The sequence below is a fragment of the Dermochelys coriacea genome, chromosome 7 (assembly GCF_009764565.3).
Source record: "Dermochelys coriacea isolate rDerCor1 chromosome 7, rDerCor1.pri.v4, whole genome shotgun sequence".
NCBI lineage: Eukaryota > Metazoa > Chordata > Testudines > Dermochelyidae > Dermochelys > Dermochelys coriacea.
The window spans coordinates 79,831,400-79,903,488 of NC_050074.1; the positions used below are offsets into that span (position 1 = coordinate 79,831,400).

Genomic DNA, 72,089 nt, shown 5'->3' on the forward strand with positions numbered 1-72,089 from the left:
CCATATTCCTTGGTTTATTAGTCCTCTAGCCATAATTCTCCATGGGTTCACTGCTGTGGGGCCTCATAGTTAGGGGTCACTCTTTTACCTTAATTGTTCTGTGCATCTGGAACTATTACTTCTGTGCTTCTTCCCTAGAAGCCACTGAGACACTTCATGTCTTCAAATCTCCCATAAAGGTTTCTTCTCACTTTATTCTGTAATTTTCACTAAATTACAATTTGCCTTCCATTCTCCCTTTATTTTAATGAGAAATTGACAAACTGCCTTACATAAAATAAAAACAGACCTGATCCAGCTGTTTCAATAAAACCTAAATTAAACCTTCTTTGAGTTTCAGTTTAGGTGCCTTTTTTATGACCACATTTTTTTAGTTTTGCCCAGCAAGAGGAGTGAAAGTGTAGAAATACCATGAAAGAGTCTGTTCTTGTGGTACATCCTGGTTCAACCAAAATCAAGAAGTACCTGAAATCTCCTGAGATTTTCAGGCCAGTTTCCGGTATAGAAAGATTTTAATAAACATTGGAACTTTCTGATGTTCAAACAAGCCTTTAAATCTTTTCCGGTTTGCTTTCCCTGATTTTAACTAGTCTGCAAGAATGTATGCTTGATTTTTTTTTTGCTGCTTTTAAATTCAGTTGTTTTCTTTTATCTGAGCTGTTCTCGCTTTCTTTTTTTTCCCCTTACTGCTTTTATGAGTCACAGTACCCAATTCTGCAAAGCAATGTCTTGCTCTTTTATCTCTCTGTGAAGTAATATGTGATACTTTATATGCAGGATGTTTTATAAAATGGAATTAACTTATTTTGTATTATGCTGTAGACCAGTGCTTCTCAAGCTATCTGATGTGGGGAACTGGCAATTTTTTTTCCAGTGTGCGCGCAGACTGGCAGCAGATAGCTTGCGGACCGGCACCGGTCCGCGGACCACCACTTTGAGTAGCACTGCTGTAGAGCCTTTAGTACTTAGCTTTCTCTCACCAAACACTATCATCTTTTTAATCCAAATATCTCTGGGCTAAGAGGCATTTCTCCAGCACCTACAGACTGAGATCAGCCATCCCTGACTTCAGGATATTTGCCCTGTGAGCATGGTTATACCTTTTGTAGCTTTCATCAGAGATTCCCTGCAGAGTAGAAAATTATGGTTATGGTATAACATGGCAAAAACAATAATTATGGCATTAAGGTTATGGCAGCAGTTTAAACCAGAAACAAATAGATGAAAAGAAATGAAGTCACTCTCTCCCAGGTTCCCATCCACTTTTGCTTCCCCTACTAATTCTTCCCGGTTTGTGAGCAGCAGGTCAAGAAGAGCTCTGCCCCTAGTTGGTTGCTCCAGCACTTCCACCTGGAAATTGTCCCCTACACTTCCCAAAAACGTCCTGGATTGTCTGTGCTCTGCTGTATTGCTCTCCCAGCTGATATCAGGGTGATAGAAGTCTCCCATAAGAACCAGGGCCTGCGATCTAGTAACTTCTGTTAGTTGCTGGAAGAAAGCCTCGTCCACCTCATCCCCCTGGTCCGGTGGTCTATAACAGACTCCCACCACGACATCACCCTTGTTGCTCACAGTTCTAAACTTAATCCAGAGACACTCAGGTTTTTCTGCAGTTTCATACCGGAGCTCTGAGCAGTCATACTGCTCTCTTACATACAATGCAACTTTCCCACCTTTTCTGCCCTGCCTGTCCTTCCTGAACAGTTTATATCCATCCATGACAGTACTCCAGTCATGTGAATTATCCCACCAAGTCTCTGTTATTCCAATCACATCATAATTCCTTGACTGTGCCAGGACTTCAAGTTCTCCTTGCTTGTTTCCCAGGCTTCTTGCATTTGTGTATAGGGACTTGAGGTAACTCGCTGATAGTCCCTCTTTCTCAGTATGAGGCAGGAGCCCTCCCCACTTATGCTCTCCTGCTCATGCTTCCTCCCGGTACCCCACTTACCTCAGGGCTTTGGTCTCCTTCCCCCCGGTGAACCAGTTTAAAGCCCTTCTCACTAGGTTTTGCGATTCTGTTTACCCACCCAAGGCTGCCTCCCGGACCCACCGGATGGAGAAGGGACCTCTGGTGAGTGTACCTTTTAAAATACTATACAAGGTTTAAAAGCCAGCAAGTTTAATGATTAATTTGCCCTGGCATTTGTGGCTCTTCTGGATATACTCCCAAAGCCTTTGCAAAAGGTTTCTGGGGAGGGCAGCCTTATTCCATCCACCGTGGTAGGACACTTTACCACTCCAGGCCAGTAGCACGAACTCGGGAATCATTGTAGAACAAAGCATTGCTGTGTATGTTTGCTGGCGTTCAAACAACATCCGTTCTTTATCTCTCTGTGTTATCCTCAGGAGAGTGATATTATTCATGGTCACCTGGTTGGAATAGGGTGCTTTTCTTAAGGGGACATTCAGAGGTGCTCTTTCCTGCTGGGCTGTTTGCCTATGGCTGAACAGAAATGTTCCCCGCTGTTAGCCACGCGGTGGGGAGAGGCAAAATGCGACCTTGTAATGAAGGCACATGTGCTATGTATGTAATGTTAACAGCAAGGTTTACCGTGAAAGAGTGTATCCGTTGTTCTATAAAATGTGTCTTTTCAAATACCACTGTCCCTTTTTTTTTTCTCCACCAGCTGCATGTGTTTCAAGGATCATGGGATCTTCTCCTTCCCAGAGGCTAGCAAAGATTATAAGGCAAAAAAAAAACGCACTCGTGATGAAATGTTCTCTGAGCTCATTCTGTCCTCCCACACTGACAGAGCACAGATGAATGCATGGAGGCAAACAATGTCAGAGTCCAGGAAAGCACAAAATGACCAGGAGGAGAGGTGGCGGGCTGAAGAGAGTAAGTGGCGGGCTGAAGAGAGGGCTGAAGGAAAGGTAGCGGCAGCGTGATGAGAGAAGCCAGGATTCAATGCTGAGGCTGTTGGAGGATCAAACTAATATGCTTCAGTGTATGGTTGAGCTGCAGGAAAGGCAGCAAGAGCACAGACCGCCGCTACAGCCCCTGTGTAATCAACCACCCTCCTCCCCAAGTTCCATAGCCTCCTCACCCAGAATCCCAAGAATGCGGTGCGGGGGCCTCCGGCCACTCAGCTACTTCACCCCAGAGGATTGCCCAAGTAACAGAAGGCTGGTATTCAATAAGTTTTAAACTTTTAAAGTGCTGTGTGGCCTTTTCCTTCCCTCCTCCACCACCCCTCCTGGGCTACCTTGGTAATTATCCCTCTATTTGTGTGATGAATTAATAAAGAATGCATGAATGTGAAGCAACAATGACTTTATTGCCTCTGCAAGCGGTGATTGAAGGGAGGTGGGAAGGGTGGTTAGCTTACAGGGAAGTAGAGTGAACCAAGGGGTGGGGGGTTTCATCAAGGGGAAACAAACAGAACTTTCACACCATAGCCTGGCCAGTCGTGAAACTGGTTTTAAAAGCTTCTCTGATGCGCAGCGCACCCTCCTGTGCTCTTCTAACTGCCCTGGTGTCTGGCTGTGTGTAACCAGCAGCCAGGCAATTTGCCTCAACCTCCCACCCCGCCATAAACGTCTCCCCCTTACTCTCACAGATATTGTGGAGTGCACAGCAAGCAGTATTAACAGTGGGAATATTGGTTTCGCTAACCGAGTCAGTAAACTGCAGTTTACTGTAGTTGAACAGCTCCTGATTACTCTCCAGGCTGCCTATGTATGGCTTCATGAGCCATGGCATTAAGGGGTAGGCTGGGTCCCCAAGGATAAATATAGGCATTTCAACATCCCCAACTGTTATTTTCTGGTCTGGGAAGAAAGTCCCTTCCTGCAGCTTTTGAAACAGACCAGAGTTCCTGAAGATGTGAGCGTCATGTACCTTTCCTGGCCATCCCACGTTGATGTTGGTGAAACATTCCTTGTGATCCATCAGTGCTTGCAGCACTATTGAAAAGTACCTCTTGCAGTTTATGTACTCGCTGGCTTGGTGCTCCGGTGCCAAAATAGGGATATAGGTTCCTTCTATGGCCCCACCACAGTTAGGGAATCCCATTTCAGCAAAGCCATCCACTATGACCTGCACATTTCCCAGGGTCACTACTCTTGATATCAGCAGATCTTTGATTGCGTTGGCTACTTGCATCACAGCAGCCCCCACAGTAGATTTGCCCACTCCAAATTGATTCCCAACTGACCGGTAGCTGTCTGGCGTTGCAAGCTTCCACAGGGCTATTGCCACTCGCTTCTCAACTGTGAGGGCTGCTCTCATCTTGGTATTCTTGCACCTCAGGGCAGGGGAAAGCAAGTCACAAAGTTCCATGAAAGTGCCCTTACACATGCGAAAGTTTCGCAGCCACTGGGAATCGTCCCAGACCTGCAACAGTATGCGGTCCCACCAGTCTGTGCTTGTTTCCCGGGCCCAGAATTGGTGTTCCACTGCATGAGCCTGCCCCATTAGCACTATGATGCCCACATTGCCAGGGCACGTGCTTTGAGAGAAATCTGTGTTCATGTCCTCATCACTCTCGTAACCGCGCTGACATCGCCTACTCGCCCAGTTTCGCTTTGCCAGGTTCTGGTGCTGCATATACTGCTGGATAATGTGTGTGGTGTTTAATGTTCTCCTTATTGCCAAAGTGATCTGAGCGGGCTCCATGTTTGCCGTGGTATGGCGTCTGCACAGAAAAAAGGCGCGGAACGATTGTCTACTGTTGCCCTGACGGAGGGAGGGGCGACTGACGACATGGCTTACAGGGTTGGCTTACAGGGAATTAAAATCAACAAAGGGGGTGGCTTTGCGAGAAACTGAATGGCCACCTCAAGGATAGAACTCAAAACCTCAAGGATAGAACTCAAAACTGGGTTTAGCAGGCCGTTGATTTCACAGAGGGAGGAGAAAATGAATACAAAACAAATCTGGTCTATTTCTTGTTTTGAGCTACTTCATCTATCTTTATACATCTTGCTGGCAGCAGATTGTGCAGTACGACCGCTAGCCATTGTCATCTCCTGGTTGCTCGGCGGAAGACGGTGCAGTATGACTGCTGGTCATCATCTTCTGCTGGCTGCAGATTAAAACACACTGCACGGCCGGTAGGACTCAATCACCATGAGATGAAACAAGGGAAATGACCTGGCTGAGTCACTCCCATGTTTGCCCAGGCGACCGGTTAAAAGAGCACCCAGGACTACATCGACGATGGCTACCAGTCATACTGTCTGCTGCCAAAAGGCAATAAACTGCTGCTGTGTAGCAATGGAGTACCATGTCTGCCAGCACCCAGGGACATACGGTGACGGTTAGCTGAGCGGGCTCCATGCTTGCTGTGGTATGGCGTCTGCACAGGTAACTCAAGAAAAAAGGTGCAAAACGATTGTCTGCCCTTGCTTTCACAGAGGGAGGGAGGGAGGGAGGGAGGGAATGGGGGCCTGACGATATGTACCAAGAACCACCCGCGACAATGTTTTAGCCCCATCAGGTACTGGGATTTCTACCCAGAATTCAAATGGGCAGTGGAGACTGTGGGAACTGTGGGATAGCTACCCACAGTGCAAAGCTCCGGAAGTCGACGGTTGCCTCGGTACTGTGGACACAGTCTGCCGACTACATGCACTTAGAGCATTTGTATGGGGACACACACACTCGCCTGTATAAAAACGCTTTCTACAAAACCGATTTTTATAAATTTGACCTAATATCGTAGTGTAGACATACCTACAGGGTTGAAGTGGGGCCTCCAAAGCTATATGTATGAGTTGCTATAGCTTGAGCTAAAAAGCCAAGGCTCTATGGCTGTTGCAGACTCATATCCTCTGGAGATCAGTTGCAAAGCAGAATCTGTAACACATACCAGTGGGTTGTACATCACCTAGCACATTTAGGCCTTTGAGCACTATTGAAATCTAAATAATAAAAAAGAATAAGTAGTAGAAAGTTGAATTTCTATTTGCAATAAACAGCTAATCTGTCCCAGTACATTACTAATACAAATAAGATGTTAATCAATCTATATAATTTCATATAACATATCTTATATTACTCAATTTCTAACCTCTAATTTTATATTACATTTAAAAACATAAGAAGACTTAATTATAACAATTTTACTCTCAAGATTAAATATATACTTGCCCAGAGAACAAAAGAGAACAGAATAAAAATGCAGTTAAATGAAATCTAAATGAAATTATATTCAAACCATGTTCAAACTGTGTACGTAGTACAAATAATGATTACAAAGTAGCGAGGGTATGTGGTTTGCTGATTGTATTAGCTTTCTTCCGCAATCCAATCTGATATATCCCTTCTGAAACAGTTAAACAGTTTAAGTACATACAGTAAAATTTTGGCTAGATCAACATTTTAGTCTTGATTTAATAATTTAATTATTTATTTAATTATAATAATTAAAAAATAATTATTTTTAAGCGGGATATTATCAGTTTAGCTGGTATGCTAAAAGCAAAATCAAATCTCATTCAAAACTCCAGGAAAATAATTGTGCACCTCTGTTTCCATTAATGGACTAGAAGACTATGGAGAGAGCTGTGGCCCTGATTCAGCAAAGCACTTAAGCACACGCTTAACTTTAAGCATATTCTAAAGTTTTTTTCCCTTTTCAGCAAAGCATTTAATCATGTGCTTAAAGTTAAGCATGCATGTAGGGACTTTGCTGAGCCTGGGCCTTTATTCTGGAAGGTCCAGAATGGCCACAACTCCCCATAGCAGTTGACCCTGCTCAGTACCTCACAGAGTTGCACCCATAACCAATAAAATGATGAAGGAAACAGTTTTGTGGAAAGCAATGTTTTACAGCAGGAAAATCCCCAGTTGCAAATGTCAGGGAAGCCAGGTTGCTGGTCAAGCCTCTGGCCCAAAGTTAGAGGGCCACTTCATTATTATAATTTTATGATCTAATATGATCACTAGTTTGAAAAAATGTTTAAATCTTTGATGAATCATAAATCTATTTATGTAGATTTTTCTGGAAAAAAATAAAATAAAATATGCATGGTACATAAATATGTGCATGCACAGTGGCGCAGAATTCCCCCAGGAGTGTATAGGGATACTCAGTGGCATGGTGGGGAACTGTTTCAGGGGTGTGATCAGAGTTCAATTCCTGTCTTGGGAATTGGGAGACAGACAGCGTAGGGCTGCTGGGGGAATCAGACAGAGGCTCACAAGAGGAGGACGACAGAATAGGGCAGGGGCTGACTGGGAGTGGAGGCAAAAGGTCACGGGGGGAGGGAGATGCAGGGCCACATGGGCAGAGGGGGAGGGGTAAAGAATACACATCTGCATAACCTATTTCAAGAGTAACTGTTTTCCAGTTGCAGTTCCAGAAATGCAGCATAGAGAGAGTATAAGAGCCAGATTTTCCATCCCTCCAGCAGTGCAAAGGGGACTTAAACTTGCCTTAAGGCAACACTCGGCATTCTGTATGCATAGGGGAATCCATAACTAACCCTGTGTCAGCTGCTCCTGCCCCCTTCTCCCCTAGTATAGGCTTACTCCTGGCGAGATTTCTGGGCCAAAAAATTAAAATTCCTGTAAAATTCTGCATATTTTATTTGTCAAAATAACACAATATAATCACACCATTTTCAATTATTTTGGCAATTTATTTCATAATATCTATCAGCAAGTATGTCTGTAACAATACAGACGACAAAAAAAGATTCAGGAAATTTTTTTTGACAAGATTCCTCACTAGGCATATTAATACAGAACACTCAGTAATAATTAATGTAAATTACAATACAGAACCATATTTCCCGCACCTCTCAGAAGCAGCGCAAAGGCTTGAGGGAGTCAGGGATAAGGGAGGAGCTGAGGGAGAGGGAAGTAATTGCTGGGAAGGAGCCTGGGTATGAACTTGAAGGGTTGTTGGGTGTGTATGGGAAAAGTATGGAACAGGTTTTTTGGGGGGTGGGTGGGAAGGGATTGTTAAGAAGCATGCAGACCCTGGCTGACCCCAGCTTCTCCCATTCAGTCAGGCACATCTGCTCCTGTCCACATGTATCCCTCCACACCCACTCAGACACCCATCTCCATGTGGTCCTGCACCTTCCTCCCCCCGTGACCTTTTGCCTCCACTCCCAGTCAGCCCCTGCCCTATTCTGTCCTCCCCCACTAGCTCTTGTGAGCCTCTGTTTGATCCCCCCAGCAGCCCTACGCTGTCTGTCTCCCAATAGCCCCTGTCTCCTGACCTGGACTGACAGCAGTGTGAAGAAGGCAGGCTCTTTCTCTTCCCAGTAGTAGCTGGGGCTGTCCAGGAGTGGCTGCTCTGTTCTAGCACCACAACACCCTCTGGTGGGCAAAAGGCAGAACTGCAGCAACTTTTCATCAGAAGCCATTTTCTAAAAAAAAAATATGCATAGCACATAAAATATGTGCATGCACAGTGGTGCAGAATTTCCCCAGGAGTGTATAGGGATACTCAGTGGCATGGTGGGGAACTGTTTCAGGGATGTGACCAGAGTTCAATTCCAGTCTTCAGAACTGCTCCTTGGGAGCTGTTATCCACCAGCACAATGTACAGAGGCCTTGTATCAGAGACTGGTTTCATGTCGGGCAGACGGACTTGGAAAGCGACTAGTTCCCTCCCATCCACAGGTAAGGTCTTCTCTTGTGCCTCAAGAGCTCTAGTTCTACAAGTATTAAAGCTGTTTGTCAGGCTGTTAGTCTTATAAATTCTGAGGAACTCTAATTATTTAAGTCAAAACCTTTGTATTACTTTTATATAAATTTTAAAATGCAATTTTCTTTTTTATTTCATTGGCATTATATTGTCTGCATTTCTTCCTCCCTGGTTTGTGATCATGTCAAACTCTTGTGATCTTGTCAAAATGAGGTCTGACTACTAATACTACTTAGGATTGGAAGCAGCTAAGGAAAATGAGGTGCTGCAGGGAGTGGTGTTGGTGACTCAGGGGATTCTCTTGCTTTTGCTTCAGTACTGACCCAATACTGTGCTGCTTTGCTGGTGCTACTGCCTCCCACATACAATGTATAACCAAGATCCAGACTGTTTGCAGTCATTCAAGATCGGATGGCATTGTTTGCAATATTCATGGACGTTGTCAGCCTTTGTCATGGTCAGCTCCAAAACATTTCTGGTATTGTAGACCTAGCACTCTGGTGTTTGCAGCGTGTAAGGTGGGGCGAGGGGGCACAGAAGTTCTGATTTCATCCTCGACAGTAAAACAGAAAATGGGCTTCACAATGTGTAGCAGTCTCCAAGTGAGTGTACATGTCATGTTTGAGTCTCAGTATGTACAATTTAAACCAAGTCTCCAGTGGAGTCAGGGAATAAAAAATGTCAGAAGAATTCTTGTCACTGCTGGCTTATTTTTGGCTTGAGGAGAAGAGTAAAAAAAGAACATGATGTAATGAAAGATCATATCTGAAATATAAGGTACAGCTAATCATTGAATAGTCCAGACAAAGGCACAAAACTCCATAGTTTCAGCCTGAGTCCCACTCCATCTATATTTCTTGCAATAGCCTTTTGGTTCCATTTACTCTTAAATCTGCACAGTAGTCTTCCAAAGTATTATCGAGCACTGGTTAGGGTGACTTTTACTTTGCCTTAACTCAGTGCATAATTTTAGGGATGAAACGTTAGAGAGCTGTGGAATTTTCATAACAGAATTGGACCAGGTGAGGCACACTTGCCTTTATTATAAATGCCAAATTTGCTGGAATTCATCCATCTTGTTGAAATTCAGGGAACTGTAAGTAATTATAGGCTGGGTCTGAAACCTCCACAGACACGAATGCCCAGCACAGGGATTCCCGGATAGCCTGGTACTCTCTGGGGAACTAACATTCTAGAATGAGAAAAAGGGACCTCATAGGTATCAATGGGAATGGAGGATCCCTTCCCACTCCCACTACTGCAAATTGGAGATGAACAGAAGCAGAAATTTTCCAGCTACCAGAAGATATTTAATAAGTGCTGTGGGGCTAAGAGAGAAGCTGATCTCTTCTGGAAAGCTAATGAGCTCATCATGCTTGAAGGCACCAAAGTGTAGGGACGTACCAGACCATTGGACCTCTCTAAAAAGGAGTTGTCCTCAACTACTGATAGAGGATGCCATCTTCTATAGCTTTGTTCTCACAAATGTCCCTAGTTTATGAGTAATCTGTGACAGAGGCAGTGAGAGGAAAGACATCCAGAGTCTAAGATCGTCAGGGCTGGAGTCTGTGAGAACCAGGGAATTGAGTGAATTCTGTCAGTTTCATAATGGAACCTACCCCCACCCCCAACTGCTGTTTATAAGGGTCTTTCAGCAAGAATGAAACTGACTAAGGGCTAGATCATGCTTGTTGTGCACGCTTGTTGGATTCCCATATGAGCACACTGACTGCAACATCCTTTATGGTATGTGGCATAGTTCCTTCCTCCTCTCTGTGATGGTCCCATTCTGTGAGACAGTGCAGGGTGGTGGGGCTGTGGTCTTGGCTCCTTCGTGAATGCTGGGGAAATAGGGATGGAATGCCCTGTGTTCCCATGAGAACTGGGACTGCAGTTCTGCCTGACCCTGCTGTGAGCTACATTAGGTGGGGAGAAAGGTCCTTGCATGCTCTCTCCTCTGTGCACCGATATAAGAGGCAAATAGAATCTAGCCTTAAGTGACCATCAATGGGAAACAGTGAAGTTAACTATGGACTGTGTCAAATGCACATAATAAACAAGCAAATTTTTCCTTTTTTCCAATAACTTTCTTATGGCATTACTTGTAAGTGAATTAGGCTTAACTCAACTCACTAAGATGGAAATTTGATTTTTAACATTAACGTGGGCCCTTTATAAGTACAATAAAAATAACTATAGGAAAAATATTTAGCGTCTTTATGGCAAATCTGTGTTACATATCTGTTATGGTTTCAGGACTGGCTGCACTTTTGACCTCTCTATGGTCTATCCAAGTCCACCCATGCAGGTGACAGACCCTGCACCTTCACTTTTCTCAGGATGGAATGCCATGATTCTCTCTCTCTTAGACTGGCTCCTTGAGCTGCAGCATCCTCTGTATCAACTTGATTGCTGAGCAAATCTGGCTGTATTTGGCTGCCTTCAGATCTTCCTGTCAGGCATGAGGACTTGCAGCTTTTGCCTTCCCAGTTTCTGGGCAGCTTGTGAGCACAGTTGAGCCACAGTAGGGCCACCTGATTGATTACTCTGCCTGAATGGCCACAGAAGTCAGCAAGTCAGGGCAATCAGGGGAGGTCCCGGAAGACTGGAAAAAGGCTAATGTAGTGCCCATCTTTAAAAAAGGGAGGAAGGAGGATCCGGAGAACTACAGGCCAGTCAGCCTCACCTCAGTCCCTGGAAGAATCATGGAGCAGGTCCTCAAGGAATCAATTCTGAAGCACTTAGAGAAGAGGAAAGTGATCAGGAACAGTCAGCATGGATTCACCAAGGGCAAGTCATGCCTGACTAACCTAATTGCCTTCTATGATGAGATAACTGGCTCTGTGGATGAGGGGGAAAGCAGTGAACGTGGTTGTTGCTTGACTTAGCAAAGCTGTTGATATGGGATCCACAGTATTCTTGCCAGCAAGTCAAAAAGTATGGGCTGGATGATATGGACGGGTAAGGTGGATAGAAAACTGGTTAGATTGTGGGCTCACTTGGGTAGTGATCAATGGCTCCATGTCTAGCTGCAGCCAGTATCAAGTGGAGTGCCCCAAGGGTTGGTCCTCAGGCCGGTTTTGTTCAATATCTTCATTAATGATCTGGAGGATGGTGTGGATTGCACCCTCAGCAAGTTTGCAGATGACACTAAACTGGAGGAGTGGTAGATATGCTGGAGGGTAGGGATTAGGATACAGAGGACCTAGACAAATTGGAGGATTGGGCCAAAAGAAATCTGATAAGGTTGCAAACAAAGAGAAGTGCAGAGTCCCTGCAGTGAGGACAGAAGAATCCCATGCACCTCTACAGACTAGTGGGTCGAATGGCTAGGTCAAGCAGTTCTGCAGTAAAGGACCTAGGTTGTTACAGTGGATGAGAGCTGGATATGAGTCAACAGTGTGCCCTTGTTGCCAAGAAGGGCTAACAGCATTTTGGGCTGTATAAGTAGGGCCATTGCCAGCAGATGGAGGGACATGATCATTCCCCTCTATTCAACATTGGTGAGGCCTCATCTGGAGTACTGTGTCCAGTTTTGGGCCCCACACTACAAGAAGGATGTGGAAAAATTGGAAAGTGTCCAGCGGAGGGCAAACAAAAATGATTAGAGGGCTGGAGCACATGATTTATGAGGATAAGGCTGAGGGACCTGGGATTGTTTAGTCTGCAGAAGAGAAGAATGAGGATTTGATAGCTGCTTTCAATACCTGAATGGGGTTCCAAAGAGGATGATCTAGACTGTTCTCAGTGTAGCAGATGACAGACAAAGGAGGAAATGCTCTCAAGTGCAGTGAGGGAGGTTTTGTTTGCTGTTAGGAAAAATGTTTTCACTAGGATGGTGGTTGAAGCTCTGGAGTGCGTAACCTAGGGAGGTGGTGGAATCTCCTTCCTTAGAGGTTTTTAATGTCAGCTGACAAAGTCCTGGCTGGGATGATTTAATTGGGGATGGTCCTGCTTTGAGCAGGGGGTTGGACTAGATGTCCTCCTGAGTCCCCTTCCAACCTTGATATTCTATGATTATAAGCTGTTTCATAAGGACAACAGCAACAACTCATCTCTGGCTGCTCAATACACATGTGGCCACCTGCAGCTGTGATCTCACTTATGCTTTTCCTGCTTCCCTAGCCTTGCTCCAGCTCTGATCCGCCTTGTTCCCAGTCCTGCTTCTTTCCCAGTCGCTCCAGCCCTGCTTAATTCCGACCCTTAGCTATGACTCCAGATCTTACCTTCAGCATTGTTCCTGTACTCTGCCTCTGCTCTGATCTCTAGGCCTACACAGACCACATCCTGGTTTGTGCAACTTCTCTTTGGGAGTGGTGACCATTGGTGAATACAGGACCCAAACTAGCCTTTTCAAAACACAGTATTTCATCACTACAGCATGAACAAATCATAATGAGAAAAGGGTTTTTAACACAACCAAAGGGCTGCAACACATGTATCTTATTTATAGGTCAGGTAGGCCTAGCTTATCCCAGACACCCTCGCCTCAGGGTACGAAGTTCAGTGAGCTCCTCAGCAGTTCTGTTAATGCCTCTTGCTTGTCCTTCAAGAACGTCTTTATCCACCCCAAAGTTCTTGTTCCAGTTTTTTTCCCACTGGGATTTCCCCTCCTGTGTTTCACAAGCCAGACTGTAGAAACTCACCATGGTCAGAGTAAAACCTCAAAAGCTATGACACCTGACTTGTCCTTTAAAGTGGGGCTATCTGAAGCTATTGTCTCCTTTCTTGAATGTGAGCAAGTAACTCCTCTTAAATTATCCTTTGTAATCCATAGCAAACACAATAACAGTCAGACAAACAGAATGTATAATAGTCAAAACTATTACAGGCAACTCCCATGCCCTTCATTTCAGAAAATCATTGGATTTATTATTAATATAACTGTATGTGTTTTATTATGGTAGCATCTAGAGGCCTCAAACAGGTCAGGGCCCTCTTTCTCATTGTAACTTTAACTTTCCCTTTGATAGATGGAGTTTCCTGTCTCAGGTATTAGGTTGGAGAGTATTGGTACCTAATTCAGGTCAAATCCATCGTGTATAGTGATTACTCAGGGCAGACTCAAACCAAACTGGCAATGTTTATAAGTCTAGATCATTTTCCTACAGAATAGAAAGCACAGCTATTCCAGTGCTAATGGAACAGTCCCAATTTGCAGTAGGGGTTCTGATGACAGAACTAATATTACTGAACTGACCTTGGAGCTACAGAACTTGAGGTTATGAAACAATTCACCTTAATTTTGTTTTCTTGATAGTCTAAAAGGATCTGAGCTTCAGGATAATGGTAGCATGTGTGTAAAACAAAGATTCTGATTATCATCAAATCCATTTCCTTAAAATAAAATAAAAATCCATTCATTTTAAAAACTGAAAACTAAGAGACATAACAAATGAAAATATGACTTGTTTCAGTAAAAAAAAAAAAAAAAAAAAAAAAAAAAAAAGATTCCATTCCTAAGTTTCAAGGGGTCACAAAATGGACTTTCACCATTAACTTTAAAAAGTAATGTGTAGCATCGTAGCACCAGCAGTGTTCCATATTTATTTGCACTGGCAGAGTTATACATATCCAGTGATTCAAATTTTTAAAAACCCTGATATGCCTAAGAAGACCAAGGTTGCCACCAATGAGCCACCATTCTCAATGAGATTTAACAGTCCTTCCAATTCCTACCTGGTAATCATGATAACCAAAAGCAAGTAAAGGAAATGAGTTATAGGAAAGGAAAGAGCATGAAGGGGGAAAAGGGTCAGTAAGTTTAGTTTAGTAACTATTTCAAGCTTTTCCATCAAGAGACTATGCACAGTCATAGGCACTGGAGTTATTATAGTGATGAGTACCAAGAAAGCCCAATAAATAAATCATAGAAAAGCCTCATCACGTTTCATCTGATTGGAAACCTTTTCCCATTGGAATGCCATGGGGATCATGAGCCAAGGAAAACAAAGCACTGTGCTTGATAGTGGGGGTGGGGAATAGAATATGGGGCAGTGTTCCCCACAAATCTCTGTGCAGCAAGGTGGGGTTAATGGTGGCTGTTGTGGTCATGCAAAGGCTATTTCCTACTCCAAGCCCCACCTTGCAGCCCTTCCAAAAATTGCTGCCCTAAAAGATCCATCATTCATCCCCCCACCAAAATCTAACTCAGCCTTTTTCTGGGGAAAGGAAGGTTTACTTAGCTCTTTTACGTCCTTATCTCCCCATAATTACATGGCATGCTGATTATGTTTGAATTTTCATGAATACATGTCTAATAAAGTATTCACACAGAATTAGAGCAGTGTGCATTAATTATTTCTGCCTAGTACACCCCAATAACCCCCCTACAGTCTTCTTTTTCTTGAAATTCTGGGCTTTGGTTCTGTTTGCTAAGGAGTAACTATTTCCAGTAATTATATCACTGATCATTAATATGTTTTGTTTGTAAAAGGGCCGGCCCAAATTCTACAGAAAACACTATTTTGTAGTAAAGGTTCATAAATTTGTCTTAGCCGTAAAAAATAAAGATATACACCAGCATATTAGTCTGTCATATAAAGAAAGGGATTGATTGATTGCATTTAATCATTAAAGGAAATGTCATGCTGTAAAGAAAAAAAAAACCTCCTCAATTAAGGTTGTGAAGAGTCCAGGTGCGGTAAATTTGACTGATACACATTGTTATTCTCACTGCAAGACTCCATCAATATGATTAAATTAAAAGTGAAGAGTTGGACTGAAATTGTCTCATCACTCCTTTGAAACATGAGGGGGAAGTGCGTGTGGCAGCATGTGTGTGTTGGGGGGGGGGTGTATTTGAAACTAAGCAGGAGTTGTCTGTAACAAAAAACGAGGGAGAATTGAAACAAATGGAATATGAATGAGCTGGTACTCATCCCTTTTGTCTTAATTTTCTTATTAATTCACCACTGCAGAGAAAGATTTGGCGTGTGCAGAAAAGCATACTTCATAGCAGAACAAGTGTAATTTCTCTTCATTATCAAAACCAGCACATTTTCGTATCATATTATTTCTAGTTTTGTTAGAACCAGAACCTCAGTCCAAGTTTTGCTGAAAGATTGTTGAGGTATCGTTCAGGGAACAGTGCCTTCTGGAGCACCATGTGTGCTAAGCTTTCTAAGGATGCAGTGTCACCACATCTGTGCATGGCGGCTGCTCTGCTGGCTTCTTATGGTGGTATGGGGGAATAGGGTCATTGCCCATGCTTTCTCTTCCACTTTGGTGAGGTTAAAACCTCCTTAGATGCTTGCATTCTGTGAGCAAAATGAATCCACGCCCAGCTCCATGTGCCTCTTCTGCCTTGCACACCATGCAGGTCCGGGCACAACTGACCTCACCATATTATAGCTTTATTATGTGTATATTTTGCCTTTAGCTACAGAAGCTACACAAATGGGTTTTGCTCAGTATTCCCAGTTCACGATTAGACTGACTGTTCTGTGCAATCTGTTTTTGATCTGCTCCCATCTGCTTCAATCTGATGCTTTTTTCTGAAAAATGCAGCGGGTGGTGTGAGATTGTTGTGAAGGCAATCAGTTACCTAACTCTAAAAGTCTCTGCCTGTTAAAGACCGGCAGAGATAATTGTTACCAGAGTGATGCATTCTTCTGTGTCTTTAAAATATTGAGGGTGAATTTACTGTTTATCAGCACAAGGACTAATAGCACTGACCTAGCTGGCAATAATGCAGGCCACTACTGTACAAGCTTTTCCCCACTGGACAATGGAACAGCCAAAGAGCTGACAAGGGACGCATACTATTAGACCATACTTGAACACAGTCTGCGTTAGTCACTCCCAGATTGTGCAAGGGCAGCAGGGCCGGTTTAACCTTTTGTGGACCCAGTGCCAACATATTTGTGGGCCCTCATGGAGGCAATGGAGCATAGCGTGGGGAGATCAGTCCCCGGAGCGAGGGGCCAGCCAGAGGCAATGGGCATGGCATGGCAGGGGCAGCCCACTCTGCCCAATGTGAGGGCACTCTTTACAAACTGACAGTTGCCAGATGCACAGTAGCCTGCCCCTTGTGGGTGGGCCCATGCCAAATCACCCAGCCCCCCCCACTCAACACCCCCGACTCCTATGGCAGAACCCCCCAAACCCACTATGCCCAGTGCCCCCCCGACCCAGCCCACAAATGCACACGCGCCCTGCACAACCCACCTCTGCCCACAATCCCACCACAACTGCCCAGCCACCCCCCCCGAACCTCCGCTCTCTAGTGCCCCAACACACACAGATCCGCCCCACCCCTCATAGCCCAGCACCCTATCCCCCCAGACTCCCCACAGACCCACTCCCCTAAGTCCTGCCTCCCACCACAGTCACCGGCCTTGCTGGGAGGCAACTGTGTCTGCCGGGCTGAAGCTGGCAGTGCAGCCAGGGCTGGTCCCAGGGTGGGGAATCGCTCTGTCCCTTTGGGAGTGGCACGATCACCAGTCAGGTCCTCCCCGGCCAGGCTCCTCAAGACGCACTTGCCTGAGGGGCCCAGCCAAGCCCCCTGTCATAAATATAAAGGGAAGGGTAAACACCTTTAAAATCACTCCTGGCCAGAGGAAAAGACCCTTTCAACCGTAAAGGGTTAAGATGCTAGGATAACCTCGCTGGCACCTGACCAAAATGACCAAGTGAGGAGACAAGATCCTTTCAAAGCTGGAGTGGGGGGAGAAACAAAGGTTCTCCTGTCTGTGTGATGCTTTTGCCAGGAACAGAATCGGAATGGAGTCCTTAGAATTTAGTAGTAATCTAGCTAGATATGCGTTAATTCTATTTTGGTTTAAATGGCTGAGAAAATAAGCTGTGCTGAATGGAATTAGATTCCTGTTTTGGTGTCTTTTGTAACTTAAGGTTTTGCCTAGAGAATTCTCTATGTTTGAATCTGATTACTCTGTAAGGTATTTACCATCCTGATTTTACAGAGGTGATTCTTTTACTTTTTTCTTCAATTAAAATTCTTCTTTTAAGAACCTGATTGCTTTTTCCTTGTTCTTAAGATCCAAGGGTTTGGGTCTGTGTTCATCTATGCAAATTTGTGAGGATATTATCAAGCCTTCCCCAGGAAAGAAGGTGTAGGGTTTGGGGAGGATTTTGGGGGGGGAAAGACATTTCCAAGCAGGCTCTTTCCCAGTTTATATATATATATATATATATAATCTGTTAGACGCTTGGTGGTGGCAGCAATAAAGTCCGAGGGAAAAAGGAAATAGTTTGTATGTTGGGGAAGTTTTAACCTAAGCTGGTAAAAATAAGCTTAGGGGGTTTTCATGCAGGTCCCCACATCTGTACCCTAGAGTTCAGAGCGGGGACGGAACCTTGACACCCCCGACATTGTCTTCCTGCCCCACCCTTGCCACCTGACTGAGACTGGCCAGGCTTCTGCACCAGTCCCAGGTGGCTCAGCTCTGGGGAGACAGGCGGTGCCCCACAGGTGGTAGGAAGCAGAGACTGCCCAGAGCCAGAGGTGCACTGGGGTCTGGTCGGGGGCTGAGAGGAGCAGAGGGTGGGGCCAGGGGGTGGAGAGGAGCCCTCAGCCAGCTGGCGGACAGGCTGAGAGGAGCAAGTGGTGGGCAGGGGAAGCCAGCGGGGTCTCGGGGCGCAGTGCAAGCAGAGCAGGCCGGGGCCCCTTCTGAGCATGGGCCCAACTCCATGGAGCCACTGGAGCCATTGTAAACCCGTCACTGGAGGGCAATAAGATTTGGACAAATGAGAACAGTGATGTGGGATGAGTCCATATACTTAATTAGTCATTGTGACCTAATGTAGGATTTGAGCAGAGATTGTAAGAGGTAAGAAGCTAATGTCAACCTTAATTACAGTGGAGCTGGCTATAATTTTCAGCGAAATGTGGGTAGGTTCTGGGGCCCTCTTCCCCTGTCAGAAGGGGGGAGTGGGGATGAAAGCTCAGAGGAATGACAATAGCATTAGAAGAAGGAGCAACAGTGTTTATCCAGAGCCTGAGAGATGTGGAGAAATCACACCCAGTCCAGACACGATAAAAGGAAAGTTGACAAGTAGGAAGAAACATCTGGAGAAATGGAGGTGTGGAATGATGCTTCCATTGAAGGTCCAACCTTTGCCAGTATGGTGTGCAGTCATACTAAGTGGCTACTCTTGGATTCTCAGATAGTGGGTGTGGCATGCAGACTAGCACGGTTCCTTACCCACAATGAGCAATGCCTTTGTAACCTCCTGGAGAGATTACTGCAATGCACTATGCTTGGGATTACCACTGAAAAGCACCAGGAAACTTCAGCTAGGGTCTCTCTTCTGTGTGATGAAGGGCTATGAGTACATTGGATCAGTGCTCTGCCTGTTTGTTTGTAAATATAATACAGTACATTTGTTGTACTATATAAATGGCCTGGGACCCTGTCATCTGAGAGATTTGTCTCATTTCTCAGGTTTTGGAAGTATGTTACATTAAGAATTTAAGCGGCAGAGGATGGGAAGCAGTGCATGTTCTTGCAGACCTCTAGGTGATTTGTTCTAAAAAAAATACTGTATAAAAGGCAAGAACCAGAAAGTTTGACCCCTTTCACTAATGTGTAGTTTAATAAAACTATAACAACAAACTGTTAGCTGGCACTTAAAATGCTGCTCCTCAGAGACCATAAAGCAAATAATCCCACTTTGCCCCATCTGTCTCTTATATCTAGGATATTTTCTTTTCGGGACAGTCCTGATCCCTCTGTACGCCTGAATTACATGGGTTATGTGCTGTGGAGTGGACAGATAGATGACCAACCAAACTGATGCGATAAAAGTGTAGATTTGCTGTAGAGGTTTTAGTTGCATATTTTTAGAAGTTAATTTTGATTTTTCACTCTAATTGTGTAATCTCTTGGAGGCTGGTACCTGAACTTTTGGCCAGTTAACAAAATGCTACAAGCATCCATCCTGCTACAGATCATGTAATTTTCAAATGGTAATACTTATATAAATGTAATAGTCACCTGCGAAATTTATAAATATGGACACTATTTGGCTATACTTATAAGATCATTAATGAAAGGCTAATTTGGCAAATCATGCTTAGACACAGTACCTTTATTTCTTCAAAATCAGAACCTTTTAGCCCAGACCCAAATTGTGATTGTGGAGAATGGAGACTGAATTACAAAACATCTAATTCCAAGGAGGTTCTGTGGATTAATAATATTATAAACCAATAGTTAGTAATCCCATGGTGGGTGTATCTGCTAAGGCTAGAGGGATTTGTATACAGGAATAGCCATATGTCATGCTGAAGGCTGCAGCTTGAGTGATTGTTTATCTGATCAAGGGAAGATGGAAAAGTGAATGAGTCAGTGCTTTGAATGTTAAAGTGCCTAAAGTTTGATTTACATCTATTTTACATGTTGTTTGATTACAAATGGAATTCTTTCAGACCTGGCTGCCCAACAAACTACATTAACATTGTGTTATACACACTCTCATAATTCCATTTTACCACTTTTAAAAATTAGGATGCATTACTGTAGTTATGTTAATGAAGAAAAATGGTCACTTTATGTCTTAGAGCTATTCGGTGACCTTAGTCCTCGACAGAAAAAAAGCTGATCGAAGCCATCAAAGATGGGATGGAATGGACATGCAAGAAAGAGTAGAAATGGGGGAGCTGTCTAAGGAGGAGAAGGGTACTCTCTCCGTATAATTTAAAAAATATGGCCGAGATTTTTGATATAGGTTTCTGTTACTGTCTAACCTAGTTTATATTGCCTCAATTAATGCTGGCATATTGTTTCATCAGTGTGATATGAAAACATAATTCTTTATCATGTAATTTAGTTAGTTTGTATCTACTGTCAGTGAGGGGCAGGATGTCAAGTTATGGGTGGGAAAGGAGGCAGGATCGTGGCCCTATCCCATATTCCTGCATTAACCTGAAGAGCAGGGCCAGTGCATAGCGGGAGAAAGGAGTGTCCCCATCAGAGATTGTGCCTATCTCAGGCATGATCCACTGCTGTGTTTAGGTACAGATACAGATGTATATCACCCTCCATTGAGTGCTTATAAGTCTCATTCTCGCTCTTTGTGAATAAGAGATGATCTGTAACTCTGGCTCCTTGATCTTTGACTATTCGTGGTAAATAGGTCAAATGGCCTGAGATGGGATGAGATCTGAGTTACTACAGAGAATTATTTCCTGGGTCTCTGGCTGGTGAGTCTTGCCCACATGTTCAGGGTTCAGCTGATCACCATATTTGAAGTCGGGAAGGAATTTTCCTCCAGGGCAGATTGAAAGAGGCCCTAGGGGTTTTTTGCCTTCCTCTGCAGCGTGGGGCATGGGTCACTTGCTGGAGAATCTCTGCACCTAAAGTCTTTAAACCATGATTTGAGGACTTCAGTAGCTCAGACATTGGTGAGAGGTTTATTGCAGGAGTGGGTGGGTGAGGTTCTGTGGCCTGCGTGGTGCAGGAGGTCAGACTAGATGATCATAATGTTCCCTTCTGACCTTAAAGTCTATGAGTCTATGAGAGACAAACTTCAAGATTCTTTCTGCCTAACATCTCTAAAGAACCGACTTTCCTATCAGCCATGAAGCTAAAACTCATCATCTTGCAGCTCATTTACTGCAACATCTCATTCATCATCCTGCCTCATACTGCAACATCCTTTTCTCTGGCCGTGACCAATGCATCTTGCCCCACTCAGACCCACTCAGAATCTTGTTGCAAAGATCATTTTCCTAGCTGTCACTCTGACCCTCGATCCCTTTCTTTGTATCTCACCACTGGCTCCCCCTTCTCTGTGGCATAAAACATAAGTTTGTTTGTCTTTACTTTCAAGATTCTTCGTGGCGTATCCCCACTCAGTTTTTGTGTCTGACTGGCCCATGATGCCAGCCTTCATTGCCCACTTGTTACTTTTTCAAGCAAGTACCTTCATGCATTTTTGCTACCTCAGACATTTGAGAAGACCTCCCTGTAAGCCTCTACAAAACTGCCTTATTATCTTCTTTCACATCCCTCCTCTTGGCCATGACGTACAATGCTTAGCACAGTGTGATCTTGGCAGAGCCGGTTCCAGGCACCAGCTTTCCAAGCAGGTGCTTGGGGCGGCAATTAGAATGGGGCGGCAGTCCATGTCCCGCAGCCGTAATTTGGCAGCAGCTCCACCCCTTTTTCCGCCACCACAGCTTTTGGGCGGCAATTCGGCAGTGACCACTTAGGGCGACAAAATTGCTAGAGCCACCCCTGGATCTTGGTCCATGACTAGGGCTCTTATTATTCATTTGTATTTGGTAATCCAAATAAATAATAATACAATGATCACCAATAAGAACACAGTTATGGTGTTGTTCCAAAGTCAAGAACCCATTGTGGGAACCGTGGCATCAATTTACATTGCCGCCATCTTCCACATGCCTGATAAGAGTGATATAGCTATTGTTATCCCCAAATGTCCATCCCTAAATAACATTATAAAATGTGTAGACACATATCATCCACCTATAAATCAAGAAACTAATCTGGATTTTAGGTAAGGTTACCATATTTCAGGTTCCCAAAAAGAGGACACTGCCAGAGGGAGTGGAGGAGGGGAAGCAAAGGGGGGCACAGTTGGAGGTGCTGGAGGGGGTACCTGTGGTGAGGATAATCACTGGAGGTAGGGGTCATTGTCACTCCCTGTCTTGGTGGCAGTGTGGCTGGCACAAGCCCAGGACACAGCAACAGCTGTCATTCAGCATCTACCCATGGGACTCCCTCCCCAAGGCTGGGAACCGGGGACTGGGTGGCTGGGATCCGGCAGCTGTGGCTTGCAAGGGAAGGGACCAATCAGCTGTGGATGTGGGGGAGGGACCAATCAGGACTCTCTTTGAGCTGCAGCTTGTCTGCTCTGCAAAAACCCTGGATATATCCTAATATTTGAAAAATCTGCCCAGACAGAGAAAGGAAACTCAAAAAAGGAGACTCTGTCTGGGAATACCCGGACATACGGTAACCATGCTTTTAGGGAGTTCCTAAATAGGGTCCTATTTCTGCTATATAATTTTGAATGAGTTGACTTTTAATTATTCTAAAGCAATAAAACTGAACAAACACATAAAATATTTCTAGTGGTGATTCTTTAAAGTTATATACAGTGCTTATCCTAAACAGTTAATAACTTGTTTAAATAATTTGCAAGGTCTCTGTACTAGAGTGAAAGTTAGTTTTTAAAAATGAATAATCACCCAAGAACACTAAGTTGACATATGTGTCTGAATTACTGTCTATATTTTTGCAAGAATTATTTTTTCTTCCCTCTGACAAAACCTCACTCGCTAATTTTACTCCTTTAATCCCTCTCAGCTTCCAATATCTGTGTTTTGTTATCATGTTTTTACATATAGCATTCATTTTATAATTGCTGTATTGAAGTTTTTTTAAGCTTTCTGCACTGATTTTCACTCCTATTTATCTTTCTCCCTCTCTTGCTCCTTTACTGAATTAGACAAACTATGAATTATTTCAGACATAGGGTGATCAGATGTCCAGATGTTAGAGGGACAGTCCTGAAATTTGGAGGGTTTTTTTATATGGGCTCCTGTTATCCCCCACCCCATCCCGATTTTTCACACTTGCTATCTGGTCACCCTATTCAGACAGGAAAGGAAGATCCAAGACTTATAACACCAGATGGTGGCACTGGTCTTTCACTTCTAGAAAGTCTAGGTAATGCAGTGAAGCATTAAATGTTTGTGCAAGTTGCACTGAACACCTACTATTTTTTCAAGCAGCAAAGCTGGAATGAGCAAGGAGATGTATTTGCTCTCTTATCTTTAGAGAGTGCCTGTAGGTTAGGGTTAGGGTTAGGATGTTTTGCTAAAGGAATATAAGGGATAAGCATTGGAAATATCTAAGCATTGCTAATAGCTTCAGTTTCTGGCACTATTATGACAGTGCAATTCGGAAATAATTTCTGACATAATTTGAAAACTAAGGAAAGAAAATTTGTAGGGTCAAATCCTCATCTGGTATAAATTGTTGTAGCTCTGTTGAAAGCAATTGAGCTATGCTGATTTACACCAAGATCTAGCCTGCAATTTTTAAAAGCGGAAGTGAGCTATATCTGTTTCTGACTTGACTGAATCTGCAATTTCCAACCTATATGAGAAGCTTAAAAATTCTTAAAAAAGAATCCTTATATTTTTACTGGATATATTGGGTATTATGTCTGCAGTGATATCCGGTGGTTATTTACTTTTTATTTTTTGAACCAAATAAAAGGTATTATTTGAATTGTACCTCTAATGTAAACCCCTTCAGTGTGGATGTTATGTCTGTATTTGAACATATAAAATCAGGGGGTTGCACAATTTGTACATTTTGTAGGCTGAGCTCAGTGCACACATCAGGAGCTCCTTGCCTTCCCCATTCAATCCCACAAACTCCCTGCATGGCACCCTCCTACTCCCTTGCAACTCCCCCAAGTCTCCCCTCCCTGCTAGGGGTTCTATGTATCCACCTTTCACCCTTCCCTATTTCCCCCCATACCCGCAGGTCCATGTCCACCTCCATTCCCCTATTCCTTCCCATGCTATTGGCTCTGAGTGCTCCCTCCCACCACAGCTCTCCAAATCCCTCCCCAGGGATTGTGTGCCCACTCTCCACTACCCCATTCAAGGAACCCCCATTCTCCCCTCATGGCAGAGGCTCTGTTTGCACACCCAGTCCTCTGTTTCCTCCATACCTGGGTCCTCCTTCCCCTTATAATGGGGCTCTGTGTGCAAACCCATTCTTCCCTCCCTCTGTACCAGGGTCCCTTATTGCCCCTTCTCCCGCCCCACCTGCCTCCCCCTCCCGCACCATGCCAGGGTCTCTGAGTACTCCTGTCCTGCCATTCTGTGGTCTCCCAACTCCCCCACACCAGGATTCTGTATGCCTCCCTATTCAGCCTTCCCCCATAGCAGGCCCCCTCATTCCTCCCACCCCCTTCAAGTTCCCTATTTTCCTTCCTCCACACCATTATTATTTGTTTGAGAGAAAAGTCATTCAGGGTGCCAACTCTGCTGGGAGGAGAAGCCTAGATGAAATAGAGTTATTGTTATGATGGAAGGTGTTAATGGCTGCCATCAACTAATGTGATCTATAGACAATTGCAGAGGTGCTTGAAGCTGTGACTGTACTAAACAGGTGGCAGGGGCTCCTGTCCCTCCTTTTCCCCCTTTTGTTTTTTCTGGACTTTCCATACAATCAGTAGTGTTCTGGCCATTGATGCCTAAGACATTCTGTGAAATTGTGGAATTGGTTGGATGCAGAGTTCAAAAGATAGTCTTACAGATGGACAGGGAAATGTCATTGAGTTGAGTCTATGGCCTCACAAACTCAGCCAATCAAATCTTGCATTCTGTATGAAATACTACATTAATAGAACATTATAGACAGAATGGTTTAGTGGGCTTAATGCACAAGCCTTTTACTTTGGGGTTTAAACAATCCATACTGCAGTTCTCGTGGCTATTGGTAAGAAATGTGCCAGGGAAAAAGGCATCTGAAGCTCAGGTACCCTACTGATGGTACCATACTTGCAAGAAACTCAGTAAGAGGATAAGATAGCTAGAAGCTAATACAGGGGACAGAGGCATAGGTAGTGTTTGATGCTTCACAGAAAGTTCTGGCAGTGTACCACTGCATGGTTGTGAGTTGAAAAAACAATCAGTATGATGCATCAGTATTTTCAGCTTTAGACAACTGATGTGACACAAACTGTATGGACACAACAGGCTCTATTAGTGAAGGTAAGATTGCACAAAGCCTACTTACCACTCCAGTGTGGAAAAACCTTCATCACAAACACTGCCATTGTGCTGAGATGCCCCAGAATCTCAGCAAAAATAGATTGTGCAGTCTCAAACTAGAATCCCACCCATTGCACCTACATGACCTGTGGGTTATGAATAGCCAACATACATGAGATCAGTTCTCAGTGCAGGCAACATAGGTTAGTGTTAGTGCATAGGCCTGTTTGTTAGCCTGAGATAGAATTCTGGATTTGACTTTTGATACTTTTATATCCTTACTAATATGTGTGAACAAAGACACTGCATGTTGCTTTTGCCCAGCCAGATGGGTTTGTTAGTATAATGAGAAAAGAGATAAGGGATGCAAGTGAAGTGTTCTAGGGTATAGTGTGAGCACACACTGGAAGGCTGCCTGGTTCCTCTCTCAAGCCAAGGTCAAGCAACCAGTTAGGAGGGGCAAGAGAGGATGCGGGGGAGAAGGCATAAGAAACACTAAACACCAAAGAAAGGCCTGGCCTTGGCCAGAACACATCCTCACTCCTTACCCCTCCCATGGGATACAAAAAAGGTGGCACCAAGACCCCAGACTCACTCCTCCAAAATGGAATATGACCATAAATTCTAAGAGATGGAATCAGGGGTATGCACTGCAGGTATATTTGGGCCTGTTAAGAAGAAGGAGGTGGGAATAGGAAACAGGGACATGGATAAAGGCTCTGCATCATCAGAGCTGGGAATGGAACACTGGGAAACTGACTCTGCCAGCGTGTAGAACTATACTTGCTTGAAATTAACCACAATAAACATTGCATTGCCTGCACTTTGGACTTCTGATCCGAGGAAATCACACAGCCCCCTTTATTGAATTCCAGTTCTCTGGCTCCCAATCAACATCTAGGACCAGTACAGTGAAAAGTTATTTTAAACTCTGCTCACATATACAAAAATGTTCCTCTGACCCCAAAAGGTCAGCCATGTTACGAGGTCAGTATAGGTTTGGATCTAACTCAAAATACCACGCTGCCAGCTAATCCTTTAGGATCTAAAACTAAAGGTTTATTATAAAGAGAAAAGAACAAGAAGAGAGGTGTTAAATGGTCACATACATACAAAGACTTCAAAGTCCATATATCAGGTTCCTAGCAGCATTGGTGAGTTTGCTGACTTGAAAGTCCCTCTGGAACACAGCCACAGCTTGGATGGGTCATTCAGTCCTTTTTTCAGAGCTTCAGTTTGTAGCAAAATTCCTCCAGAGGTAAGAAGCAGGATTGAAGACCAAATGGAGAAGATGCTGCTGCCTTTTATAGTTTTTTGCCATGTGGCTTGTGCTTCCTTTGGGCGTGTCTACACTGGCAAGTTTCTGTGCAGTAAAGCAGCTTTTTGAGCTCAAACTGCAGATGTGTACACACTGCCAAGCCACTTTGTGTGCAGAAACTCCTCAGTTGCAGCTCTGCAAAAAAAACCCAAACACCTCAATGAGAGTCGTAAGACTATTTGCACAGAGGCTCCAGCGCTCTATTGCAAGTGTAGACACTTGATTGCTTTCTGCGCTGTAATTGGTGTCTGGAGCTGTCCCATAATGCCTCAAGTGACTGCTCTACTCATTGTTTTGAACTTGGCTGCCCTGGAGACTTGCACCCTTCTCCTTTCAAAGCACCGTTTCTGACAGCCATTGCGTGCTATGCTGATCTGCTCCGGGACACAAAGCAAACCATTAATGCACAATGCTCATGCTGTTGAACACAGAGGCAGGTGTGTGTGTGTGTGTGTGTGAGTGAGAGAGAGAAAGAGAGAGAGAGAGAGATTGCTGTGCAGAGAGCCCAGGGAGGGAGGCAGGGGCTGATGTCGGGGTTTCACTCTCCCCCTGCCTCAGGACTGGTTCGTCCTGCTGCTATCTGAACTTACAAGACAGCATTCTGACACACTCTCTGTCCTCCAAAACACAGTCTCTCTCCATCTCCATACACACACATGCTCCTCTCACACACACACTCCCCCCCCGACACACTTCAGTTGAAAAGGAGCTGGTAATGTAGTAGGATGCCCATGGAACAATGGGATTGGGAAACCTGCATCGTGTGATACTGTGCCTGCCCCATGAGGCATTGCAAACCCTTCCCAAAGCACTCTGCAGCCAGTTGCACAGTGGGATAGCTACCACAATGCACTGCTGTCTTTGCCGTTGCAAATGTGGATGCACTCCAAGGTCACAAGGAGCACAGTGTGGACACACAACAGTGGTTTAATTCCAGTATTTTAATAAAAGTGATATAACTTGTGGTGCAGAAACTTGCCAGTGTAGACATACCCTTTGTTTCAAACACAAGCTGCCCAGCTCATGGCTTGGAAGCCTTTTCTGTCCATAGGCATGCACCTGCATGCCTTGCTGAGTCATAAGGTGTATTTCTTGCCTTCTCTCAAAGGGTCAGTTGTATAGCTGATGGTCCTTAATGGGCCATTACACAGGCAAAGCAGTGCTGATGCCAAACTATCTGGGGGTATCACCCAGAAGCATAGCACAAGTTTAAAATACAGACAGACCTACACATACATATCTATAACTCATAATACAAAGGTGATACAAACATATAAATGAGATTATCATATCTGGCAAATTGTAACATTTTTGCAGATATCTTACATGGCATATCTGGCATAACTCATTGCAATGTTACAATATTGGTATTCATAATATCCTAAAGTGTCCCCCAGATTCCATACAGTGCCACACCCCACACTTCATTATCACAGCCAGATTCTTTATTAAAGTTTCCATTTCATTATTAAACATTACCCTACTATTTTAGCAAATCAGCTTCTTTCATTTTGATTTAAAGTTCTTCGTTCTCTGTCTGAGTTATTGAAATTTTCCATAGTCTAAAGACCACACAGAGAAATATTTATCATTGAAGATGGACTAGTGAGGGTTAAGATGTCTTCAGAGAAGGATTACATTAATAAATGAACTCCCACAAAACAAAAATACATTCTGACTCTTAATCACTACTGTTGTACTGCTCAAGAGACACAAGGTTTCTTTTCCTAGAAGAAAGTCCCAACACAGCAAGCAAAATGTTATTAATTATTTGCTAAAACTGTGATGTCTGCTCTAACAGTAATACTGTATTTTGTGTTAGACTCCCACAGGATTTGTTTTAGTAGCTATCATACGCAAAAATTTGTTTTACAAAGTTGAATGCTGTCAACACATCCAGTCCTCAGACACACAAAATCCTGACAAAGTGAAAGCAAGTTGAATTGGAGAAATTCAGCCACTATGGGTCTCATCCAAAACCCATTGAAATCAGTGGAAAGGCTTCCACTGACTTCCACAGGTTTTGTTTCAAGCCTTTATACCCCTTACTAACATATCAGGCAAGGAATAAAGCAACTGTGAGTGCAAAGTTGTGATGCTTTCCTACTTTCTTACATAGTCTATGCACTGTAATGCATTCTTTGCACGATTAAACTGCCATTGACCAAGTGTTAGGTGAAAGAAAACAATGTACCATAAATAACAGCAATAACAACATAAGAGAGAAAGAATGGGGTTATTTTCAATGGTGGAAGATATGAAGAGGAAATATAGCCTGAACTTGTTTCATGTGTCTCAATTAGAGCTGTGCAAATAACTGATTTTTCAGTTTGTTGGCAGTTCTAAAAAGAAATTGTCTTGGTCAACTTGAAACTGAAATTTTTCAGAATTTTCAGTGAATCAAAAAGTTGGGAAAATTTAGTTTTGGATTGAACAAAATGCTTCATTTGACCTGAAAACATTTCATTTTGACTTGGAGTATCTTTAACTGTTTTCTTTTATTAATAAATAAATAGGATATGTGGGGGAAAAAGGGCTAGTTTCACAAGGGGACCTAAGAGACAAGGAGGAGGTGGTGATTCCGCTGCTGCCGTCCCCCCTTATGCCTAATAGCCTCATAGTTAAGAAACTCACCTGGGATGTGAGAAACACAGGTTTATATTCCCACTTCGGAGCAGGGACTTGAACCCAAGTCACCCCTATTCCAGGTGCATGCCCTAATCATTGGGCAGTGGCTGTAAAAGCTCCTCCTCCTTGGTTTGTGACTGGCATCTAAGTCCCCTTATAAATCTAGCCCCCTAAACAGAATATTTTGTTAATGTCAAAATGACACGTAGACATTTCGAAATTTGTTTTCAACTGAAACAGTTCCCCAAAAGAATTTGCAAAATGCTTTGGTCAATCTAAATTTGCATTTTTTGGCAAAAAAAGTTTTTGATGAAAAATTTTTTTTCAGTGCTGCAAACATTAAGTGTGAAATCCTGGCCCATTAAGTTAAAATTCCCGGTGACTACAGTGAGGATTGGATTTCACCCTACTGATTTACTTCAGAAAACCCAACAGTAGCATTGAACTACTGTTGATTAGTGTGGCCTGACCCATCCACACATGGAACTCTACAGTGGCTCAGAAGTCTGTGGTAGTAGGTCTCAATGTAGGATAAGGGGGGCAACATTTGTATTTTTCCCCAAAGACAAATGTTTTTAAAATCTCCTGGGTATTACAATATATGAAAGTCCAACAAAAACTTTAGACCTGACAAATATTCTTCCCTTAAAATGGAAAGTTGACTACCTCTGCCAAGTGCATGCCAGGAACTGGTTGGATATTTTAGTATCTTTTCAAATATGTCTTCTACATATAAGTTTCAAGAAATAAGTTTCAATCTGAATAACATATAGGCCAGGGGCCAAAGTAGAGCAAGAAGGATGCTTTGTAAATTATAGGATGTCCATATACCTATTGTGTATTTTTCAACTGTCAGAATTGAAGGCAGCTATTACACAGATCTATTATTTTCCTGCATCAAATGCCATTTTGTAGAGTTATGCTTTTGAGAGTTTAGAAAATAGTTTTTTTCATGGTTGCCCTGTTCCTGTCCCCCTTTCCTCAGTTGTTTTGTCCTCCTGTTGTCTTTTGTAATATACTAGATTGTAAACTCTTTGGGGGAATGGACTGTCATTTTATCATATACGTAGGCAACTGTCTCAGTTCCAGAGTTAACTGCACCTCTTGCCCCTTCAGGCCTGCTGAGGGGAACTAACATTTCAAGCCTCTAGCTGTTCCCTTTCTTGACGAGGCAGCTCACAATCTCCTCCCTCCACACTGTGGACTTACACTGAAGGCTTGTACAATTCACTCTGATCAGCTCAGCAAGTTTGACTGTAGTTCAGCACCTGAAGTTCTCTCAGGGGCAATACCAGGATTAACCAGAGACCAGACATGTTCATAAAGCAAAGTACTGTTCATTCGGAACAAAAACATTACAGAGAAAGCATATAAAAACAATAAACAGCTTACATACATTTAACCTCTATTTTCAATTGGATTGATAGTCCTGTGTTAAACTGTAGTGTCTCTGGGGAGTGAGATCCGCTCCTCTGGTGCTGGAGTTTTTCGATTGATAGGATGAAAGTTACCCTTTATGATTCTTTTAGATTTAGGAGTGCACACAGAATGAATGCAGTGACCACAAACACAGTTACAAGTAAAAAAAACTTTTGTATTATGTTACACTCACAAACACATCTACCCAACCTGAGAGAGTCCAAGTCATAGCCAATATCATATTCATACTCACATATCCAAAGATGATATAGAGTCTGATAGATCACTCAACAGATGGTCATTGATAGAGGGGTGCTTCCTGTTGGGGTCTTGCCAATGAGGTCCTCACTCACAGTCTTCCCATGTTAGCCCAACCAAGGAACCTCTTTTATCTTGTTGTTCTGATCAGGCCTAACACCTTATGCATGTGCATGAGGGTTCCAACCCCCCTTTTCCTTATCTGTACTTCCACATCCCATAAATATTTCATAGGTTGTTTTCTTAGTTTCCTTTTTTATTATTAGCATCTTATTAACATTTACTTAAACCTGTTTCCAGGGTAACCTGTGGTTAGAACAGAAATTTCTGTGATGTTACAATCAGATGTCTTGCAATCTGGACAGGTACATTGATGGAGTGCAGCAGAGCTACATCCCCTATTTCAAAGCTGCCTCAGCTAGTGAATGCTCTGTCAGTCACACCTCTACCCATTGTCCCTTCCATTTTGCCTCCTGCCCCACCCCCATGGTAATCTGCTGCAGATAACCTCTCTCCTACTACATCCAATCAGCTGTACTGGAGGATGTGGCCCTTTAGTCATGCAAAAAGAACAGGGGGCCCAGAATTGCAAACTCTTCAGATTATCTCCTAAATATTTTATGGTTATTTATAGTGTACTTCTGTATCAGAAAAGCTATGGCACAGCAGTGAAAACTCATCAGAAAATGTAGCACAACACACACATAAGGTATTATATTTTAAAATGTTAGGGATAAAAAAACCTGACGCACTATTTGTCAGTGCCCAATTTAATTTAATTAAATGGAATTATAATCAATAAATGAGACCAGTCATCCAAAAATGGTGTAGTTAACTTTGATCCCTGACTCATGAGGCACACGTCCTAATGTTTTTCACTATTGGAACTTTGTTAACAATAGTTAACCTTTGGGTGCAAGTATCCAGACCTCTTATTGCTGTTGCATTAGTATTTAGCATCTGGAAATACTATTTGCGTTTGCAGTCAGAGGGTGCTGGTGGATCTGACCTTAAAAATTAACATTAAACAAAAAGGAGAAAAGGGATTTCAGTTTATACTAGATATCTTCCAATCATTTAAAATATCACATGGTAATTCTCTCTTTGGATTTCTTCTTTACTGTTCATGTATGAAATTCTGAATAATTTTTTGAAAGCAAGAACATTCTAGAAAAAAGCTACATATAGATGGAGTTAAATTTGAGCATATCTCTATAATTTGAGTTAAACAACATCACAAGGATGCTGTAATTATCCCAAATTCCCATGTTATAAAGCCTTTTTTGGATTATCCTGTGGTTATCTTATTCCTATTTGTAACACAAAACCCAAGTAAAATCATTTCTGCAATTTTGAGCCTATTTACTGATTGATTATGTTGTTTGTGTTGTCTAAATTAAGAGTCTTTATCACCAAAGATTTTCCATGAATCATAGAAAGACCATGACAAAATTATTGCTATTTCCTTTATAGAGATTTAAGAAAAATTAAAAGTATCCGAGAGAAAAAGCATCAGAGAGAAAATAAGTTGTTAGGTCAGAATCAAAGTTGTTGAGCAGTAGAGTATACAAAAAACCCAACCCAACCCAAACCAACCTCCTGGCTTCCAAAAACTAAAACAACCCTCCGCCCCCACCCTCCCATACACAACCAAAGCGCACCCAGCAAAGTTTGGGTTCTTTTACAGCTAAGAATTAATATGATGGTGTGTGGCATTTTGCAAAAACAAAATACAGAGCAAACCAATGTGTTTTTTAAGGAGCAAAGCAGTTTTTATTATCACGGAAAAGAATTAATCAGTGGAAAAAACTACTCAAGCCACAACCATATAGGATTTGTAGAGATTGATCCCAGCATTAACAAAACAAAACAAAAAAACCCCACACCTCCTGTGGGAGGCCTTGAGTCTGCTAGACTAGAGTATTGTTGCCCTGAAGTACTTTTCTGTTTTTTAGGTTGATAATCCCCAATTTATTTTATGGAGTCTCATGAACTCACCTTCCATATGGTGATCTTCAAAGGATGGAGTAGTGTAATGCAAATTGAATTCCCTTTGCCATCAGCTACTAATGCTGCAGTACTAGGAGGGGGAAAAAAATGAAGTTGTCCCCAGAAAACCTTTTCTGGGACAGGAGTACTGGAGGCTGATAGGACTTTTAGTATGTTGACCTGTGCAAAGAAATTCACACTACTGGCAAAGGGGCTGAAAAATCAGCTATTCTGAGAGGAAAAAAAGATATATCACAAGATATAAAAAATGGGTGTTTTGATATCAAATTTACTATGGTGGAAGTCAAATTAGGGGAAACATTTAAAGGTTTAGCTGTGGAAAAACTGTGGCTGATAAAGGATAGGATTTTTCTTTTAAAGGAACATTTTAAAAGGTTAGTCAGGCAGAAAAGTGGTGCTTTGTGCCTGGTAGGCTGATGTTCCCCAGCTCCCCAATTGTCCTATTGCATCCCTTTGCATGTCCCAAATTTCACCTAAGTCATTTGAATGCACACCATTCTTCTGGCTGGTGTACTGCTTGGCTCAGAAGAGAAACATAAGTGCTCTTTTCATACAGTTAGGAAGCTTAGTACTATTGTCACTTTGGGAGTCATGTGCAACCTCCCTGCTGGTTACAAATCACCTTATTTCAGTTAATCATTTGTGGTCTGACACATGCTGATTTATGCCTTGTGAACTCATATTGACCATCCCTGGAACCAGCAAGATTCTCTGAGGTATAAGTCAGCACCACTTTGGTCAGTTTTACTTTCTCCTTGAATGGAAAAGATTTCTATGGAGAAGCTCAAGGGGAAGCATAAAAATGATGTTAAATACGAGTGGTTCATCTGCCTAGGATCAGTATGGAGATAACAGGGCCTGCTGGACCCTTTCTGGGTGTTTCCTTAAAGGTAGTGATTTTGGAGAAGGGATGAGATATGAAAAGACTGTTGGGAGCCGTGAAAATCAGCGGGGGTGGCAGATAGAATTGGAGAAGGGATTAATAGACTTGTAGACAGAGGGGAAGGAGGTGAGGGCTGTTGAGGTAGCTAGTGGAATGATGGAGATGGATGGAAATACAAAGTTTTGAAAGCTGATTATGTGACTGACTGAAGTCTGAATAGGATGAATTTTGTGGTATTTGGCTGCTCACATCTGTACAACAAACTTTAGAGTCCCAATGTCCACACCTCCCAAAGGTGATGTTATAACCCTAGATTTTCAGATCTAGGGTCCCCTAGCTCCTGTTCCCAATATTATCTTCCCCTACTGCTTGTTAGTATACACAGAAACAATAGAGGACAGATCATCTGCTGGTGTAAACTGAGTCCATTGACTTCACTGGAGTTATGACCATTTGCACCAACTAATATATATCCCAAGATCCTGTGGATATTTACCCAGGTTGTTGTACGTACGACAGATGATGTACTTGGCATCCACAATGACATTGCAGAGCTGGCAGGTGATGCCCAAGATGCTTGAATTCTCCCTCCCACTTCTGGGACTTCTCTGGGTTAGATTGAGCCTGCTAAAATATTGAGCAATAGTTATGATTTAGCTTCTGACCTTTAGCTTGCCCCCTCTATTGTGACACACACTTGCACTTTTGATAAATACAAAGCAGTTTCACTGGTGAAAAAGCTTATGGTAAAATTTAAAATTAAAATATTTTCAGAGAATTGTCAAAGCCCCAGGATTTTTTTTCCTTTGTGAAAACACTTCATATAACTGCAGTGATGTATCGCATCCAGGGCTCTACGATGCCTTGAAGTCACAGCCCTTCGATGAATGTAGTGGTGGAGGTGAACTGGGACTAATTTGGTCTGATTCTCCATGTCTCACACACTATGTAATTTATAGCTCTGCCAGGTGGAATGAACAGCTGCCGTTTTTATATGATAGTATTTTATGCTCTACATGGGTATAAATGAAAACAGAAAGTTCCAGGCAGTGTAGGATCAGTCCCAGTGTGCATGAAGCAATACCTCTCAGAGTTCAGGGAGTACATCTGGTGTACCACTCTGCTGCAGCATGTACTCTACCTGCACCAGCCAACTGTACTGGTTGATATGGAGGCCACTACGGGTGCTAATGTAACATAGACCAAGAATTATGACTGTGTTCTCTCTCTCTCCACTTGCTCACAGTTACACAAAATCTAGATTAAAATAATGTAAATATTAAACAATATATTCTAATAAGAGTAGGAAAGGAGAGTCAAGACTGTCCTTCTCAGTTCAATCTAAACAAACAGGATTTTAAAAGATATTATTTACGAATCTACACTCCTTAAAAAAATCCTTTAAAAGTATCTTTTATTAAATAAGGTATAATCACCACAAAACGATTCCAGTAGAAGGTTTTACTATCACTACTTACAGGTTTTTGGGGTTTTTTTCTGGTTTTTGTTTTTTTTTTTTAAACGGATAAAAGGATTCTTCAAATAAATGTTTTCCAACTTTTCATTCTTGGAAATGGAGTATCAATTACATTTCCAGTAAGACAGACAGACATTCTTTTTACTAAATTGAAAGAAGACTCCCTTTTCTATAGCTAAGATTCCCAATATCATCTAGCACCTTAGAATTTAGTCTGGGGGAAGGTGTGTAATATAAACTAAGTTTATCACAGACTTCTTATCCTAGAAACTCCTGTATGTAAAATAATGCATATGTGCAAATGGTTATGGAACCAGTTTGGAATCAGACTGCAAATAAGTAACAAGGCCATTTTTTTTTCAAAATTACCTCTGATTTTGGTTTCTCCATTGTTTATGTGCCCAACTTTTTACCTTACTGATGCATTCAAAAATTGAGGTATCCCAAATCAGCGGCCAGTTTTGAAGATAATGGCCTTAATGTACACTGTAATTAATTATATTTACTACTCAGTGTTTACTTATGCTGTCTGAGTATTGTTCTGTTACTTTGAGAGTGGTTTAAAAATGCAAAGCATGGCAATCTGCCATTCTGAACATATGCGTAAGACCAAAGAGAGAAATTACTAAAAGTCTGTTGAGTGCAGATAATAGCCCTGCATCTATTGCTAATAATAATTTTATTACTTGTACTAGAATACTCATGTATTGCCGGAAGTTACCACATTAAATATATTTGCCTAAGAATATTTAATTCAGTTTTAAGATGCTAAGAAAACCAATTCTTAAGACGTATTATACAAAAATCAGTAGTTCTTTTTTATCTTGTTTCAGATAGAAGCATAAGAGGGTTCACTAGAACAAAGAGAAGATCAATACCTTTGCAAATTTTAATTGGGCCTTTATTTACAATTGGCAGAATGTCTTAAGTGCTTTTAGCTCTGGAACAGTAAAATTCAAACTATTGGGCTGCTAGTGATCCTCAGATTTCCAGATCCATTCCCAGTAGCCATAGTTGCAGGATTACTTCGAATAGTATATGAAAAAAGGAAATTCAGTTCTAATTGCCATAATATTTTCCATGAAGCTCAATCTTTTCTTCCACTTTTGTTTTTAATTCAGTGAACTTATTCACCTTTGCCTTTTTAAACTACTTATTCTCCCATTTATAATTTAAGCAAGTTTCCTTCCGTCTTTATAGTTCCAATTCCTTGTTTCTCCGTACAAATAAACTTTGCATCTCATTCCATTACAACTTCCCCTCTATGCTCAACAGTTGAATAAAATCACATTCTCCACACCCATTAGAGACTTAAAAATCCTCAGAATCCTAGTAAGGGATGATGCTCACCTTTTCTCATGTAAGCGGTGTCAGAATGAGCTCTACCCTGACATCTGTTGGTGAGCTGTGGAAAAGGACTTCAGGGGCTGATCTCCTTTGCATGGGCACTCTCGTTTGCATGGGCACACCCACCCTGCCTAGCATGATGGACTGCTTGCCCAAATGGTCACTTTGGCTGCTGTGGGATCCCCAGTCTCTGTTACTGGGGCAGGAGTAATGCTGCAGAGCTGAAATCATTGACACCTAGATCTAAACATTAGACCTACTTTGGGCTACTGGTGCACCAGCACTGAGGCTCCCCCTACTACCAGCCAAAAATCACTGAGAGCTGAACTCACTAAAGAGTTGAAGTTGCTGAGAGCTGTGTTAAGTAGGGGGAGGTCTGAAGACAAGTTGGTGAGCGGACAGTAGGACGGCTAGTGTGGAGAGCGGAGCGGATAGCTGGGTGGCTGGCAGAGAGGAGTGGATAGCAGGACAGCTGGTAGAGAGGAGTGGGGAGCAGAGTGGAGCGGATAGCAGGGCAGCTGACGGAGAGGCGTGGCTGGTGGGGAAGACTGCAGCAGAACCCAATGGAGAGGTGTGGCACTTGACACCGATCTGAGCAGCGGCGCATATAAGATGCCCCCCATACCTCCCTCCACTTCCACCCAGACTCTGGGGGCCTGCACTGACTAAGGACAGAAACTGTGTGTGTGGGGGGTGACTACTGGGTTGCTGGATTTAAGACCCTGAGGGGAAAAGGACATTGCCCAACTTACTTGGGGGTGGGTCTTTTGCTCATGGTTGGTGTTATGAGTCCTGTTTGTGGTGTTTCCTCAGCATAATGCCGCACTGTTTCTCTCCTTTATTAAAAGGCTTTTGCTACACTCAGACTCTGTGCTTGCGAGAGGGAAAGTATTGCCTCTTAGAGGCGCCCGGGGGGCAGCATGTAATTGTCTGAGGTCACTAGGTGGGGGCTTGAGCCGGTTTTGCATTGTGTTATTGAAACGGAATCCCTAGATACTGGACCCGGCCCTTGTTGCTGCCAACTCTGATGGGCAGAATGATTACACTCACAAACATCTTCTTTTCAGTCCTCACTTTTATTTATCCTCCCCTTAAATTTAAAATTATTTAAGCAACTTGTTTTTTTACCCAAACACCAAAGTGTTTTTCTGAAACTTCCTTTTAAACATGCTTTGTTGGCTTCATCCTGTATAGCTCCTCTGAGCTGTCAGAGGCATGTGGTTTTAGTTTTTTTTTCTTAAATCTCCATTGCACAACTTTTGAAGACCCGCCCCCTCCCCCAGTAAAGCAATTCCATCTTTATTGTGTCCCCTGCAGCAATTTAGTGACACATCACCTCCACAATGTAAAACTTCCAGGGATGTTTACCCAGAGTCAGCTGTTCAACAGATCTAGCCATTCTGTGCAGCTTAAGAGCACACCCGCTGTACTCATGATGTTCATATTTATAGTCTTCATGGACTGGAAGAGTTGGGAGCACTGGCACTCGCCCCGTTTTACATATCTAAGAACTGTTCCAAGCTGAGGTGACCGTGAAAACTCCAAGAGGTGGTTTGTGTGGAGGTTATTTTATCTACTTTGTCCCCATCCTGCAGGTTTCCCCATTGGGCAGGAAGTTTGGCCCTTTATTATTATAAGTTTTGTGGTAGCACTAGGAAATTTCCATCCGAGACCATGGCTAGGCACTGTATTGACACATAACAAATACAATAACAAAAAAGACAGTGCCTTCCCTAAGGGGTGTGTACCTCACATTGGAACTTAAAGGGTTAATGGGAGCTTCCAACTCAGTCAACCTACCTTTTGGCAGGTGGTGGAGGAGGGTTAAGTAGGTCATTTAGCAGGCCCTGTGGAAAGGAGTCAGGTTTCCTTAAGAAACTGAGAGCACTAAATTGGAGGAAGACCTCAGGAAAGGAGGCTGGTAGTTCCTGTGGTCTGAGAGGGAAGGAGCAGAATATCAAGGATGACCAGGGAAGGGCTGAAGTTCAAGCTGGAAAAGGGCTGAAATGATGATTTAAATTTGTAGTTTGGTTTGGTGATTTGTTGGAGAACTCCCGGGAAGAATCCTGTGAGTCACAGCCATGAAGGAGGGGTGAAGTCTGAAATCTTGGAGAGCCTGAGAGAAACATAGGTACATAGTGGTCCCAGGAAGAGGCTGTGGGAAAGGCATATTGACAGGCTGAGATAGGAACCTATAGTGAGGCAGCAGGACATCAGTCTGACTGTAGACAGACCTTGCCTGCTAATTATAGTGTCTCTGGGCTGGAAGTCAGAGGACAGAGAAGGCCTGGGTTTTTGTACCAGCCACAGGGGAAGGTGGTAGGACCTTCCCCTCTCCCCCTTGACAGAAAGTAATAATAAAGACTGACCACTAAGAGAAGGGTCTGAGGAATTGGGGGCTGAAAACCTGATGTAAGGACACTGGATTTTGTTACCCAAGTATGCATGGAAGCAAAACGGGACCTAGCTGGAGGGCTGAGTTGCGAGGAGATCATGTCGGATCTGGAGCAATATTCACAAAGGATGCTAGACGAGAGCCTGTTTTGCTACACCCAGCCACGAGGGGGTGCACCAGCAGTGAGTCAGTTCTTCCACAGGATCTAGCAATGTAGATATGCTTTATCTCATTGTTTTTTTTCTTTTCTTGTATTCATAATGATGTTGGTTTTTGAAGTGAAGACATTAAATATATTGAGTTCAATTCTTCTCACAGTTTTACATCACTGTAATTTCACTGATGTCACTGGGGCTTGTTTCCAATTTACACTGGCATGAGAGGGAAATCAGACTGATTATCATTCTGGTATGTAGCCAAAGAGGACAGCTTGCAGCCAGACTGTTTTAATATTGAGATTTTGTTCTGTGTCTGTAAGAGATGCAATGCAGAACTCATGTTCCAGGTGTCAGGCGCTGCCTCCAGGTTGGAATGGAGGTTGACATTAAGTGTAGGGTCGGGAGTAGGCCAAGGTGGGCATTGGAATTTAGATCTGGAGTCAGAACTGAGATCAGAGTCTGTAGACAAGCCAGAGTCAGTACCATAGCTGGAGTCCAGGTGCAAGCCAGGTGTTGAAGCTGGGTGGTCAGAGTCTAGGGACGAACCAAGTCAGTATTGCAGCCAGAGTTCAGGTGCAGGCCAGAGGCCAAAGCCAGGTAGTCAAGAGTCTGAGAAGGGTCAGGCAGACTTGAGTGGGGTCAGAATAAAGCAAGGACAATGCTGGGGCAGGGGCAGGAACTGGATGAAGAAGCAGCCTGGGAGTCTTGAGAGGGTTTCTGGCTGGGTGGTGCTGTTGCACAAACTGATCAGCAACTCTGGCGGGGTTGGGGAAATATCTGGGCCTGGGAGTCATCTAACCCAGGCTCAGCTCAGGGATAAGTTGCCATATGTGTGAGAGGTGAGTCCCTGCATCAGAGGAGGGCAAGTCAGAGCAGCTGTGTTGTGGCAGCAGGACTGAGTGATGACTCCCGGCAGCTCTGTTGGAGGGGCACCTGAGCTAACAGCCCTAGTTTGGCTATAGAGGTTTGCCTCACACCGAGGTGATAGAGGGCCATGGTAACTTCAAGCCATTTGCGTACCCTCCTGATCTTGGGTTGCTCTGTGGGTTGAACAGGCTCCCAACATAATGTCGACATCCTGGAATGTGACTGCCCTATGGGTAACACTACTACCTGCATTCTCCACAGCACTAGGGCCTGTGGTCCAGCCCATGAACACACATCTGGCCCCCAACTCTGCCCTGGAACATTGTACACTTAAAAAGGGGTCCTCAGAAGACAGCCTAATGGCTGCAGGGTCAGGGACTGCACTGAGAGAATTCTCCTCCAGCTGGAACCAGAGCTTTTAGGGCACCTTTACACCACTCCAGGCCTTTTACCTGATCTAAAGGTATGTTGTGGGGCTCTGTGTGTGTGTGTGTGTGTGTGTGTGTGTGAGAGAGAGAGAGAGAGAGAGAGATGATCTAATGGGGCTGGAGCAGGGTGAGGCTCTCATCCACTATCTTTTGATTCAACTCTCTGTTGAGGCTTCAGACTCAGTGCATATAGCCAGCATGGATTTAGACAAAAGAGCTCTAGATAAGCATTTACAGTTTTAGAACTGTAATCTCAACTGAACTGAATAGGCCTTACAACTTTTTGAAGCTCACAAATCATTAGAGCAGATTTCTGTTCATCAGAGAACATCCAAATGTGGGGGTGCACAACAAATCACTTCCTCCTTCCTGCTTGGCTTAACAGTGAAATCCTTGCTGATCTTAAACACAAAAAAGAAGCTTAAAAGAAGTAGAAGATTGGACAAATGACCAGGGAGGAGTATAAAAATATTGCTCAGGCATACAGGAGTGAAATCAGGAAGGCCAAATCACACTTGGAGTTGCAGCTAGCAAGAGATGTTAAGAGTAACAAGAAGGGTTTCTTCAGGTATGTTAGCAACAAGAAGAAAGTCAAGGAAAATGTGGGCCTCTTACTGAATGAGGGAGGCAACCTAGTGACAGAGGATGTGGAAATAGCTAATGTACTCAATGCTTTTTTGACTCTGTCTTCATGAACAAGGTCAGCTCCCAGACTACTGCACTGGGCAGCACAGCCTGGGGAGGAGGTGACCAGCCCTTTGTGGAGAAAGAAGTGTTTCGGGACTATTTAGAAAAGCTGGACGAGCACAAGTCCATGGGGTTGGATGCACTACATCTGAGGGTGCTAAAGGAGTTGGTGGATGTAATTGCAGAGCCATTGGCCATCATCTTTAAAAACTCATGGCAATCTGGGGAGGTCCCAGATGACTGGAAAAAGGCTAATGTAGTGCCCATCTTTAAAAAAGGGAAGGAGGAGGATCCGGGGAACTACAGACCAGTCAGCCTCACCTCAGTCCCTGGAAGAATCATGGAGCAGATCCTCAAGGAATCAATTCTGAAGCACTTAGAGGAGACGAAAGTGATCAGGAAAGTCAGCAAGGATTCACCAAGGGCAAGTCATGCATGACTAATCTAATTACCTTCTGTGATGGCTCTGTGGATGAGGGGAAAGCAGTGAACGTATTATTCCTTGACTTTAGCAAAGCTTTTGATACGGTCTCCCACAGTATTCTTGCCAGCAAGTTAAAGAAGTATGGGCTGGATGAATGGACGATAAGGTGGATAGAAAGCTGGCTAAATCGTCAGGCTCAATGGGTAGTGATCAATGGCTCCATGTCTAGTTGGCAGTCAGTATCAAGTGGAGTGCCCCAAGAGTCAGACTTGGGGCTGGTTTTGTTCAATATCTTCATTAATGACCTGGAGGATGGTGTGGATTGCACCCTCCGCAAATGCAGATGACACTAAACTGGGAGGAGTGGTAGATACGCTGGAGGGTAGGGATAGGATACAGAGGGACCTAGACAAATTGGAGGATTGGGCCAAAAGAAATCTGATGAGGTTCAACAAAGAGAAGTGCAGAGTCCTGCAGTGAGGACAGAAGAATCCCATGCACTGCTACAGACTTGGGACCGAATGGCTAGGCAGCAGTTCTGCAGAAAAGGACCTAGGTGTTACAGTGGACGAGAAGCTGGATATAAGTCTGCAGTGTGCCCTTGTTTCCAAGACGGCTAACAGCATTTTGGGCTGTAGAAGTAGGCGCATTGCCAGCAGATCGAGGGACGTGATCATTCCCCTCTATTCGACATTGGTGAGGTACTCATCTAGAGTACTGTGTCCAGTTTTGGGACCCACACTACAAGAAGGATGTGGAAAAATTGGGAAGCGTCCAGCGGAGGGCAACAAAAATGATTAAGGGACTGGAACACATGACTTATGAGGAAAGGCTGAGGGAACTGGGATTGTTTAGTCTGCAGAAGAGAAGAATGAGGGGGGATTTAATAGCTGCTTTCAACTACCTAAAAGGGGGTTCCAAAGAGGATGGATCTAGACTGTTCTCAGTGGTAGCAGATGACAGAACAAGAGTAATGATCTCAAGTTGCAGTGGGGGTTAGGAGGCTTAGGTTGGATATTAGGAACAACTTTTTCACTAGGAGGGTGGTGAAGCTCTGGAATGCGTTACCTAGGGGGGTGGTGGAATCTCCTTCCTTAGAGGTTTTTAAGGTCAGGCTTGACAAAGCCCTGGCTGGGATGATTTAGTTGGGGACTGGTCCTGCTTTGAGCAGGGGGTTGGACTAGATGACCTCCTGAGGTCCCTTCCAACCCCGATATTCTATGATTCTATGATTCTCCTAGGGGAGGATTTAAAGGGAACTCAAAGTTGCACCTAGCATAGTTTCCTGAAGACTGGAGTCTTACCAGGGTAGGAAATAATGTGGAACTTTGCTGTAGTTTGTGAATAGCATCATCTTTATATGCAAATGCATCTTTCTTCAATGCCGTTTCACCAAAAAGTGAAACTGAAACCTCTGATCTGGTTGCAATTTGAACATATAGACACGTCTTAAATGAATCAAACAAGTTGCTCAGTTCAGTGTTGAAGTTAACCATTGTGAATATGTTTTGGAAAAGAGAAGTTTTGAGAAAATGGCTAAAGGTGCATGTTGACAATTATGTATGTAACCCCCCAACGAGATGACCTAGATTCCTGGGGCTCTGTCTGCTAGCAGCTCAGGGAGAGACACGCTGTCCCTGGTAGGGAGGGGGAGCCAAGGCAAATTCAGAGTCTGCCCAGCAACCAATAGGGAGTGAGATGCCCCTCCCAGGGAGTTCAGGAAAGGGGAGAAGCCATTTTTGAGTCAGTCTGGAGCCAGCCAGGGCAAGGGCAGGACTGGCTGTGTGGGGGAGCTGGTGAGTCCCAGGCCTGTATGCTGCGTTCCCCCTGAGAATTGGCCTCTAGGGACCTGAAAGCAAGATCCCTCTGCTGGACTTTTCCTTCTCCACTGATGATTTCCAGTTTGTAGAGTTTTGCTTCCCCAGCCAGGCTGAGTTAGCCCTCCAGCTCCCTAAGTGAGACCAGTCACCACATGGTCAACTCTGCGCCGCCTGCTAGTTCAGGGCTGCTGCCCGCTGTGTGTGTGTCTAGATGCTGGGCTAGGAGACTACAGTTTGGATTTTAGTACAGTTCTGTAATCTGCAGCTTGAGCCCTGCACCCCTTTATGGTGAGGGGAAATCCTGGGCCCGAAGCAGCCTGATTCTTGCCTGAAGAGGATCCCTGCCAGCAGAGATCAGCCCCTCTGCAGTGACCGAGGAGTCCAGAGTCATCTCTGAACCTGAGGATCATTCACGGAGTTTGTGAGTGCACCATCTTTTAGTTAGTCAGTCAGGGAATTTGTTTTGGGGACCCCCTACTCCCTGAACTGTGTCCTCAAGCCTGCTGCATATTGAACCTGTGGAGGAATTTACCACCTTCTCCCACTTGTGAGTTCTTTGGACTGTACTGAACCCAGTTAGCCACACTGCTAAATCACTGCAGAGGAGAATCTTGTGGTCATAGGTCATCAATGGCCCCAGTAAAGTACACGTACCAATGGGACACTAATCTTACATTTGCTACATCGAGTCACATGACTGGGGAAAGTCGCAGGTATTAGCAGTGTGGGGACCGGTGAACCTAAAAATAGTGTTTTACCCTGTTATATTTGTCTCCTGTTTAATATAATTATTGTGTTGAATTGTATGTGTTAGTTTGAGATGTCCAAGAAATAATACAAACTGGCAAGTAAGTGGGGATTACCCTGTGGTTAGAATTTTCCTCCCAAACTGCCCTGGTGACCCTGCCAAGAGGGAGCAAGGGGGGTGGAGGCACTGCCAAATAAATTCATAGGAAAAAATAAAGAAGATACATGCTGCTGAATGGGTGGCGGGATCCAGAAGAACCCAGACCTGTCCATCAAAACCTGTAAACAGATTGGCATTAAAGAACAGACTGGACAGCAATGGAGGGAGAAGACAGGGGCTGAAGGTAACCGGGTGGAGAGGGGGCGCTACATGTAAGTGGCATAGGTCTAATCCTTTCCACCTTTTTAATGCCCTTATTCAGTGTTGTTTTGGAAAGGATTCCTCCCAATTAGCAAGAAATAAAATCTCTCCATATCCCTTAACTCCCTTAAAATTTCCCTAGTCGATCCTATTTCCCCATCCCACCACCTCTACTCTTGTTTCTCAGTGTAAATAACTCGTTTAAAAGTTCTTTGAAAACAAAATTAAATGTAAGAAAGTCTAACTCAGGTGGTTTGCACTGTGCTGAACGAGTGTTAGTGTCTCACAAAATGTACTCCTCCTTTTACAGCTTACCTGCACAGCAAGCTATACCAGTACAATTATATGGCTATAGTTAAATCACTATAGTTAGACTAATATAACTCCTCATGTGGACATTGTTGTTCTGGAATAAGAGTAGCTTTATCTGGTTTAGCTTAAACTGCTTCCTTCCAGAATAACGGTGCTCACATTGGGATACCAGTGTAAAGATAGAGGTTTAAATTCACACCTTACTTTAGGCCACATCTACACTGCGAGTGCTTTGCCAGCATGGTTGTACCGGTGTGGTATATTGGCACTGGCAAACTGCTCGTAGTGTGAATGCAGCAATAGCAGGAAACTGCGCTGTTGCTTGCTCAGTTATTCTGGCCCCCTGTGCAAAACAAGCTATAATGGCAATAGCACTGAGTTGTTCTGGTATACTGTGTCTACACTAGTGATTTTGCCAGCACAGCTATGTTGGTCACAGATTGCTCCTCTTCATATTCCTGACCAACATAGCTATGCCAGAATAAATCTGTAGTATAGACATGGCCTTTAAATTCTTCCCTGCTTTTAGGTGGATGGTGCTGACTATAGGAATATTACTGACCACCACAACATGTGTTGATTCCTGCCTAATACCTTTCACGTTAAGCTTTTATTTTACCCTGACACATACAGTTCATTTTCTGGAAACAGCGAGTGACCACTGGTAATTCTTGGAAACACAGTGGTGGAAAAGTGTTTTGTTTGTATGTCTGTTTTGCCAGCATTTCCTTTTGCAAGTTCATATCTAATCTGCCACCCACTATTACTCCAAAGCCTCCTTTTGCATTAATGTTTCTCAGTTCAAGGCATCTCACTGAATAGCTGCATTTCAGGTTATTTTTCCCTAGATTCATTTGACAAGTTTCAGGCTATTGGCTCTCATAGAGTTTTAAACCTCTTAAAGTAGGGAAAGTGCTGACACAGCCTTAAATATACTGTGGCAAATGTTACACTATAATTAACTTTATCTACCATCCAACTTCCTTTCAGAGATCTGGCTGAGTGCCTTGGGCCTACTGATGGAATGTTCAATCAGGCAGATTTTTTTTTTCATGGAAAAATCCTAAACCCGAACATGATAAAGTACTTTTATAACAGTCGTCTCAGGGCAGTGACAGACTATTAAAGAGTGGGAAGCAGAAAAGATACCAGACCAGCTATTGGTGAGTCTGAGTAGGAAGAATGATGATGGGAATTATTGGTGAGTCTGTAAGAGGAGGAGAGGATGGATCTGACTAGTTTTGAACCATTTTGTGTCTGATGCAGTCAAGAAGTAATCTGCAGTGGGGAATTTTTAGGTTCTCAGAGTCAAATTCCAGATTTTATGCATAATATTGGGCACACTGTTTCTAGGCTAAGTGAGCCTGGCTTTGCCAATACCCCATATTTCAGCAAAAGTAAAGGAGACAAGATGTTATATTGGGAAAGATTTGAGAAGGACAAGACAACCAGTGAGAAGGAATGCATGGATAGATGTTTCCATGAGGTGGTAGCAGAATAGGAAGAGGCTCTTCCCCTAATGACAGAGATGTGGATGTGGAGAACCTAAACTGTCCTGGAGCTGAACAAAGAGGGAGAGCATAGTGGAGCAATGTGTTTGTCATGCAAAACAGACATTATCATTTTGGGCTATCTGGAATATAGTCCTTGCCTTCACTGCATGCTGACCTCATGCTCAACCATGGTTTCCTCCCTTAATACACTACACATTCACACACTGTTATCAGAGCTGTATGGCAAGGTAGCCATCATGCTGTGAACTATAGGGCAGAACACAAGGTTGCTATGTTATGCTATATGCTATGCTATGACAATGCGTTTAATGCTGTGAATACTTGCCACCATGAGACCCATAACTGAGAGATCATGTTCCTTCAATTCCTTCCGATAAGCTCATTGGTTACCCATACCCTTTTACTTACTGCCTTAACATCTGCCCATGCTAACTGTGTGATGACCCCTGACTGGAATAGTCAACCTAGTTATCCCTTGCTCAGTGTCCACAGTCCCATCCTAGTTACAGTTTCTCCAGTCTTCTCCATCTCCAGTATTGGAAACAGCAGAACAATGGCCCCTGATAAGCTTGTCTACCTATGCACCCACCTGGCCATATAAACATACCAGAATCTTGGTGCTGGTTTGGGCTCAAGTGAACAAGACCCATGAATTTAATGGTATGAAGAAGATATATTGAAGAAGCTGAGGGAAGAACACGGGATTGAACAGACCGGACAGCAATGGGGCGGGGGAGACAGAGGGGCTGAACATGGACTACTGGAAGGCCAGGTCTAAGAATAAATGACTCAGTGGTGCCCCAACAACTTGTTGCTTTTATGATTAATTGGACTGTGTTCTGAGCACCAACCTGAGCACAAAGCCCCATTTCAGTATGGACTCATCTGTGGAGCTGGAACAGGTGTGGGTTTGGAACCTGGATGACTGTGAAGATGCAACACATATTGCATTACTGGGCACGCAGTAGAGACAGGTGAAAGAGATGGGGGCAGCCCTAGCCTCAGATAGGAACTTATCCCTGAGTCACAGGAGCTGTTCGTCTCTCTTTCTGATCCAGGAAGAGCACAGCATGGTGGACATTTCCAAAACAAAGAAGCAGGGGAGGAATCTTAGGCTGGTAAGGTGGAGATTGCAGTTTTGCTGTTGTAATGAAATATTTGGGAAGGTTCTTAATCTGTAATCCTATCTCCAGTTGAGGGAGGATGCATCACCATTGTATTTGCCCAGCTTCTCCTGCCCCACCCCACTCCTGATCTCAAACACTGAGTTCAAAATTATGGACAAGCAGAGAAAAGTTTTTAAAGCAGCAGTTTTGGACAGTATCACTTTTGCTTTATTTAGCCTATAAACTTAGCTTGTGCTTCAGTTGCGGGCAGATATAGTACCTTTATGCTTGCCTCCTGCCCCCATTCAACTTCCCCAATCCCAAATAATCAGTTGAAATAGTGGAGGAAAAAATGCAAAGCTTCACTTTACAGAAGCTGATTGCAGTATCTTTTTTTAAATTAAAAAGCATTAATATAAATGCAGCCAGGTCCCAGCCAAAATTTAAATGGACATAAAACTATGCCTAAAACACTTGCTACCATCTTAAATTACCTACATATTAAATCACCCTGCCACTAGTGTAGTATCCAGTTTATTATTGATCTGGTTTTGATCCGTTACTGGAGAGTAATAAAACAGATTTTTTCACTCAGTAAAAAATCTAGGTGGTCTCTCAGATTTCTTGTTAGGGCAAGCCGCTGTCTGCCACAACCGTTACTTGCAGTCCTTGTCCAGTCATTTATCAGTTCATCTGTCAACAAGATCCAGAAAGATTTCCTTTGCGTAAATGGATGGTCTCATCCCTGATGCTTGGAATAACTGGTCTTTCTTCCATATTAGTATCTGAAGCCACATGACATCTTGGATGGTTGCTCCACCTGCAAAAAGATGCAACATAATCCACCGTTGCTGCTGTCCCTTCAAGTAACTGGTCCCTTCTCTTTCTCCAAAAGACCATTTCTTCTCTTGGGATAACTCCTTGAGAAAAGTTTTCAACAGGCAGGATTTTAGTGGCAGAATGAAAAAGCCAAGAGAACAGGATTCTTTTGAGATTAAAAAAAATACTTTTCTGTTGCTGCTGTGTAGAAAGAGAATACAATTATACGAACTCAGGAACTTTTTAAAAATCTATCAGGAACAAGTGCAGCAGTATTTGACTCATCAAGGGGGGGCCTGACAACTAGAAGACCACTCTGTGTCAGGGAGAAGATTCTGAATTTGGGGATACAGTGGTGGAGGACCAGGGATGACTTGATAATGGAGGTGAATAAGGCATGCTCCAGGAGGTTGGGAGAGCACATGGAGTTGGAGAAGTGAAGAAAGGAGGAGGAGGAGGAGAAGGGTAGGATGGAGGACAAGGATGCAGAGGAGGAGCAATGGAAGGAGGAGAAGGAGCTGCATTAAGGTATCTCCACTGTGATCGTGAGATGATAGAATGGATGATAGAGACATGGAGTTTCAAAACAGGACCATGTTTGAGAGACTATTCAGGGTCATGAGCCATGGGGGCCGATCCAGAACCCATGGAATTTCCTCCATGTTATCATGTACTACAAAATACAGTAAACAGTTCCTGAGAGAGCCAGCCAATACCCACGAACCACCCTGCCATCAGAAGACAGAGTTTTGCTATAGACATGCTTCAGGGCACCAAAAAGAGAACAGATGTAAGGATTGTAAAAATCATTAGTATAAGGGACTATGTTTTGTGTGATGTTTCACGTACTTTCACCAGCTTACACCAGTGGCAACTCCTGTGGCCACTTTTTTAGCATCAGTGAATTTCAATAACGTTGAATTGAAAGGAATCTTTATTTCCATATTGTTTACATAAACACTACATCTAAAAACAAGGCAAAAATCTCAATACGCTATACAGCAGTCCAACTATGCCATGTAAGCCTATTATGTAGCCCCAATGTACTCACCATGTAGTTCAGCTAAGCGAGCCCATGCAGTCTTTGCTGGAGAAGATTGAAGCACTAACAGGTTCATATGGTCTTTAATAGTGTCTTTAATAATGTCCAAATCATAATTGTTGACAACCCAGTCCAGCCCAAAGTACTTTCCCTTAAGCACACATTATGACCCAATCATGTGTATGGCATTAAAAACATTAGAGTCCAAATGATTCTGTAAGCAGTGCCATTAGTGTGACAATGTTAGCATCAGGCTAACATTGACAATGTGGTCATGCAGTAGCATTGACCAACACATGATTACTTACATCATGGTTAACATGCAGTGAAGATATGGCCACAGTGAGAAAACAGTTGGATAGATCAGCAAGTAGAATATAATGTTAATCAAGATGAGGGATGATTTGAGCAAGTAAAGCATTGAAATAAAAGAAGGATTTATGGGCAATACTGCACAGCTATTTAGGGTTTTTAACACAAGAGTCTTACTGAATTACAATATACCTGTTTGCAGTCTGTCTGCCATGAAATCCCCCTGTAGATTCATGTGAATAAGGAACTCTTAACTTTGTATTATCTGCTCTTAGATGAAACATTACAGCCCAGGCCTGCATTCAAATACTGGATAGAGTTAATACTGTCTTAAGTGCTTGGGAACCTTCCATATTAAAAGTGCTATGTAAATAAGTCTAATGTATTTTAGCTATGATGGAGAATTAATAGTTTGGGTAAAGGAAAACATTAAAATTTGTGGTCCATGTGGCTAGTGAGAAAAATTAGAATCACGATGGATAAAGAAAATGGTTTTATTTGCCTCCTTAATTACATTTACATTAGCTTGTGGGAGTCTCTATTTCTCACTTGTTAAATGGTTCATGTGCTGTTGCCCTAACCCCTCCTCTTCTGCTGACTATTTTAATACCCTTCCTTGTTCCTTTTAGCATATACTGTAGATATGCTTTTAAAACATACAATGTGACTCAAACACATTGGTCCTGAATCTTGAGCAGTTACTTACACTAGTGCAAAGTGGGTGTAAAATGTTCTTGTGATTTGACAGTGTTTTATATCCCCTTTGACTTATTTTTCAGTAGTATAAACGACTACATTTCAGTGCAAGAGGGAATCGGGCCCACTGTCTTTCACCATCATGTTGTGGCAAAATGGTGTATATATTAAACTGCATGCATTAAGAGCAGGCGCTTAATTCCTTGTGTTTAAGAAGGATAGCTAACTCCAATTCAGTGACTTTCTTTTGTGTTTCAAAGCAGCTATGGACAGAAGAGTCAGGGCACATATCCAGTTCCAGAACCATATGGTCAAAATATGCTCAGCATTTATAACATAAGAAAGCTAGAAGAGGATTGAAAGCTTTTGCAATGGTGAGCCAGCTGGAACAGTTTTTGACAGAATCAAAAGGAACACAAACTGATTGGAGTCTGAGATGGAGCTGCTGGTTGGAGTTCTGAATCAGGTGTGTTGCCTTTGGGAGTTCTAATTATATGTTTGTGTTTCCAGTCTGTGATCACTGACTGCATGTGTAGATGAGGGGACAATATCCTGTCATCTCATTCCTCTTTTGGGGCCACATCCTTGCCCCTTTCTGTCCCTTTGTTTTACCTTAACAAGGCAGCTGGAGATTCATTTTCAAATGCATTGTACAGCAAACGGCAGTCTCTGAGGGCAATGGATAAAAATTCCAAATTATCAGAAAAAAGACCATTCTGTGACAGTATTTCCTACCTCATAGGGTGGAGTTGTACTGGAAATCTTGCTAGCTCCACTACTTTTACTTACACTCAAATTCTCACTCACACACTCTCTCTTCTCGTCTCCAATTCTGGAGATCCAGAAGTCTGGACAGTTAAAATTAGTAATGATGATGCATCTGAATTTTGTGTGTTAATCTGAACCAAAAAAAATCCACTGCATCTTTTGAAGTTTGCCCATCCTTAGTGCACACAGCATTAAGAATGTGGGAAACTGGAATTCTTTTCTGATGACACCAATTGCATGCTGACACCGGTTACTGCAGCTGAAGTCTAAAATGGTGGACGCATTTTGAACTGCCACCATCCATATTGAACTTTGATAGTCTGGCCGTTCTCCAGGAAGAAGGGATGGGAAATGAAGGACAAGTGCCTGTGATTCACACATACTTAGGTGTAGTTGGTTTTAAAAACAAAAGTCTTATCAGCTTTCTGTAGCAATCAGGTGGAAGTCATATGCTAAACTATTAATTATAATTTGATGTCAGCCAGGATGGGCAGGGATGTAAAACCATGCTCTGAAGTATCCGTAGTCTCTGATGGCCAGAAGCTAGGAATGGGCGACCAATGGATGGATCACTTGACGATTACTGTTCTGTTCATTCCCTATGAAGCTCCTGGTATTAGCCACTGTCGGGAAAACAGGATACTGGGTGAGATGGACCATTGGTCTGACCCAGTCTGGCTGTTCTTATGATATGTTTAACCTTCAACATCTGTAATAATTCTAGAAGAACTGTCCTACCATTTCTCAAACAATTTAAAAGCCAAATATTGAAGTCTTTTTGTCACAGAACAGGCAATCTTGTGAATTGTGAATATATCTCTTGTGAATTGTGTCCTAGTTTAAAATATATATAAGTAGGATGAGGGTGGTGATATACCTGAGTTATAAAGTCATATTTAAAAAATGTGACTATCTCAATGAACAGACCTGTTACTCCAAAGGAGACCGTGTTTTCAGAGGGAAGAATAAAGTGGTAAGGTTATTCTCAAATGGTCACTTGTAATTTTAAAAGCCACTTTTTATTTTGTGCAGAAAAGGGGAGCTCTTTTTCAACTGTTATCAGTTTGTTACTCCCACTGTTAGTGTAACTGAAGAAGCAAAAGCTTTTTTTTCCAGACACAGTTTCCAAATACTTTCATCCTCTTATATTCTTGGTTGTATCACTGATTGACATTTGAACCCCCTGCCATTGAAGGACACATTGTGCTATTCAGAAATCTTTGATTTTATTCTGAACTCAGCTGGATTTGTTGTTCCTATGAAGTAACCATTTTTTCAGTAGTAGATCTAAGGTTTTATAATGGGGAAATTGGAACTGTTGCATGAATAAGCAACTTTATGGGAAGGGTAGTTATGCAAATTTGAGGCATCTCTATGAAAGGCAGTGACTTGGAAGATATCTAAAACTACACAAACAATCTTTGAGATCCTTCCCCACTGACTGTAGTCAGAGCAGAATCTTTAGTAGTATGTGGCCCTTGCAAAAGATTTAGTTCATTGAACCAGACTCTGTAAAAAATATTGCGGCAGATTCTTAGCTGGTAAAAATTGTCATAGCTTCATTTGGAGCTATGATAAATGACAACACCTGAGGATTTGCCCCATTGGTGATAGAATTTTCTTTTCTAGTATCTCCTCCACTTCAAGTACTTCATAGAGACAGTGAATTGATTTTTCAGAGTCAAGTTTCTATTGACTTCAGTATGATCATGCCCTTCATGAAAACTGATATCAGTGGGCGCTGCAGGCTGAACACCCTGGAAAATCAGGCCACTTTTAATAGGTGCACAAGCTTGAATTTAGGTGTTTAAACTTTTACAACCAAGTTTTTAAATGTTGGTTTTGATATTTATCATCAGGCAAGTATGGTGAGTAGTAGCTAACTGATTGTTCTGGTTCAATGTCCTTGTACTTGCAGAAATAAATAGTCAGCAAAGCAGTAAAATTGGAACCAATTTTACAGTCAGCTCAAAATCTGTCACAGCTGCCTGAGTAAATGGAAGAAATAGAGGACCACTATAATATTACTTTACAGTATCTGATCGTAGATTCTGGCTGGGGTGTTATCACTTAACGATATGAAGCACTAAAAACCCAACCATCTTCACTTCCAGTTTTTTCGGTTTTGCAGTTAGTTTCTGGAAATCGTTCTCATTTCGATGCTACCAAAACATAAATATTTACTGCTACTACTGTTTGTAAGCCAGTACTGGAAACTCCATTTATAATTTCGACATAGTTGTTGGTCATAAGAAGGAACAATTACTCAGTGGACATCCTCTGGCAGGGAGCTTCGGCAAGTCCCCATAAGTGTGAAGGTCCTCCACTTGTTTGGTCTGGGCAGAAGCTTGGGACTGAGAGAAGACACATACAGATCAACCATAATTGTTAAGAAAGGACACAGTATATATTTCAGATCACTGATTGCTCACGGACTGGGGCCTACAATGTGAAAGGATTTATTTTGTTTTGGTGGGAGACACTAGCTGGTGGTGCCATACATAGGTTTACAACTTCTTTTTCCAAGCATGCAAGCAGTGTACAGTCTTTGAAAAAGTGCTGTATTATTGCTAGTTTTTTGATATGGAGATGCTTTGGGGGAGCTGTGGCAAATGTTGAACATTTGCTCTCTGCCTAAATACCTCTGACTAAAGTAAATTCTTGATGCAGCATTGCTTCCTGTGAACTGGGCATTGGTATTGGACTTAGAAATGACTGCATGTTGTTTGTGATCACCTCTGTGCAAGGAGTGGTGATGGTAGTGTAAATAAACAAATCAACTAAGAGTGATGCAGAGTCTCCTGTTGGCAGAAGTGTGAAAACGTATGTTAGCGGATACAAATCAATGACTCATAATATCTTTTATTTTCTATATTGTAACTGTATTACTGATACAGGAGACAGTATGATCCAATATATTGGGCACTTGGCTCAGATTCATGAATCTTGGTTCAGTTACTGTCTCTGCCATGAACCTGCAGTTGTGGGACTTTGTGCAATCTCATTTCACTTTGTACCTCCCTTTTCCTATCTGTAAAATGAACAATCCTCCTTTTTAAAGTGTTGCCAAAGCCCCAGGAGAAAAGCACTATATTAAGACTAAATATATTAATAATAAATTTCAGACATGAAGACATATTTTTGTTTAGTAAGACTTAAGCTTGAAAACTAGCAAGAAATATGTGCTTCTCTGCTTAAACATGTTTTGTCATTGTTTAAATGTAGTATAATTGTGTATATGTAAGTGAATTTGTTAATAATAACAACCATGCTCTATTTACATTAACTAAGAGCATGTTACCCAATTTGTATTTATCTAACAGAGAACATAGAGAAAACCAGTGAATTGCTCTGTGCATCCCTCATCTGGAAGAATAAAAAAGACCCCTGGAAGTTATATTTGCAAGTACAATCTCTGAGGGTCTTGAGAAGTCTGAATGGGCTAGAGCAACATGTGGAGGTGAAAGTATTGACAGACAGTGGGCTAATCTCAGTAGTGTTTGCATATGGAGGTGTAAATTACACATCCGGCATCAGATAGGCCTTCTATGCTCCAGGGTGTGATTCAATCTGAAGGAGAGCAGGGGTTTCTACACAAGATGAGGGGGAGATTTTAAGATTACAGCCAAGTTTGAACAGTTAAATCATTGGCTGAAATATCCAATCAGAGTCTCAATGGTTCCCCACTTTGAGAACAACAACAAGGATGTTTGGATCCAATGTTAGTGAGACCTCAGACTTTTTCTCCCACATTTTCAAATGCCATGTATTTCACACTGTTCTTTTCAAGGAAAAACTGATATGGTACAGTGAGCATTTTGATTTTTCTTGCAGAAAATGAAACAAGTATGTTGTTATGTGCATCCACCAGCCTTATACATTGTCATACTCTTTCTCTGCATGCAGAAATATTTTGTACTGCAGAGCTATGGGAGTTTGGATGGAGAATGAAGCTTGCTAGGAATTCAGGAAATTTTATATTGGTTGAGAGAATAAGGTTGTTTTTGCTCTGCTCTTGATGCCCAAATCCATCCATAATAAAGCAGGGTCTATATTTAGCTTTGTTTACACGGATTTAGCTATTCTACTCCCAGTAGCATTTACAGAAATACAAAAGGCAAAAATCACTCTCAGCCTATTAAAAACAACCCCTGTGTTTTGTAGCAAGGCAAGCAGAAAACAGATGACGTTTTCATTTGTGGTAAGTTGTGGGAATCCAAAAAAACCTGTACATTTTTAGTTAAATAGCATAATGTTTGGGGGAAAGGACAGAGAAGCTTAAGGAGAGCTGATGTGAACTAAAACAAAACTGTTTAAATAGATAATCATTGCTAAAGCGCTACTGCTGTTACTGTATGTTAATGGCAATATTTGGTGCTTTTAAAAATATACCCCACAAGCAATTCTGGATTTCTGTTTCTAAATTTCATATATTTGCTGCTTTTGAGAGTAAATTTACTGACATTAAAAATAGATGAATCAATCAGCAGTTTTTAAATGAATAAGCCAAGGACTTCTCATTAGGTGACCAGCCAATAATAGTTTGTATGTTCTTTTTTTCTTTTTCAAACATTGTTTAATATCCCATTGAAATCAAATGGAAACTATGTTCAAAATAATATCTCCTGAAGATTTTAAAAAAAAATCAAATGACTTAGAAATAAATATGGGACCTGATCCTGCTCTTTCCTGCTAGGGTTTGTCTACATGAACACTTAGTTCATGGCAAGCTGGGGTGCTAAACTATCCCACACTAGTCTGCTGTACAATAAAGGTTCCCTAGTGTACTTTAAAGCACGATAAAACCAAGTGCACTATTTGTACATGGAAGCAGGGTCCACATGCGCTTAAGGTATGTCTACCCTGCAATGTAAGCCGAGGGTTAGTAATGCTCAAGTTAACAACCCTTGGGTTTGTTAACCTAGGGCTTGAGCATCGACACTCGATTGTAACCCCAAGTTCGGAACTGTTAAACCCTGGATCCCAACCTGGGGCTCCATTATCTACACTGCATTATGTGGGTCTGAGTCCAACTACCCATATCCCAGACTTCCTAGGGCCGTCTCCAAATTTGGCTGCTGTAGCCCTTTGTTCATGGTGCAGTGTGGGAAAACTTGACTGTCCACCAAACTTGACTGTCCAGAGGACAAAGAAAGTTGGCCCGGGGGATTGTGGAATACTTCTGACAGACTCCTAGAGCATGCGTCCAGTGGGCCCAGAGCATGAAAAGCAATAGGGCTTGAACCCTGAATCTAGTCTTGACTTAAGCTCAGCTCATACACCCTTGTGGGATCCTGGGACACTGGGTCCAATCCATGGGTGAGCACAATTTGTGTGTAGATAGGGTTGGGGGGAGGCTTGAGCCTGAGATTAAATCAAATAAATTTACACTCCAGTTTGCCAGCAATTAAGTGTTCACTTAGACAAACCCTGAGTTGCTAAATTCCCATTGACTTTGAGTATGCCTACACAGGGATAAAACCCCTGCAGTTGGCCTGGGTCAGCTGACTTGAGCTTGTGGGGCTTGGGCTCTGGGGCAAATTTGCTGTGTGGACCCTCAGGCTGGAACCCAAGCTCTGGAACCCTGCAAGGTTGGAGGGTCCCAGAGCTTGGGCTCCAGTCCAAGTCCGAATGTCCACTCAGTGATTTGTAGCTGCATATTTAAAAATACAGCTTGGGGGTGACTATTGTACACTTTTTAGCAATGCTGTATCAAATGCTTCAAAAGAGCTACATAACTATTTTGTAGGTCCATTACTCATTAAAGTAGAGGGTGACTGGCTTTGATGAAATTATTTTAATCAGTAGATCTCAAAGTGCTTTACAAAGGAGGTCAGTAGCATTCATTATCCCCATTTTACAGATGGAGAAACGGAGGCACAGACAGGGGAAGTGACTTGCCGAAGGTCACCTAGCAGGTCAGAGGGAGAACTGGGAGTAGAACCCAGGTTTCCTGAGTACCACTTCAGTGCCCTGCTTATACTTACCAAACAAGGCTCCAATTCTGTGTTTACATGTGTGCATTTGCCCCCATAGAGGCTATGCGGTCTGTCTGCATGCATTTATTTATTTGCAGCACTGGAGCTGAACTCAGAAAAAAATTGTATACAAACCTCTGTGTGTGTGTGTGTGTGTGTGTGTGTGTGTGTGTGTGTGTGTGTACACACACACACACCACTAAATCAGATTGACAAATTCTCTTGTATTAAAATTCATTCTCATTATAAGATTGTCTTCTCCTCCCCACAAATTAAATAAAATTACATTAATGCATTTTATATTACTATTCCTTTGAGCAACAGCTGCTTTACATCTATCAGGTGCTGTATCTGTGTATTTTTTACAACATGTATCTAGAAGCATTGTTCCACATTTCATGCAATTTGCAGCACAGACCATCCTGTGCTTTTAGTCAAATTCTATCCTGTCTTGAGTAAAGTAAATCACACATTCATTCAATGTCGTTAAGATCAGAACTCGGCAAGAAAGGAGGGGGTATACCATCCTAATTAGCTCTCCAGACAGCTCTTTTTTATTTAATTAACCTCTCAAATCATGTTTTGGTGAATTATCCTCTTGATAAATGAAGTCAAGTGGTTTTCTGGAAGGGATTTTATTATGCACAAATATTCCATGGGATTCACTGTACCTTCTGATCTTTGATTCCTTCACTGTTCTTAATTTTTTAAACATCATGGCCAGAAATGCAATCCCAAATCTAACATAAATTTCCTTTATGTTTCCTCATTGGTACTGTACATCTACTTTTTACTACAGGCAAAATATTGCAAGAAAAGTCCCTTGTACCTGTTATTGTTTGGTTTATTTTCCTAATCTCTGAGACAAAAGGGGTCTGGCTTTGTTTTTTACAACATCCAACCATCTTTTACTCTATAGGAAAAAAATCCCTAGTCTCAGATCCTTCAGTGCACCCAGAGTTTAATCTGGTTGCAGTTTGTCTCATTCTTTCCTATGCCTCCCATTTCACGATCATCTGCAAACTTTGAGAGTTGAGGAAAGGGAAGTACTGTTTCCCAGGGATCCTGCCCCTTCCTCCAAAGGGGTGAGTCAGCTGTCTCTGAGGCACGGTTGCTCCCCCCAGTACCCTCATTCCCATCTTCCAGGAAAGCCATCTAAGTGCCCAGGTGCAGCTCATTGGGCAGTGGTATAAGGGCTGGGAGGGTGTATGTTCCCTCCCATCCATACCACACCACACGAGGAGTTCATCAGAAAGAATGTAAGCTGAGACTACTTTAACATTAGAGCAATTCCCCTCCAACCTGTGGAACCTCTCAAATGGACTTTCAGGGGCAGCTGCAGGCAGGGAGTCTGTCATATTTTGGGGTGCAATCCAGAGTAGTGAGGGGTTCTCACTAACTGCCCTTCAATCTTGGAGGCCTCAAAAAGTTTTGCTATTGTAGCTCCCAACCTAAGGCTCTCGCAAACAGCCAAATAGCATGCAGGTCACACCCTAGATGTCTGTATATAGCTGCAGCTGTGATCCAGCCACTCTGAGCCCCTTAAGCCTGTCAGTAACATATTAGCCACACTCTGGCTTCTAGTAGCCTTGGTTACAGCTTACAGGGTGACCCTACCAGACTCCCAGTCCTGCATTTTCCCCAGAATGTGTGTTCTGCATTGTCACCAGCCCCCTCTTGGGCAGTTCAGATATTACAGGTCCATTGCCCCTCAATATTAAATAGTTTGCTACTTTAACTGGAGTAACCCAAACAGATCAGTTTAAACACAGCACTGGATTGGATTAAAAATAACACCACTTTATTTAACTACAAAGAGACAGATTTTAAGTGTGTACGACTATGTATTAAAGTCAGAAATGGTTACATGAGAAATAAAGATAAAACACTTTCTAGTAGCTAAAAATTAACCAGCTAGAGTAGGTTCAAGGTAAACTCCTTATCACATGTTCCCAGCAACAGTGCTGACCAAATTCTCAGGTTGGGACCCATCCCAAAGTCAAAGAGCTGGTTCCTTTGTTGTCTTAGGTAAGAGAGAGATAGGGAGAGAAAGATAACTTGAGGTGGTTTTGCCCCTCGCTTCTATAGACCAGTCACCCTTTGAAAAGCAGTTTCCTGAGGGTTACCCCTAGATAAAGTTCCTTCCATCAGTGAGAATGGAGACATGCAGTATTGTGCTGAAAGAGATTCCATGTTGTTGCTTGCTAAAATGCAGATAGATCTGTTCCTGCCTTCCTTCATTGCCAAAGAATGGCCGTTTGACCAGTGATTGCTTTGATGATTGCTGGCTAGAGGCATCAGCTTGTCCTTTGTCTTTGAGGAACACGTTTTGTCCCAATGACCTTGTTTACTCCTTATATGTAACTTGAGGTAAACATACATTCTTTAGTTTGGATAGACCTGTTTAACAATTTCTGTCTAGGGCTATGTGGGTTCGAACATGTCCTAACAACATCGTACGTGGCAATTCAGAACTTTCCGTATAATGTTACTACATACATTTCACCATGATATTATTGACTATTGGATTATTAGTTTTCAAATGTTACCTCAAAGGCATATTTTGTACAAAGATTATTACAATAGAGTGTAGGGTGTGGATAGTTGCACAACTGAAGGAAAACTGCCTGGGAGCTCGATTTATGGCACGAGAGCCAAAGGACCTTTGTACATATAAGTCAGTGCCTCTAGTGGATCCCCTGAGATTGCAGGTCCTGGAGGTGGAACAAAACAATTTGGGTAAGACTTTGCAATCAGAACCTTCCAGAGTTTTCCTGTCTTCCTCAGGGATATACTGTACTAGGGCTTTGGAGATTGGATCCTTCCACTTTGTTTTTAATACTTTGCTCCTATAATATGGACAGAAAAAATACTAAAAACTGAGCCCTGGAATACTATTTATTCTCCTACCCTATCTAACAAGAGAAGTTTCCACTTCTGGTAACCCTTCATAAAATATGCTAAGCCATTTCTCTACAAAGCATCATATTTTATCTCCTTTTCTGTAACCCTTTCCTTTAGCTATTAATCTCTGATGTAAAACCTTGTCAAATGCAGTTTTGAATATCTAAGTTCACTGTATCCATTGAATTTCCACTCATCTATTATTGCAGTAATATTTTCAAAGAACTCCAGCAGGATAGTTAAGCGTGTCTTCCTCTGTCGGAATCAATGCTGCCTATCCTTAATCAAGCTGTGCTTTCCCACATCAGCTCTCCCATTTATACCTATGAAGATGGCTTCCAATATTTATTGCACAAAAATATGAAATAAACTGATTCAGTATCTGAATTGAATATTTGGAAGAGTGACAAGGATGAAGTCTTTCTGGAAGGTCTCAGAAAGCTATTTAATGCAGTCTAGTTCATTCCAAAGGCCAAGAAAAAAAATTGGTCACCAAAAGCATTTTTATGGCCAAAGGTAAATCATCCCTGACAAGAATTTTTTAGACTTATCCAGCATGGAGGAGACTCTTCACTGGAGGTGCCTTCATTTGTGGTATACATGTAGAATACGTCTCCAATTCATGCTATCAGTAGCTGTCAGGTAAATCACAGCCACACATTTGGCTGTGACGGACTGTATTGGACAGAGCTTTAGACTTTTTTCCAAATAAATTTTCTGTGTGTGCAGACAGGTAAATTTAACTGTAATATTTTGTTTAATGTCCTTGTATTTCCCATCAGTCTGTATCCATCTGCTGTCTCTTGCACTGTAAAGTCTTTGGGGACAGGAACTGTCTTTTTGCTCTGTGTATGTGCAGCACCTAACACAGTGGGGTCAGGTCCGTGACTAAGGCTCCTAGGCATTACTGTAATAGAAATAATACATAATAATAATTACTGGATAAGCAAAGCAAAAGATGGGCTTATGCTTATCCTTTCAACATAAAACAGTTCATATAGGCAATATGCAGGACATTAATGCAGTAGCTAAAAAGTTGATGATCTTTGAGTCTCTTGTAGTTGGTTTTATAAGATCACCACACCTTTAACTTCCTATTGGCCTTAAGGGCCACGGAACAGTAAAAGATACTATATGTTTGGACCTAACCTCGGGACAATTTAGCATGAGAGCTGTTTTGAGTGCTCCTTTCTGTGCAGGTTAGATGGCTGTTCAGGGATCTTTTTGTGTGTGTTTTTTTTATAACAAGAAGTGTAAGTAAAAATTTAAGTATTTTGCAGGGTGAATTAATTTACAATTAATTTAATTTAATTAATTTACAATTGCTCAAATAAGGGCAATTTAAAGAATGATTTAAATCACCAAGTGGAAGTCCTCAGTTTACAGCGTCAATTTTAATTTTCCGTTTGTACTTTGGTTATTTTGTAAAGAAAGGTGTACTCTCATTGGCTGATATAACCATTGAAACACATTCATTTACAGCTAAACAGATCATTTATACTATGTTCAGTACATCTTTTCCCTACCAAAGAAGATGTACTATAACTATATACATTTATTTAAGTAATTATATAGCTTCATATTTTCAGATTCTTATTAATTATCATTCACCATTTTCTAATACTAAAATAACAGATTTAAAGGTGGCAATTCTTCAACAAAAAAACTTCAAAAACAGACTTCAACAAGAAACTGGAGAACTGGAATTAATTTGAAAACTTGACACTGTCAAATTAGGCCTGAATAAAGACTGGGAGTGGATGGGTCACTACAAAAATATTTTTTCCTCTGTTGATACTCTCACCTTCTTGTCAATTATTGAGAATGGACCCCATCTATCATGATTGAATTGGCCTCATTAGCACTGACCCCTCCCCCCCAGGAAGTCAACTCCCATCTTTTCATGTTCTGTGTATTTATACCTGCCTACTTTATTTTCCACTCCTTGCATCTGATGAAGTGGCTTTTAGTCCACGAATGCTTATGCCCAAATAAATTTGTTAGCCTCGAAGGTGCCACAAGGACTCCTCATTGTTTTTGCTGATACAGAATAACACGACTACTCCTCTGAAACCTAACACTAAAATGTATATTTTGCTTATTTACTAGATAAATTTACTAGATAAATTTTTGGTCATGATTTGTGTCAAGTTGCATTAGGATGGTAACTGGAATGTAATTAAACATACAAAATATCATATAAAATGTATTTTTATTAAAAACAAGTGCTTATTATGGTATATTATCTATTTTGACATATTTATAAAGCTTGACCTCAAAAGTTAGATGTTCCCCCCAAATTCTTTTTTTATATAGAAAAATCGCCTTTAACTCAAAATTCTTGATAAAGGCTGATGGATTCATCCTATTTATTTTCTATTTAAATGTTTTAAGAGATTATAATAAATTTGGGCCTTAACATATTTTGTATTAAGTTCAGATTTCATTTTAAACAGTTTTATTTTAAAAAGTACTAGAATTTAAATAAAATCCAATTCAAATAAAAATAATTTGATTTAAAGAGAAAAAAATTATTTAATTTAAAAAAAGCAATTTTTGTCCACCCTTGTTCTCCAAGTGGGTGCTTTCAGTACAAACAGGCATGATTATATTGTTGCTGTATGGAAATCAAGGGGGGGGAGGTGATATTTCCTGTCACTTCCAGCTTCTTATCCATTGATTGTTAGTTCTTTTTTCTCTTGGGAATTTTTAACTTACTGTAATTCTAGGTTTGGTACCATTGATGTTGGTGTTCCAGATGTCTCTTTTTATTTCTAGATCTTCAGTCAGTTTTACGTTTGTATCCTGGTAATGTTTAAGTGAGAATTTCTATGGGATGCATTTTGATAGGAAGTGAGGCAATGTGATGTGTTTCATTTGAAGTATTGCAAAAGAACAGGGAAGCTAGAGAGATGGTAGGATAAATGGTGTAAATTATACATAAATCAACACTAAAAAAGGGGGTAGCAGATATTTAATATTTCAGCTGACTGTTAACAATTAAACATAAATCCAAAACAAGCAGAGGTGATTCCACCCAAACACCAGGAATCTCATCCACAGCAAATACATATGCTCATGGTCTTACCCCCTTTATTGAATCCAATAACTTATGTCTGACTATAGCATTTTTTCCAGAAAGGCATCTGGTCTTGATTTTAAGACTTCAAGAGATGAAGAATCCACCACTGGTCTTTGTAGTTTGTTTTAATGGTTAACCACCCTCCTTGTTTTCTCTTTGTACTTTGATTTAATGATTAACCACCCTCCTTATTTAAAAATGTGTGTTCCTTATTTCTAATCTGGTTTTACCTTCTACCTTAGTAAAGATGATCATACTGTTCCAAACATCTTTTTACTAAACTTATCTATTCATTTCTTGCACATTCACCAAAAGGCTACTTATTATACAGTTCTTTGAATTTTGTTGTATCTTTAAATTGTTGAAAATGTGTTATCTGCAAATTGATCATACAGCTAGTCTCCTTAACCATATGTTCCTATTGCTGTAAGATAAATATGGGGAGAGGGATCACCGGTCAATGTTCCCTTCTTGGTTGTGGAAAGAACCTTTCAGTAAATTTCTTGAACACGGTGAATTTTTAGCACTCATTCATGACAATCATTGGGCTTCTCTGCAGTACATTGTCTGGAGCAAAATGTGATCATTTTCATAGCTGCATAAAAGTGATCATTGACAGAAGTGTTGACACTTTGCCCTTTCAAAGTTGTCATGAAAATGCAGTTAAACTAGTGGGGTGTGGGAATAATTTTTAAATGATGAAGGAGTTGGGCAGGGAAGGGAAGATTTGGAGGGAAGGTTAAACAAAACTGGAAAACACAAAAATTTGAGTACCCATCCCATTGTCTCTTTTTGGTAGATGGGGCGAGAAAGATGGAAAGAATAAAAAGTTAAAACTGAAAACGTTTTGGTTTTCAATATCCATAAACATTTTCATTTTGTAAAAATGAAAATTTCCATGAAAATGGTGTTTTTGTTTTTTCTGTTTTTTTTTTAGGAAACACCTGGTATTTTTTTATTTTTTTTATATTATTTTTATAAATATTTTTATTTATAGCTCTACTATAAAACAGTTGTTTTAGGAGGAGGATGTGATAGAGATAACATGTTTCCATGCTGAAAGCTGTATTGGTTTAACAGTGGGTCACCCTAAAGAGCCATACGAGGCTTGATGTTGCATAATATATTAATGATCTGGAAAAGGGGTAAACAATAAGATGGCATAATTTTCAACAAATACAAAATTATTTACAGTTGTCAAGACTAGAGGATTGTGAGGAACTTTGGAAATATTTAACAAGGGTGGGTTATCAGTCAGTCAGGATGATGTCAATGTGAACAAATGCATGATAATGCAAGCTGGAGGGAACAATCTGAAATATTTATACACTTTGATAGGTTTAAGGAGCATTACTGAAAATATGTAAATGACATTTAATTATATCCTATGCTTAAATTGTTTGGTGCAGGGACCATCTCTTGTTCTGTGTTTGTACAGAACCTAGTACAATGGGGGTCCTGGGCGCTACCAGAGTACAAATAATAAGAAATAATACTAAATTCAATTTTGTTCAACTCTTACTATGGAATACTATAGAAATAGAAAATGTCTAGGGAAAGGGCATTGAAAATGATTAGAGGCATAAAAAACTTGAATGTGAGGAGAAAACAAAAGTATAAGACAATTAAATTTAGGGAGGAAACTAATAGACCTGATAGGTATACAAAAAAAAGAATGGAATAGTGGAGGCCAATTGTGTGCTCCTATTTACTGTTTCTTATAATACAAAAACAAAAGGATATCCATGGAAACTGAAAGGCAGGCAACTTTTTTTTTTATAACAAGAATTAACCTGTGGAACTAACTTTCACAAGATACCATTGAGGCAAAGAATGAGGCAAAGTTACAAAAAATTGAACATTATCAATGTCAATATTAATCATAACTTAGCTAGTGTAACTGCAGATGAAAAGCATGTATATTGGATGTCTGACCTAGTACTTCAAGACAAAGTCAACTACTAACTGACTAGGGTAAGAAATAAATTTCCCCAGAGGCATGTTACTGTAAAGTATATTCCATACTTCTGAAAGGGAGGTGTCTGCTCTGAATCAATTTATACATTTTCTGCAGCTTTTGGTGGAATTTTTTTGATGGACATCTCCAGGATTAGTATGGGTGATTGACACTCTGATACTGTGACTTATGAAAGCTATCCTTATCTCTTCTCAACATACAATAGATGAAGTATATTTTGGGCTTCTACTTTATTCAGTAGGAATTAATTTAGCAGGCTAAGTAGAACAAGAAAGTAAGAGCAAACTGCTTTTTTTTGTAGCTCTGTGTATATGAAACCTATTGTTCTTTTATCAGGAAGCTAAGAGAGCTGTGACCCCAAAATATCCTTCAAAACAATTTTTGGAAGCTGACATAAACAAATAAGGAATGGCAAAAGCAAAGTAACAGGTAATTTTAATAGAATACAAGTAGAATTTAGTATTTTTATGACTTTTACATAACTAAAATATAAAATCCATTTTCTGAAATGTGGTTCATTATCATTTTTATTGTTTGCCATCTTTTTAAATAACATTGCTATGTACCACTGAATAAAATTAACAGCTTATTAAAAATGTTCCAAACTTAAATCATGGGCAGTTTGCTGTAACAGGAATTATCAAATCGCTACATTTCTAATGACTTTTTTTTCATACTATGGGGAAAAATGCTTCTCTTTTAAAATGATGGAACTGGGCAAAAGAAAATTTATGATCTGAACTTGCTGCAAATCATTTGTATTGATCTATTTTGTTTCCATTCTGCTGAAGCTAATGGAAATCATTTGTTTCCTGACTTGTCCCAGTTGATTTGAAAAACCACCGTATCATTTATCAGACCAGTTGAAGGTCTGGTACAAGTGTGCTTATGTCTGCAATCACAAAGATATATTTGACTCTGAGCAAAGTAAAGGCCATCAAGTCAGAGCATTCTTTTTTTTTTCCCAACAGATTTAATACACTCTGTGCTTATTCATGTCAGTATCTTAATGAAACTGAATAAGTATAAGCATGATATTGTGATCCTGATTGGACTCATCTTACCTGTTCATTTTTATTAAACATTTAGTGCCAGATCATCAGCTGCTCTAAATCATCATAGCTCCATTGATGTCATTAAGGCTCTAGCCCTTGAGAGCCAGAATTGACATTAAGGACTACGTTTAATGCTTAGGTACAAGTCTATGGAAAGAGCAGTTTCTAACTTATTGCATTGCTTGCTTGAGAAGGGAGGCAAAGGGTGGGGGGAAAGAATAATTTGCTGCAGACCCTTAATAGATGTAGTGTATTGTCCTTCTCATGCTGGCTCAGCTTTTCTGGTTGTGGAACACAAGTGTGGCAGAGTGAATGCTCCATTGATTGCCACTCTCCCTCATGTGGGAGTGCAGTGGCCATGTGGAGCCTGCTTTTACCCCCGACATTGGAAACAGTTTGTGGGATGGCTTTACCTATTCCAGTATGTACTTATCCTTAAAATCAGAACATTTTTCCTTATTATTAACCTCAATCTCCCTTGCTACACATTAAGCCCATTACTTCTTGTCCTGTGTTCAGTTATGTAGTAGGAAGAGAGCCTAAGACATAAGCCCTTGTATTTGGCAAGAACAGGGTTAATGAACATGGAGAACAATTGATCACCATCCTCTTTCCAAGTCCCATAACATATCTGAAGTCTGATCAGGTCCATCCTGAGTCTTACTTTTTGAAGATTCAACATGTCCAGATTTTTAACCATTCCTCATAGATTGGGTTTTCTGAACTTTTTATAATTTTTTTCTCTTCTCTGGACACTTTCCAGGTTTTCCACATATTTTTTAAAGCGTGGTACCCAAAACTGGATGCCGTTGTCCAGCTAATGCCTCACCAGTGTTTAGCAGAGCAGTTACCTCCCATTTCTTACATACAATGTGCAGAGATTGAACATGGGACTCCCATATCCCAGATTCAATCTCTGATTTGGAGTAAGTGCTTGAACTGGGTCTTCCACATCTAATCACCAGACTATCAGCTATTCTGTTTAATTAGTGTGGCGATAGTGTGGATGAAAATGAGTGGCTAATAGCAGTGGCTGTGGGCAAATATTATGTTAACTTCCCAAAGCAGCAGTTAGTAGTGCCAATTCCAAGCATTAAAAATTATAAGTCAATTAAAAATCAAGAGATTTTAAATAAGACACTTGCGGTTTTGTTTGTTTGCCTTCTTGTATTGGAGCTTTTACAAGTCATGTTTCCAAGCTTTTTCTCGGCAACCACAAGAGTGTGAGAGACTACTTTAATAATAATAATAAAAAAAAGGAAGCAGAGCTCCTCACGTTATAAGCTAATTCTAGCAACGCAGGCTTTAAATATTATGGGAATCGTAATAAAATGTTGAGAGTTGTCAACTGTGAACTCTACAAATGTAATTGGATTGTAATTTGCTACTCCAGTCCTGGACTTCTGTTAAAATGAGATTACCCGAACTGCTCAGTTGTTCAGGGTTTGGGTCATGTAGCCTACACAAATTGAAGCCTGCTTGGTTTGCAGTCCCTGCAGATTTGCTCAGTTCAGGTTTTTCAGAAATGAAATCTCTATGGAAGGCTTCCTCCTTCCACTAAATTGCTCTTCCAGTCAGAGCATCTGCTATGTACTCCCAAAACTCTTTAAACTCAGATTGTGGTTCCAGTCTGAAATGGGTATAGAAAAATAGTGTCTTACTCATCCAGAGTCACAGATACTCAGATCCCTGTATTGCAGTCGGATTCATGTGGGCGGACCCTTGCAGTCGTGTAGACACTGGTTTACGTCAATAGTGTTCCATGTGGACTGTAGATTCCATTCCTGTGGATTAGATTTCAGGTGCTGAGTCTAAAAGTACTACTTTTTGAGCCCAGAAATATTGCAGAGTCAACATATCAGGCATGTAAGCTGGGTTCTGTTCTGGTTTTCATATAAACAATAGAATTGTTAAAATATTTTCAGTTGTGCAACAGCTAGAAGGAATCTGGTTTGTTTTATGTATTTCAAGTTTATTTTGCAGGGTTAGTGATTAGAACAGTTTGAACAGATTAAGACTGAGACACACATTTGGAACCCTATAAATTCATTGGTATGACTCGTGTGTCAAAGTGGAATTGTGGTTTAAGATTCCTTAGAGCCAAGCCTGAGCAGCTTGGCTTCTGCTTTTGCAGGTGCAGTTTTCCACCCACAATTCATTACAGACACAAACATTAGTAGATGTCTGACTATCTGATTCAGGGGTGGGCAAACTAGGGCCGGTGGGCCATTTTAAGACAGCCCCTGAGCTGCACCAAGCAGCTCAACCCTGCTCCGGCCGGGGCGCTGGGTCAGGGCTGCACCACACGGCTCGTCCCCACTCCAGGCGGGGCACAGGGTCAGTGGCTGCACCCCTGAGCCTCTCCCCACACCCCAACCCCTTGCCCCAGCCCTGATCCCCCTCCCGTTCTCTACACCCCTCAATCCCAGCCCGCAGCACCTTCCTACACCCCAAACCTCTCATCCCCAGCCCCATCCCAGAGCCCACACCCCTTCCCACACCCCAACCCCAATTTTGTGAGCATTCATGGCCCTACATACAATTTCTACTCCCCAGTGTGGCCCTTGGACCAGAAAGTTTGCACACCCCGGTCTGATTTGTGAGCACAAACTTGTATCTGGTAATATTTGTGCCTATAGTTTACTATTCATGTAAAAATATCCCTATTTTTTAAAAAAGCCACTTTTGAACATCTGGATCTTAAACCCTAAACTCTTAAGCCTCTTTTAAGTTTTAAAATGTCATAAGCTCTTAATCTCTTTCAGTCCCTAAAGCGGTTTAAGGTGTTAAGATATTTTAATAGAGCAATGCAAACTGTCTCATCTTAGGTCTGTTTAATGTTTGTAGATGTGGTATATTTTCAGGGTCATAATGGGCAATAAAAATGAAGTTCTAATTGTTCTTCCTTCTTTATACAATACATGCTCCATTTTCTTATAATAATAAGACACTCCAGACAATGTATTTGAGACTGTTTACTTAAGTAAAGTCACTCTGTCTGCCTTGACCCTACTTCTCAGTTCACCATAAATTATTTTTTATTTAACTGAGGATACTTTAGTTTATGGGATCATAGGTTATATTTTTCTATTATAAAAAAGAAACAGTTTTTCCATTAAATAATGAAAATTGAAGAGTAGAAAAAGGATTAAAATTCAACAGAACAAACAAACAAAAAACACTACTCTTAAAAACCAACAGCATTTATCAAGCTCCATGAAATTTTATAGTTGATACCAATTTAATGTGATAAAGCTAAACCTTGTGCTGCTTTTAAATGTGTGAGAATATGTGCCTAACAGCATAAGAATTTTGTTTGTCAAACATTTCAAAGTACAGTAAAAGATGTGTTGTCTGGCACTTTACCAGCCTGAAAGCTCTAGAAACTGGCATTTCAGGAGGGGGTTTCAGGAGGGGGCTCAGGGCAGGGGATTGGGGCACAGAAGGGGTTTTGGGGTATCAGATCCAGGCAGCACTCACCTCGGGTGGCTCCCTGCAAGTGGTGACATGTCACTGCTGCTCCTAGGCAGAGGAATGGCCACAGGGGCTCCGTGCGCTGGGGAGCTGCAGTGTGGCGCTTGTGAGCGGAGGCAGGGGGCAGAGGCATCTGACTGTGCCTCCAACTAGGAGCCAAAGGAGATGTCACCCCTTGCGGGGAGCTGCCTGAGGTGAGCACCACCCAGATCCAGCACCCCAAAACTCCTCCCGTGTTCCTGCCCCAAGCCTCTCCCACACTCAAACTCCCTCCCTCTTAGTTAACTGGAATTCTTGACTCACCACCAGACAGAGGGGGGACCAGGTGAGGAAAAAGGCCTGAGTGATGTGGCGGGGGGGGGGCATGGGCAGGACTTCAGGGATAGGAGACTGAGCAAGGGTGGGCCTCGGGACGGGGCCATGGTCCGGGTGTGCACAGCCTCCCCAAATGGAGGAGTAATGCACCACTCATGGCCTTAATGTTGTGCTGCTATCGATCAGATCCCTGATGCCAGTAGCCTGCTCACAAGGCAGAAGGTCTCGCCTGCTTTCCACCAGCCTAGTTACTCCTTGCATAGTGATGCCATCAACCTTTCCAATTCCAAGTCTTCCCAAATCCATCCTCCCTGAGTTTTTAACTAGCAGACACTCGGGCTATGTCTTCACTAGCAACGTTAATTGTGCCACAAGCGCTGGGAGAAAGCTCTCCAGTGCTGTTTAAAAAAAAAAAAAAAACCTTCCATGAGGGGAGTAACTCCCAGCACTGGGAACATGGCTCCCAGCACTGGTGCACTGTCTACTCTGCCACTTTACAGCGCTGAAACTTGCAGTGCTTAGGGGTGTGTTTTTTCACACCCCTGAGCGAGAAAGTTGCAGTGCTGTAAGGCGACAGTGTAGACAAGGCCTTAGACTTTTCCCCTCTCGTTCATCACCCTGAAGGTATGAAACCAGTTCCCCACTTATCAGCTTGCACACACCACACAGTTTGCACAACAGAGACCTGCTTGAGGTAAAAATAAAACAAAAGGTATATTTAATAGAAAAAATGACAGATTCAGAGATGAAATAGTAAGGGAGAACAAACACAAACAGGTTACACAGTAAATAATCATAAAGGCTCAACCTCAGGATTTAGGCTTCTATGTTAGATAAAATCCCTTTTCGAATAGAAGTTACCTATTGCTCTTGAACAGTTTCCCATTGTACCCCCTAAGTGTAAGGGTGATCCAGTATTTCACAGACACCTTCCGACTGTCCCTCAGTTTCTGGATGAAAGTCTCAGATTTAAGTCTCCTTTTTAAAAGGCTTTCCCCCTTGTTTTGACCACTTCTGGCATGGTGATTCATGGTTATTCAGAGTGGGGGAAATTCCTGTTGTCTCGGTGTCTTTCCATTAACTTTAATGGTCCATCATTCCCTTTTCCTGGACTGAATAATGGATAGGTATTTGAAACTGGTTTCATTTGTACAGCTGGCCTGGGATGTGCCTCTATTTGTCTGATCAGTCATTATCCTGCTGGGAGGTGATGCTAAAGTTGCACTGCAGTTACAATTTTCGATATGATTATGAATGTATGTTTGTGTGTACCATCTGTATACATATTTCATAATGACTACCAAATTCAGAACATTACAAGCTGTCATAAAATACCTTAACATATTCTTACAGTACAGTGACCTAGTATGCAATCAGTAGGTTCAACCGCTTATTCTTTGGGGTTCAAACCCCCTGTTCTTAGAATCATAGAATCATAGAATCATAGAATATCAGGGTTGGAAGGGACCCCAGAAGGTCATCTAGTCCAACCCCCTGCTCAAAGCAGGACCAAGTCCCAGTTAAATCATCCCAGCCAGGGCTTTGTCAAGCCTGACCTTAAAAACCTCTAAGGAAGGAGATTCTACCACCTCCCTAGGTAACGCATTCCAGTGTTTCACCACCCTCTTAGTGAAAAAGTTTTTCCTAATATCCAATCTAAACCTCCCCCATTGCAACTTGAGACCATTACTCCTCGTTCTGTCATCTGCTACCATTGAGAACAGTCTAGAGCCATCCTCTTTGAAACCCCCTTTCAGGTAGTTGAAAGCAGCTATCAAATCCCCCCTCATTCTTCTCTTCTGCAGACTAAACAATCCCAGCTCCCTCAGCCTCTCCTCATAAGTCATGTGCTCTAGACCCCTAATCATTTTCGTTGCCCTTCGTTGTACTCTTTCCAATTTATCCACATCCTTCCTGTAGTGTGGGGCCCAAAACTGGACACAGTACTCCAGATGAGGCCTCACCAGTGTCGAATAGAGGGGAACGATCACGTCCCTCGATCTGCTCGCTATGCCCCTACTTATACATCCCAAAATGCCATTGGCCTTCTTGGCAACAAGGGCACACTGCTGACTCATATCCAGCTTCTCGTCCACTGTCACCCCTAGGTCCTTTTCCGCAGAACTGCTGCCGAGCCATTCGGTCCCTAGTCTGTAGCGGTGCATTGGA

General features: G+C 42.0%; 1 long non-coding RNA gene across 1 annotated transcript; it reads left to right on the forward strand.

Annotated features, from left to right (window-relative positions):
- Nucleotides 1–27,893: 27,893 nt before the first annotated feature.
- Nucleotides 27,894–43,293, forward strand: LOC122460898. Its single transcript, XR_006282507.1, has 3 exons — nucleotides 27,894–28,063; nucleotides 37,892–37,895; nucleotides 43,253–43,293. It is a non-coding gene; the product is annotated as an uncharacterized LOC122460898 (long non-coding RNA).
- The last annotated feature ends 28,796 nt before the right edge of the window (nucleotides 43,294–72,089 follow it).